This window comes from Ailuropoda melanoleuca, chromosome 2 (genome assembly GCF_002007445.2).
Source record: "Ailuropoda melanoleuca isolate Jingjing chromosome 2, ASM200744v2, whole genome shotgun sequence".
Taxonomy (NCBI): domain Eukaryota; kingdom Metazoa; phylum Chordata; class Mammalia; order Carnivora; family Ursidae; genus Ailuropoda; species Ailuropoda melanoleuca.
In genome coordinates, this window is record NC_048219.1 from 158,289,179 (window position 1) to 158,361,267 (window position 72,089).

Consider the following 72,089-nt stretch of genomic DNA (forward strand, 5'->3'; position numbering starts at 1 on the left):
GTATATCTTCTCTGAAAAAATGTCTGTTCATACCTCAAAAAAAAATCGAGTTCACATCTGGCCTACTTATAACAGCAACCTCCCAAGAATAACTAAAAAACTAAGGGCTATTATCACTCAACTAAGAGTGCACACTTGGAAATTCCATTAGTTTTATTTGTAACACGTATAGAATTTTCAGTACATCTAAAGTTGTTAATTAATCGAATATTGGGAGAAAAAGATAGGATATATTTGCTGGCTGGAAATAGCTACAGTTTAATATTTAAACCCATCATTAAAACATAATCTCAAAAAAGTGTCTGTTCATGTCTTCTGTCCAGTTTTAATTGCATTATTTGCTTTTTTTGTTGTTGTTGTTGAGTTGTTCAAGTTCTTTATATATTTTGGATATTAACCATTTATTGGATATACCATTTGCGAATATTTTCTCCCATTCAGTAGATTATCTTTTACTTTAATTGATTGTTTCTCTTGCTGTGCAGAAGCTTTTTATTTTGATGTAGTCCCAATAATTTATTTTTGTTTTTTTTCCCCTTGCCTTTGGAGACATCTAGAAAAATGTTGCAATGGCTGATATCAGAGAAATTATTGCCTATGCTCTCTTCTAGGATTTTTATGGTTTCATGTCTCACATTTAGGTCTTTAATCTATTTTGAATTCATTATTGCGTATGGTGTAAGAAAGTGATCCAGTGTCATTCTCTTGTATGTAGCTGTCCAGTTTTTCCAACACCATATGTTGAAGAGATATTTATCATAGCAATTTGAAAATTTAAGGTAGTTCTTAACTAAATAAGTTCTCAGAAGAAAATAATGACTTTGTTATCTAGTATTACTATTTTTTCAGGTGACTGAAAGCTGTAGTGAAATGCTAATAGCCAATAAATAGTCTAATCTGGGAAGCAAAACCTATAAAATAATAATTTCAAAAGCTATGCTTATACAATAAAAATACCACATTCATTAAAATCACAAAACTTATGTATATGATGCAAAATGAATACTGTGTCAGTATTATGACAGATGCTCAGTGTCAGTCCCCCAAAATATTAATGCCCTTGTACTTGAACTAGTTTAGATATATATAATTTTTAAAGTAATTAAGGTTTGGTCTGCCTGGATTATTCTCTCATTTTGACACTATCATTTCTCTACCAAAATATAATAGAATACACTTTCCATAATTTTGCTGAGATTAACCACCAAGAGCTCACAACATTGAATGGAATCTAATGTTAACAAGTGCCTTAAAGAGAACAAACAATGAATGATATTATTCTCCTTATAGTTGTCTGGCAATATCTAATCACTCTTGTTTTCTCCATCCCTGAACTACTAGCCCCAGGATTCTCTATGCCCCATCAAAGAACAGCCTTGCTTTCAACTGTGCTTTTCACTCTCTTCTCTCTTATTTTAGTCTAGGATGCTCTTGCTCCTCGCTGGCCCTTTCTGTGGCCACCATTGCAAATTTCCATTCTAAACTCACTCTTTGTGTTATATGAACTCACAATGAGTTAGAAAGAGAGAATGATTTCTTCACCTCCTCGTCTTGATTCCCAAACACCTTTCTAAAAGAAGTAATACATTTTTCCTTCAATCTCACATACTCCTAGATGATGCTTTGCCAGAATTGCCCTCCTCTTGGCTCTACTTTGCTACTATCTTTTCAGTTTCTCCTCTGTTGAAACTGTTAAATATAGTTGTGACATTCTGTTTCCATTTTGTTTACTATTAACCCATATTCACTGCTTACTTTAGCCCCTGCTTTCCACCTTCCATAAATTACTATGAATAGCATGTCCACTTTAACAGTCGTATCAAACATTTATTTAACCTTAAATTATTTAGCTAAAAGATCTTTCAACCTTCTCTATTCTAGAACAAGTGTAGAAAAACAACAGTCGATAGGCCAAATCTGGCCTCCTTCTTGCTTTTGTGAATAAAGTTTTAATGAAATGTAGTCATGCTCACTTGGCTGCTTATTGTTCTATGGCTTTCCCTGAGGGCAAAGTGAGAGGTTGCAACAGAGACCACAAAGTCAAACGTATTTACTCTCTGCCGTTTATAGAAGTTTGTATATCCTGTTCTAGAATTCTTCCAAATCCGATGCGCAAACTGGCTTTAGAGCCATCTTTCTGGATGAGACCTACTGATGGCCCTAATCTAGCAATATCTTATTTGGGCCATTTGAATAGCCTCCTGAGTGACATTCTTTAATCTCTCTTTAAAATCCATTTTTCTGGGGCGCCTGAGTGGCACAGCGGTTAAGCGTCTGCCTTCGGCTCAGGGCGTGGTCCCGGCATTATGGGATCGAGCCCCACATTAGGCTCTTCCTCTATGAGCCTGCTTCTTCCTCTCCCACTCCCCTGCTTGTGTTCCCTCTCTCACTGGCTGTCTCTATCTCTGTCGAATAAAGAAATTTAAAAAAAAAATCTTTAAAATCCATTTTTCTGTATTGTATCTGTGGGACCCTTATACACATTTTTTTTCAAAAGTCGGTTATGGTTATCTAATCTCCCCCTTTAAAAAGACTTGTATGTTTTTCCATTAAATATAGAATAAATTAAACTTTAACCGTGATGTTCAATTCATTTTCAACATATATCACACTATATTACCAGGTGCATATTCTGTATAGTTTTTCCTCTGTCAGTTGTCCGCAACACTCTGGCTTTCCTATTTACCATTCTCTCGTTAAGCCATGGAAACTCACACCTCTGTCCTTTGTTCATGTTACTCTGTCTAAAATATACTTCCTATGATATATCTACCTGTTCAATTCAAATGTGACTTTTATTCTTTTTCCAACTTTGTTGTCTTTGCTTTGGAATCTAGCTCTCCTAAAGTGATGCGAGGTTTCTGAGAGTAGTAACAAAAAATTATTTTTTAACTTCAAATCCCCAAGGCAGTGCCTAGAAGTTAATAATCCCTCAGTTAATATTTGCTGAAGTGAACATATTTGAAGTGCAAATTTTAATGCTGTTATATGCCCATTTATATAATTTGTATAAATTCATTGAAAATGAAAGTTTTGATTGCATTTTTTCCCTCAGTGGTTCTAGGACAGAGTAGTAGGGACTGTAATTTCTGAACTGTTTTTCTTTTATCAGCTGGCCATTTAAAAGACTGATTTTTTCTTGCTGTTTCCAAATCCATATCTTCAATTGAATTCCAAAAACAAAAGTCCCAGTTTTCATTCTGAGAATCTCAATTTCACTGTATCTAGTAAATGCTCCCATTGATCTTTGCCAGAAGGAGAATTTCACACATAGACAAAAAGGAGACAACTGTGAAACACTGGAGAGTAATAGCAGAAAGCAGATGTGACATTCTGGTTGTTTCATGGAAAGCTTTTAGAAAAATTTTATGACTAAGACATAATAATGCCCTTGGTAATATTGCCTTCAAACAGAGTTGTCATCAGATCAAAGTTAACAACAAATGTATTCAGGGAGCAAAGGGATTTAATTACATTCAAGAACGATATACTGTTAAGATTTGTAATTGTAAATATATTATACATCATGTACAGGCAAAAAGAAAAAAAAACACAGTAACTATAAATATTAATTTATTAACACAGACTTCTCTTATATTTCTCCTTTTCTATTTATCCTGTAATGTGGACAGAGCTCCATAAATCTATCCTTTCTTGTCTTTTCCCTGTAATTGTCAGTGACACATATGAGCCAATTGACTAGACTTAAAAAGGTGGTCTAAAGTTATGAAAAAGGGGAAAACTAATTGGTAACGGTAAGCCCTGAGAATTTAACTTATATATTGTTTGTATCATACCTTGAGTATTCATCACCTGTAGTAGATATTTTCCCATGTGATTCAGAACATTCCTAGGTGATAAGAATGTCTCTAAAACCTGGGGTGCCTGGGTAGCTCAGTCAGGAAGTGTCCTACTCTTGATTTCAGTTCAGGTCTCAATCTTAGGGCCGTGAGTTCAAGCCCCATGTTGGGCTCCACATTAGGTGTGGAGCCTACTTAAAAAAGAAAAAAAAGAAAGGAAGAAAGAAAGAATTTCTCTAAAATCTAAGCTAAAAGCACATAGCCATTTGATGTCAGAGTTAGAACTACTACTTTATTTTTATTTTCTTCTATCATTTTCTCCTAATCAATAGAATTGAATAAAAACAAAACCAATAATAAATATTGTAGCAAGTAAAATACCATAATATTTTGTTTGAAAAATTTTCAAGGATTTCTGTAACAATTAAGACAACATATGTAATGTAGCAAAAAACCAAAAATGTGTCAACAATGAGTTCAACTGATTATATTAATTACAAAATTTAGTTGCTTAGAAAAAAATCCAAATTATCCCATGGAAACATTTTTCTCAATTATCAGCAAATTATTGTTCTATTTTACATTTTTATTGTTTTATCTTATCACAATTGATTTCGTCAACCTGAATCTAAAATAAGGAAAGACAACTTTTGGTCTGTTTTGCAAATGCCAGTTGACAAACCACTAAGTATCAGTCTTCTAAATATGGTATTAAATGGATCACGATTACTGAAACTGAGTTTTGCTTGTTATGTCTAAATGTCAGGGAAAAAGATTTTTACCATCTCATTTATCCAATGTCCCTTGGCTGTGATTATTTAACCTCTGAATGCACTAGATTGTAATAGCAAGGAAAACTTAATAATACTTAGAATGAGAGATGTATTTGCTATTGTAAGCCCCCAAATTAAAAACCCAGTTGTAGATTAAATGTTCAGCTTTCGGCTGTAGATATCATGATTGAAAATGTGAATGCATTAATCTTTTAGAAACAATGTTATAAATAATTGTTCACTGAGCCTTCCAAAAATTCATATTTAATCCCTATGAAAAATGGGAAAATATGCTATAATACTTGTATGCATTTAAGACAAATTGAATTATGAATGTTAACTGGCTCTGATTCTCTGCCTGAGGGAAAGCAGTCTTCATGATAAGAGAATGGAGAGTTAGCTGGATACTTTCTAGAACTTGTGAATCTGAATGTTTTTAAGAGCTTGAGAGGTTTATGTCACCTGTTTTTAGTGTGTATAGTTTAAGTTCCAAACATGTTTTTTCTTCACCCTAAAGATATTTCCACTTTTTACTTGTAAAACAATTAGCCATGACTTGATAAAATGAAACAAGGAAAAGAAAATAAATCAAGGGAATATAGGGAAGATAGGATCAATTCAAGCAAGAGAGGGATAGAAAAAGGTATTACACAGGAGGAAGTGGTTAAATTTATTACAGTTAATGTACAAGAATTAGAAGAAAGGGAAAGGAGAAAGGCATTAACAGAGTATCTTCAGACACATTTGTAAAATTGCCATTGGTGACGTTAACCAAACCGGATGGGTGGAACTCTGAACTCTTTGGTGAAATGGTATTTTGTATCTTCCTTATGGATAATGTCTCTATGACTCAACACTGAGAAGTAGAAACAATGACTTAGTTATATTTGTGATCATTCCTAGTGCACTGTATAAAGGAGATACATAATACATGCTCCTGGTTATATAATAATAGTCAAAATGGTTCCTACTCTTTCTTTCAAAAAGGAAATAAATTAACTTTAATTTATTGCATTGTCCTCATTAAAAAAGATGCCTCCTATGTGCAGGGCATTAAACATGGTAATTGGATAAAGTAAAAAATATAAAAAATGTTTAGTGTCCTTAAGAATTCATAGTGATACTTTGATGAAATAGAAATATGATTCACTGCTCTTGCCAGATAGCAAAAATGCCACCCTATGTTAATCTACATTGCAATGTTATTTTGCAGCTCTTCCCCTCACGGGGTGGAGTCTATTTTCCCATCCTGGGCAATTTGGCTGCACTTCTGAAATGGCCTGTTGACCCTGCTCCATTGCCACGTAAACAAGCCCAGATGAGCTTGCTGTAGATTGAGAGACTGTGAGAACAGAATCAGCACATTTGTCTCAGCCAAGGCCGCAGAGATGTGAGAGAACCCAACCAAGATCAGCAAACCTTTTTCCTAATTCAAATGACAGCATATTCATGAACAAGTAAAATTGAGACCCGCTAGGCTTGTACTAGAAAAGAGCTGCCAGTTGACCAACTTGGTCTTTTAAGCCACTAAATGTTTGAAGTGATTTTTAATGCAGCATATGTTAATTAAAATGGTAGAGAGGGTGGCTAGGACTTACCATCTTCCTTTTTTCGGAAAAAGTTTTTTGCTTGACTGGCCATAAAATTAAACTAAGGCTTTTGCAGTCAGAAGTTAGGTCAGAAAGAGGGTTCTCTTTTCTCCACACCCTCACCAACACTTGGCATTTGTCTCTTGGTAATAGCCATTCTCACAGGTATGAGGTGATATCTCTGTGATTTTGATTTACATTTCCCAGATGATTAGTGCTGTTAAGCATCTCTTCATTGCAATCTGTATGTCTTCTTTGGAAAAATGTCTATTGAAATTCTCTGCCCATTTTTTAAATTGGATTGCCTGATGGGTTGCTATTAAGTAATATGAGTTCGCTATATATTTTGTCTATTAATCTCTTATCAGATATATGATTTACAATATTTTCCCCAATTCAGTAGGTTGCCTTTTCATTTTGTTGATGGTTTCCTTTGCTGTGCAGAAGCTTTCACTTAAGATTTCTGTTTTGGTGACATAATGCATTTGCCATCCTAAGAGTCTACTTTAGTATTGTTTTAATATGAGTGCAGTTGATTATATAACTAAACTAAGAACGTTATTGAATTAAATGTACATATTTGTTCTAGTTTTTCCCCTTAGTACAAATGGTACATTTCCACTCACAAGTGTGAAGTGGGTTAATAGGTGAGTCCGAGGAGAGTGACACTTTCAATTTACCAGAACTTTGAAAAATAAATCAATGGCTTCTGGGAGTGGAATTTTTCTGATGTAGTGGCTGCTGGGTATCAACTTCTTTTTTTTTTTTTAATTTTATTTTATTATATTATGTTAATCACCATACAGTACATCCCCAGATTCCGATGTAAAGTTTGATGCTTCATTAGTTGCGTATAACACCCAGTGCACCATGCAATACGTGCCCTCCTTACTACCCATCACCTTCTAATTCTATGTATCTGCTTCTTTCCCTGGAGCTTCTGGTCCACTCCCTTGTAATAAGGAGAATCATATCTATGAAAGACCAACCATGTATTTGTAATACTTATCCAGCAGCTTCAACTATATGATTACTCCATCTCAAATATGCAGTTCTGAATATCAAGTATTCAAACCAAGTATTTGTTTAGGACACCATCATAACAGATAATAATCATATACTTGAAAAGGGGCATCAAGTTTATATCAAAAATTATTGGACTAAGAGCTTGAATTTCTTATGTTCTGCAAATATGCCACATAACTTCTGCTCCCCCGCACTCCTTCTCATATTATTTCTTCTTTGTATAATACTTTTCATTGCATATTCTTTCATTGAAGGGTAGAAACCCTTGAAAATGCAGATAAATCCCTAACTCCAGGAACTTCTGCATTAAAATTAAAAGGGAAAGGACTTTGTGTGCCAAATCTTTTATTATTTCAAATTTTAAGAATTAAGGGGCGCCTGGGTGGAACAGCAGTTAAGCGTCTGCCTTCGGCTCAGGGCGTGATCCTGGCGTTGTGGGATTGAGCCCCACATCAGGCTACTCCTCTATGAGCCTGCTTCTTCCTCTCCCACTCCCCCTGCTTGTGTTCCCTCTCTCGCTGGCTGTCTCTATCTCTGTCGAATAAATAAATAAAATCTTTAAAAAATTTTTAAGAATTAAAACTTGAATTTTACTTCATTTAATAGTGATTAGTACATGTCTTAATCATCTTTATAAGCTTACAAAAAATATGTCTGAAAATCAATGATGAACTTCTTTAACGGAGAAGAAGCTGAGGGCCCCAGCTTCTATAGCCAATTAATGAAAGGCTCAGAAAATTTGTTTCTCCAAAGCCAAAATCTGGTAAGGTCAGAATAGAAAGTACTTTTCCTGACTTCTGATTCTGGACTCTTTCGCAAACTGTCTTACACAGTATTTTCCACATAATGAGTGTTCAGTAAATGACTGTTTAACTACTTTTAAATTTTTGAATAAGTCAAGACAATTCATAATTAGTCTTCATAAGATATTTTAGAATGCAGTTTGCCTTCTATTGACACGCCCATGTCCAGTGTTCACATTTATCTTAAAACCGTGTTCAGTTTGGAGCATGTTAGATTTGTTTATTAGTTTATTTATTCATTTTAATTTTTTACTCCTCTAACAACTGAAAGTGGATAACCCCAAAAGCCACAAATGTCTTGCATATCATTAAAACAAAGAAAAAGAGCAAGAATTAGTAATGAATCAGAAAACAGTCTAACTACTGGTCTGAATATAAATCAAAGCTTTGGGCCGCCTAGTAATTAATGCATATAAGGGAATATGATGTGCTATGTCACCTCATTATGAATTTATGGAAATGGATTAGGAAAATACAATGCAATGTTTTCTAATAAAAACTGCAAGTGGTTTTATTTGATGAATCTTTATATACGGGACATTAGAAAATTTATTGGAAAGTAACTTCAACAGAAATTTTAGAAAAGATAAGAACCATTTATATTATTATTTTGAAAGTATCCTTTTAATAAAAGGCAAAGGCATAACATTATATGTATTGTTTTGTGAAGATAGTTCTAAGTGTAATAAATAAAAAAACCCATGTAGCTTTCAGATTATTTTTTTCCAGCTTAAGAGGTTAAGTGTAGGTGTTGGAAAATATAGGGAGCTAACAATTAGCATGTTTTTATTCAATTGTCAATTGTATCATTATTTCCTTGGATAGACACTAGAAGATAAATAATTCCAAATGAAGCTATTATGGTTTGGTCTTGGAATACAAATAAAATTCTGTATTATTTATAGAAATATCTAAATATCAAGAATGTAGTTGGCAAGCTTGACACTTTGTTTTAGAATTCAAAGAATCTGGCATAAGATGTGGCCTGTGTACTTATCCACTGGAGTAAGCTGTAAGAATTTCTACATGCAGGACCAAGTTTTTCTCAAGTAACATCATTTAATCTGCTCAAACACTTACACAGGTACTTTGTCTAGATTCTTCACCATCAAGCTTGAAAGTTATAAGCTTGAGTTTTGGGCACTTTAAAAAATCAGAATTGTATCATTCTAGGTCTTAAGGGAAAAATTCAAGGTTCTCTAGACACCTGTTCACTTGATAACCTGTTTTGCTATTGTTCATCCAGGAGTGGGGGGAAGAAGAATGTAGGACTTGCCTCTACTATTCACTATAAATCCCTGTAGAGTTTCTGATTTTTCAGTTAAAAGAAACCAAAAATCTCTTATCCTATTTGAGAGCATATAAAGGTTTTCTCTGTTAAGGTTCTATCTGTAGCATCCAGCTTTATGTGATATTGTGGTAAGAATCTGGAGGTATCATCAGAAGCACTTTTCTACATGTAGTTTTTGCCCATTGACTCAAAGGCTAATGACATATCAAAAAATACTATGAAATGTTGTAAGTTGTTCCTAGATTCTCAATAAGTGGAAATACAATGTGGCAATTACTATTAGAAAGTAACATAAGGAGCCTACAACACTGCAAGGTTTTAGATAAGGGGGTCCATAATGGCAATTACAAAAAAGGAAAAATAATAAAAATAATGACAATAATATGGAGTTATGAGGAATTCTGTAAGAATAAAGCCCCAGGTCAAAGGAAAAGATTTAAATAATTGGGTTAAAATGTTCTTTATGGGGCACCTGGGTGGCTCAGTTGCTTAAGCAGCTGACTCTTGTTTTCAGCTCAGGTCATGATCTCAGGGCTCTGGGATGGAGCCCCCTATAGGGCTCCACACTCAGCCTCAGTGGGGAGACTGCCTGAGATTCTCTCCTTCTCTCTCTGTCTCTCCCCCCACTTGCACAACAGGAGTGCTCTCTCTCTCTCTCAAAAAAAAAAAAAATTAAAAAATTTTCTTTACACTAGTCTTCCAACACCTTGAGTCATGAGTTAAATGAGTTAAGCCAGTGGGATTGTAGCCTTCCAATGACAGATCTACTGGTCTATAAACCACAGGAGCAAAATTTGGGGTGAAATTGTTTAGCCAATCATTGGGAGAAAATTGCACCTCTGTAATTCTCCTTTTTAAATTTATGTCACAGACAGCTTTGTCTCCAAATATCATTCATTTCTCTAACAAATGACAAATTTAATCCCTCCTTTAAGACATTTTTGAAAATGATATGGTGCTTATAATTAACATATAATGCTTTTCAATAGCTTCTCAGCCGTTTAATTTTGTTTTCTTTTTTGTTTTTTGTTTTGCTCCCCACCCCCACCTCAAATACTCAGATAGCCATGAGTGATGTGATGAGAGATATCAATGAGAGAATTAGGAAATTTCAAGCTCTCTCATCTATGAGTGCACACTCCTTACTCACAGAGCTATTCTGCTATCATGGGCCCTCTAACCATAATTCAATTTCCGAGCTTCCCTGGCTGATGGCAAAACAAGAATAAAAATAAAAACAAACAGAAAGAAATGGGCTCCTCAAGGAAAATGTGAACTGCTATGACAGACAAAACTTGGAATGCATTCTGAACATTTTATAATGCATAACCGTCTTTTCCTGCAGAATTTCTAAACAACATCAGGCTCTAACACCCTGTAGCCAGCTAAAGGAGAGCAGTGTCTGAAATGATTTTAAGATATCCAGCATTGGTATATCCTATATAGTGCTGACTTATACCTTCACTCGGGTTCATTCCCTTGTTCCATCCATACGCATCTGAACACACACAACCTTGCAGCCATTGTGCTGGTAGATAATGTTAGAATAAACATGAATAAAACATATCCTGTTTGCAAGATCTTTCTATCCTCTGTTAGCAATAGCACAAACATTTAAAACTATTTGGTTAATTCCTGTTAAATACAGTACTTCAATCTCATTAGTTAGTGCCATTTAGGACCCACTATAAATGTCAATTTTATTTCCATTAAGACACATAATTGAGGTGTCATTATGACACATCTATAGGAGGATTCCGCAGTTCTGTCAGGATTCAAGAGCTATGGCAATGGCTCTGCAGAAAAGACTCTGCTTTGATGCAGCTTCAGTTTTAGCGAATACCATCTAACACATAGCCCTAACTTTGTGCAAATGTCTTCATTTGAATATTGACTTGGCATAGGGCAAACCTCTGAGTAATAACTCACAGTGGGAGTCCAACCAAACTTTGAATTTTATAGATTATAAAGAACATGGTACGCTTCTTTTGTAGGAAATTATATTTTGTTGTTTTTCCAATAGAATAAAGTTTTCTAGAATATTAATCCCAAGAAGCAAAAGGATAATGTCATCAACTTGTAATCAGTCCTCTCTTTTAGGCACAGTTTTTCCTGTTTCATGAAAACAGGAAATATTGCGTTGCCTATTAACATTTCCCAGGATTTGTGATTTCTTGTCTATTGTTGACTGTCTTCTAGGAAAAAAACAAACAAACAAACAAACTCGGAATCCTTTGTATATCAGCAGAAATTCACAAGATAAACATACAAAAAGATATGTAACATCTCAAAACTATTTTTTGCTCTCTTCTACACACACACACACACACACACACACACTAATTAACTAAGTTTACTTTGTAAACCCTAAAGGACTTAATGTTGCTACTTTAATTGAACCAGAACATCTTATAGCTAAAAGAGTTGGATAGCTTTCAAATAGTACGCTGTGCAAAATTTGTCAGAATAAATTCTTGGAACTCTCATAGTAAACAATATAATCATTCCCAGACCATTTTTCATGTGTAGATTAGAAGTCAAGACTGTTTGCCATAAGGTTTATTTTATATTGATACGGACAGTAAATTTTTACTAACATTTGAAAAGTTGGATAGTAAATGTAAAAGGATATTTTACATAAAAATCTAGATTTCAGAATTTGCTTGGTAAATCAGAAGATCTGACTGCAATGAGTACATATTTTTGTAGTATAACAACTGCCTCTGTTTAGTAGGGAGGTTATTTTTCCAGTTAGTTTCCACATTTCCCTGTGGTGTGGATTCTGATTCAATTATCACATACCATTTTGTATCTGGCTGGATTCATTCTTAATTCCTTTCTCTGATCTTTTAGGCATTTGCAGTATGGCCATCACCTAGGAGAGTCACAAGGTTTCATCAAGATTTTATTTTATTTTTATTTTTCAAGATCTTAGATAATAGGATGCTTTCATATCTGAATTTTCACATATTCCAGTGCTCTTTATGTTTTAGTCAAAATGTTAATCTCTAAATGTTCTGGTTTATTTACATTCTTTCGCATTAACTGGAACTACATTTTTATTATACAGACAAGATTCAAACAGAATTTTATGGAAGATTCTTCCCAGTGCCCTATGATTTCACATGCATCTTTTAAACAATACCAGAAACTTAATGTTACTAAGAATCTCTTATTACTGCCAAGAGTTCCATATTCCAAATATATTATTCTGATTTCACTATTATTTTCTTTACATATGATGAATAAAAACTTGTTTGTGAAGAATTGAGATTTAGTTACTGTTTTGCCAAAGGGTTTTGATGATGAAAAAGATTATTTAGGTTGCCTATTAATGTAAAAGTCAGTACAAGAATAAAATCTGCTACATAAAGGTTTCACTCTGTTTTGCCTTCAGGATTTTGTTGCACAGCATATAAATATGTTGATACGTTATCTGATAAAATCTCGCTGTTTGCAATCATATAAATTAATAGAATAGATTTATTATTTTTATCAAGTACCCTCCTGGGAAATAGGACTTATCTCTGAATTGAAGCAATTAAAATTATGCCACTGAACCACACAACCTCAGCCTTGTGAGGTTATTTAAAAATTGCTTCTGGTCATATGAAATACATTTTTAATGAGATGCATAGACAGATGGAAGTACTTAAGGGTATAAAGACTCAATGGTAAACATCATCTTGAATTCCTGTGAAAGTATACATCACATCAAAAGTAATCCTATTATTCACTTCTGATAGGAAAGTTATGCTTCCACTGCTGTCTAGGGCTTTCTAAAGTAGGAGTTTATGGCTTTTCAAGGAAGGAACTCACTGTGTTTCATGATTTATTCTTGATATGGATTTCCATTCTTTTATAATTACATATGAATGAACTTCAATTTATAAGTTATATGTGCAAGTTGTCTTTATACACTTAGAATTGTGTCTTTATACACTTTTAGGAGTGTGGCTATTGATTAAGGAAAAAAATTTACAACTTGCCCAACATCTAAGGATATTAGTGATATCCTAATTATCCTGTCAGTATTCTAGACTGTAAAAATATTTCAATTAAGAAATATATGTTTAAAACATTCTGAAAATGGGTATACTCGATTATATTTTTCATAAAGATGCCAGAATAATATATATAAAAGTGACACCTTTAAAGAATTTTACACACATTTTACATCCATGGTAATGTAAAATATTCTGTATCAAAGAGAAAATAAGGAAATATAATGCTACCTGTACCTTATATTGTATTGGTATAATATTACTTATTTTGAGGGCAAATATTGTATTGTACTACCTAATCTCAGAAAGAGTCTTCTGGGGGGCACCTGGGTAGTGCAGTCGTTAAGCATCTGCCTTCAGCTCAGGACGTGATCCCGGCGTTCTGGGATTGAGCCCCACATCAGGCTCCTCCGCTGGGAACCTGCTTCTTCCTCTCCCACTCCCCTGCTGTGTTCCCTCTCTCGCTGGCTGTCTCTCTCTGTCACATAAATAAAAATAAAATCTTTAAAAAAAAAAAAAGAAATAGTCTTCTGGACTCCTCGAACAACAGAGATGATCTGCAGGTGGCTAGATCTAAATTGAGTCTCTTGAGGAGAGTTAAGATGGTGGAGGAGTAGGGGACCCCTTTTTCAGCCGTCCCCTGAGTCGAGTTGGATAGTACCAGACCAGCCTGAACATCCACAGAATCAGCCTGAGAGGCAGGAAGATACATCTGGATCTCTACAAATGAACACCTCCAGCACTGAGTATTGAGGTACGAAGCGGGGAGCCATGAAACCGCGCACAGATATCAGAAGATAAACGGAAGGGGGAGGGAGCTGCCGCACTCGGGCACTGGAAAGCGGAAAGCGGTAGCCACCTGCACCAGGGAGGGGGCGGACTCACGGACTGGCACCTGCCAGAGAGCAGACTGAGACCGAGAGCCGGGGAACGCGTGCCACCAGACTGAAATGGAGCTCTGGTACGCTCACTGGAACCAGATTGAGACCGGGAGCTCCGGAAGCCCGCGCGGGGCAGCTGGCAGCTGGTGGCTGGCAGTGTTAGAAACACAAAGGACAGAGATGCGCAGCCCTGAAATTGAGGGCAGGGACGCCGGCTGTGGTGCGCACATCCCGGGACGCTGCAGGGTTGAGCAGCACCAACAGAAACAGAGTTAAAGTGGCCAGAACATCAGTGGAGAATGGTCCACGATCCCTCTGTTCTGAGACAGAGGCTGAGATTCGGCCGCTGCTGCTCTCTCAGAAGAGGCACAGCAAACCCCCAGGGAAAGCCGCCAGAGAACAAAAGCCTGGAAATACTGGCTCACAGCGTGCCCATCTCCACCTCCCCCTCGCAGGGGACACGGAGACTCTACCCAAACAGGATTGCCTGAGTATCCGTGCGGCAGGCCCCTCCCCCAGAAGGCAGACTGAAAAATCAAAAAGCCCACATCCCTAAGGGCCCTAAAAAACAAGGGTGCACTCCCTGGGTCCTGGTCAGTAATTTGGGCTCTGGACAACCCGGCAACCAGAATGACGAGAAGGAGGAATTCTGCCCCCCCCCCCAGCAAAGAAAAGATAATGAGTCTGTGGCCTCTGCCACAGAACTAATGGATATGGATATAACCAAATTATCAGAAATGGAGTTCAGAGTAACAATGGTCAAGATGATGTGTAGACTTGAAAAAAGTATTAACAAAAATGTTAATGAGAATATAGATTCTCTAAGGGTGGAAATGAGAGCGAATCTAGCAGAAATTAAAAATTCTATGAATCAAAAGCAGTCAAAACTAGATGCTCTGATGGCCAGGGTGAATGAGGCAGAAGAACAAATCGGCGAATTGGAGGATGGGTTAGTAGAAGAGAAAGCTAAAACAGAAACTTGGCTCAAAAAAATCCAATCTCAAGAATGTAGGTTACGGGAGATTACTGACTCAATGAAACGCTCCAATGTCAGAATCATTGGCATCCCCAAGGGGGTGGAGAAAAACAGAGGTCTAGAAGAGATATTTGAACAAATTGTAGCGGAAAACTTCCCTAATCTAGCAAAGAAAACAAGCATTTGTGTCCAAAAGGCAGAGAGGACCCCTCCCAAGCTCAATCATGACAAACCTAAGCCACGTCACGTCATAGTGCAATTCGCAAATATTAGATTCAAGGATACGGTATTGAAAGCGGCCAGGTCAAAGAAATTTCTCATGTACCAAGGTAAAGGTATCAGAATTACGTCAGACATATCTACACAGACCTGGAATGAGAGAAAGGGTTGGGGTGGCATTTTTAAAGCTTTTTCAGAGAAAAACATGCAGCCAAGGATCCTTTATCCAGTAAGGCTGTCATTCAGAATTGATGGAGAGATAAAGACTTTCCAGAATCACCAGTCATTGACCAATTTCATAACCATGAAACCAGCCCTACAGGAGCTATTAAGGGGGGTTCTATAAAAATAAAAAGGCCCCAAGAGTGATACAGAACAGAAAGTCACAATCTATAGAAACAAAGACTTTACAGGCAACATGGCATCATTAAAAAACATCTCTCAATATTCAGTCTCAATGTAAATGTCCTAAATGTTTCCATAAAATGCCACAGGGTTGCAGATTGGATAAAAAGACATGACCCATCCATTTGCTGTCTACAAGAGACTCATTTTGAACCCAAAGATGCATTCAGACTTAGAGTAAGGGGATGGAGTACCATCTTCCACGCAAATGGACCTCAAAAGAAAGCTGGAGTAGCAATTCTCATATCAGATAGACTGGATTTTAAACTAGAGGCCATAGAGAGAGATACAGAAGGGCACTATATTATTCTTAAAGGAAGTATTCAACAAGTGGATATGACAATNATCATCCTTGGGATGCAAGGGAGGTTCAACATTCACAAATCTATCAGTGTAATAGATTTTATCAACAAGGAAAAAGCCAAAAATCATATGATGCTCTCAATAGATGCAGAAAAAGCATTTGACAAAATACAGCATCCTTTCCTGATTAAAACCCTTCAGAGTGTAGGAATAGAGGGTACATTTCTCAATCTCATAAAAGCCATCTATGAAAAGCCTACTGCAAGCATTATTCTCAATGGGGAAAAGCTGGAAGCCTTTCCCTTAAGATCAGGAACACGACAAGGATGCCCACTCTCGCCACTATTATTCAACATAGTACTAGAAGTCCTTGCAACAGCAATCAGAAGACAAAAAGGGATCAAAGGTATCCAAATCGGCAAAGAAGAAGTCAAACTGTCTCTCTTTGCAGATGACATGATACTCTATATGGAAAACCCAAAGGAATCCACTCCCAAACTATTAGAACTTATAGAGCAATTTTGTAATGTGGCGGGATACAAAATCAATGCTCAGAAATCAGTTGCATTTCTATACATGAACAATGAGACTGAAGAAAGAGAAATTAGGGAATCCATCCCATTTACAATAGCACCAAAAACCATACGTTACCTTGGAATTAACTTAACCAGAGACGTAAAGGACCTATATCCTAGAAACTGCAAATCACTTTTGAAAGACTTTGAAGAAGACACAAAAAGATGGAAAAATATTCCATGCTCATGGATTGGAAGAATTAACATAGTTAAAATGTCCATACTACCCAGAGCAATCTACACTTTCAATGCTATCCCGATCAAAATACCGAGGACATTTTTCAAAGAACTGGAACAAATAGTCCTTAAATTTGTATGGAAACAGAAAAGGCCCAGAATCTCCGAGGAATTGTTGAAAAGGAAAAACAAAGCTGGAGGCATCACAATGCCAGATTTCAAGCTGTACTACAAAGCTGTGATCACAAAGACAGCATGGTACTGGCACAAAAACAGACACATCGACCAATGGAACAGAATAGAGAACCCAGAAATGGACCCTCGGCTCTTTGGGCAACTAATCTTTGATAAAGCAGGAAAGAGCATCCAGTGGAAAAAAGAGAGTCTCTGCAATAAATGGTGCTGGGAAAATTGGACAGCTACATGCAAAAGAATGAAACTTGACCACTCTCTCACACCATACACAAAGATAAACTCTAAATGGATGAAAGACCTTGATGTGAGGCAGGAATCCACCAAAATCCTAGAGGAGAACATAGGCAGCAACCTCTACGACATCGGCCAAAGCAACCTTTTTTATGACACAACTCCAAAGCCAAGAGAAACAAAAGAAAAAATGAACTTGTGGGACTTCATCAAGATAAAAACTTCTGCACAGCCAAGGAAACAGTGAAAAAACTAAGATTCAGCCCACGGAATGGGAGAAGATATTTGCAAATGACACTACAGATAAAAGAGTGGCACACAAGATCTACAAAGAACTTCTCATACTCAATACACGAGAAACAAATAAACAAATCATAAAATGGGCAGAAGATATGAACAGACACTTTTCCAATGAAGGCAATACAAATGGCTAACAGACACATGAAAAAATGTTCAAAATCATTAACCATCAGGGAAATTCAAATCAAAACCACATTGAGATACCACCTTATGTCAGTTAGAATGGCAAAGATAGACAAGGCAAGAAACAACAATTGTTGGAGAGGATGGGAGAAAGGGGATCCCTCCTACATTGTTGGTGGGAATGCAAGTTGGTACAGCCACTCTGGAAAAGAGTTTGGAGGTCCCTTAAAAGTTAAAAATTGAGCTACCTTATGATCCAGCAATTGCACTACTGGGTATCTACCCCAAAGATACAGACATAGTAAAGAGAAGGGCCATATGCACACCAATGTTCATAGCAACATTGTCCACAATAGCTAAATCGTGGAAGGAACCGAGATGCCCTTCAACAGATGACTTGATTAAGAAGATGTGGTCCATATATACAATGGAATATTACTCAGGTATGAAAAAGAATGATTTCTCAACATTTGCTGCAACACGGACAGCACTGGAGCAGATAATTCTAAGTGAAATAAGTCAAGCAGAGAAAGACAATTATCATATGGTTTCTCTCATCTATGGAACATAAGAACTAGGCTAGGAAGATCGGTAGGAAAGGGATAAAGAAAGGAGGGGTAATCAGAAGGGGGAATGAAGCATGAGAGAGTATGGACTGTGAGAAACAAACTGAGGGCTTCGGAGGGGTGGGGGGTGGGGGAATGGGATAGGCTGGTGATGGGTAGTAAGGAGGGCACGTAATGCATGGTGTTCTGGGTGTTATAAGCAACTAATGAATCATCAAACTTTACATCAAAAAAATTAAAATTAAAATTAGAAATTGAAAAAAAGTAATAGTCTTCTGAAGGTTAGATTGCACAGATCTGAAAAACATGGTAACAAATGAATAATCATACAGTACACCTATATCTTACTCCTTGGGTTCTTGCCAAGAGGTCTTTGGGAAAGTGAGTTGTGATGGTTAGTTTCATGTGTAAATTTTCTTGATATTTGGCTAACATTATTTCTGTCAGTGTATGTTTTGGTGTTTTCAGGTGAAATTAGACTCAACCGGTAGACTCAGTAAAGCAGTTTGCCCTCCCCGATGTGGGTGAGCATGATCTAATCTGTGGAAGGTCCAAATAGAACAAAGAGGCAGAGAAAGGAAGAATTGCCTGATTACCTGAGCTGGGCCATGGATTTTGGCCTGCCCTCCATGTTCCCATTCTCAGGACTTCAGACCTAGACTGAAATGTACACCATCATCTCTTCTGGTTCTCAGACCTTCAGATTTAATCGAAACTGTACAAATCAGCTTTCCTCAATTTACAGACGGCAGATTGTGGGACATCTCAGTTTCCATAATTGCATGAGCCAATTCTCTATAATAAATCTCTTCCTATGTGTAAATCCTATTGGCTCTATTTTTCTGGAGAACCTTGCCTAATACAGTAGATAAATACTGCCAGTGGGTAAACGTATTTTTTTCTGTTCCCTGAGCTGATAGTAAATGGTAAGAATTCACCTGGGGGTACTAAAAACATATGAAAAATATTTCAAATAATTAAGCCAATAGCTATAATTATTGTCTATGGTATATATTTTGTGTGTATGTACATATTTATATACTTTAAGGAAATCCTGCTGCATATTTATTATCACAAGTCAATGAGAAGATTTCCGCTAGCAAATGGAACTGTCATAGACTAGTCTAATAATTACTTCAATATTTAACTTTGGTTTTTTTTTTCTTATGCTTTTCCTTAAATAAATTTTTTAAAATCTGAGGAAGTCACCCCCGATGGTTATTTCTTTAAGAAGAATTACATATTCTTTTATTTAAAAGTCATATTGTTTCGTGGGGCCTCACTAATCTAGATATCTGGTTTTCTCCAGACTTCCTGCTTTTTGCTATATCCCTTACCCATTCCCTCACATGGCGTCAGTTTATACCTTAAATATTTGGCAGACCTTCCAGGACAGACAACCACTCTTTTTTTCTTCCCTTAGGATTTTGATATAATTGTGATCAGTTCCAACTAACTAGACATATAAGAATAGTACCATAACTGTGAAAGTCAGAGTTACATTTAAGTGATAAAGAACAACACTGCATTTTAGTCTTTTTTTGAATGGAAATAGAAAGCAGTGCTCTGAATTGGTAATCCTATTGGGATACCATGAATTAAAGATTTAAAACATTTTCAGGGCCACAATTTCAAATGATCTTCACGTGCAGAGCACTTTTGGTATAAGCAAAGAATTCCTTTATTGGTACGAACTGGAGTGTACCAATTAACGAATTCTCTTAGCTTCTTGTAAATTTGGAAAATGTTATATGTTCAAAAAGCAGTCTCAAAAAGAATTCCACTGAAACACTAATGAAGGGTATCTCTTAAACGGATAGGGATGAATGAAAGGAGGCAGAAAAGAGAATGCTAGGGGCAAAGAGAATTTAATAGATTATGGTTTCTTACAACTTAGCTCTTGGCAATGTGACTGTCATTCTTCTGCCAAGAAGTGGGGTCTAACTCTTCTCTAGAATCTGGGCTTGATCATATGATTGACTTTGGTTAATGAGGCATTTATGAATACGACACATGCAGAGACATGGGAAATGCTTGCTTATTGATACATGCCTTTTCTTGTTGCTTCTGGAACACAGCCATTGGTGCACACCCTTTTTGTTGCTTTTGGAACACAACTGTGATGTGAATAAATCTACAGTAGCTAGTTAGATGCTGGGTATATGTGACACAGTTGCCCCAAAGACTAAGTCAACTGCCAGCTTATCTACCACCAGACTGGAGCTACACGAGTGCACCAAGGCAAGAGCAGCAAACAAATGCGAAGCTGAGCCCAGATCAAATTTCCCACCCTCAGCACCATGATCTAATAAATGTTTATTGTTTTAAGCCAGCAGTTTGGGGGTTATTTGCTGTGCAGCAAACCTAAGTGATAGAGACGGAATTTTTTTTTTCTTCTCTTTCTTTTGTCTGTATTGAATTGAAGTTAGTAAGAATCAGAGGACCAGTGAAGTTATTGGAAAGTCATCCAGTATTTTTACTTTCCTTCAGGAATTCCTTCACTCATAACCATGCCTGAATAATTTAATCCTATTTCTCAGCAATATAACTGAAAGAATCCTAGGAAAAACCATAATATACTTGGAGGAAATATTTCCAATTGATAAAAAAAGTAGTATGTATCTGATTCTAAAAATTGCTTTCCACTTTAAGAGCAGAGAGACTAGGGAGAAAAATCAGAGCAAAAAGTCTATAATGGTACTAAACTAAAAAATAGGCAGAAAGCAATATAAAGTGCAGTTAACGTGATTAGACTTAGAGCAGAGATAAGATCATCATCTTGGAGACACAGATAGGTAGTAGATGGAAATACCTGGTAAGTAAAATACCAAAAGAGAGCTAAGCAAACACAGTAGACAGTACATTTAACTTTTAAAGGCAATGAAAAAGAAACAAAACCAAGCAATCCAACAAATGGAAAAAATGTCCTGGATTTCTTATATAAACAGTTTTTTCTACTTGATTTTGATGTAGATTTCAAATGCGTATTCAGGAACAGACAAAGTGGAGGAAGTCATGAAAAGATTTTCAAATACGACTGAGGAATTAAGGTACTAATTTATGAAGAAGGATTAAAAGATATAAATACAGTGATTGGCTAAAGGTAAGTGGATGGAAATAGAATGGCTGTCTCTAAACTCATGAAAGGCACAGGAATACTTTTTAAAAAAGGTTTTCCTATTTATTTCAGAACTCAGAACTCTTTGAAAACTTCAATCCATATTATATTACAAATTAAGCATTTTTCCTCCATTTATAGGAAAGTATATTACATAGGAAAGAAAATTTAATGAAATACATTTATTGTTCCTAAAAGATGAACAGAGAGATCATATATTTAAAATTCCAGACTTGGGGTAGGTGGTGATGATAGTAACAATTGCTTATTATTTTTGATCATAGCACAAAATAAGTTATATAAATGCTGCCATTTGATATATTTATCTCCACAGTTTGCTTCCCAGAATATTTGCAATTGCGTTCGAGAGCACACATATAAATTAAAACCAAATAAATTAGAAATACAATATCAAAACATGGTGCATTAAAATCTTAGTTAATATAATTGTTGTAATTATGCATTAAATCTACCTCTGAGCTTCCTGTGATCCAAAGCAACACTTCTGAAACGCCAGGTTATATGATGTAGTCGGATGAGGCAAGCCTATTCATCAGAAGAAACAAAATAATGATGAAGTCAGAAAATCCAGAAAGAAAGTTCTTCATGCCTCCTCTATATATCTGCTTCTGATTTTATTGGAGTTTTATTCTAACACCTAGGAAAACTACTTAACATTCTCAGCCTCATTTTCCTGGTCTGTGCAATGACAGTTATTGGAGTTATTTTATCTCAGGCAGATGTTTTTGGGTCGTTCTTTGATGCTGTAACTTGAACTCCAGTGAGAATAGTTCTATCCCAAGTTAATAAAATATCCTTATTTGCAATGTGACCTGCAACATTTTTTATTATTTATTTTCCACAATAACAGCAGAGGGAACTTTCAAGCTCAAATACCACTGTGATAAATATTAAACCATATCAGTCTACCAGGGAAAAGGCAAAAATAGCAAAGCTTAGTGGGGGGAAAACAGAAATTCTGCTATAATTTAAGGAAGAGATGATAAATTAGATTTCATCTGAAAAGTACAGGAACCACATTTAGGCAATTAGAATACTCTAAAAATGTGAATTGTGTACTTAGAGACCAAAACAGATCAATTTAGAAAAAATTTGGGAACAGTAAGAGCCTTATTCATATTTCTCTATTTGCCATCACTGCCCACTTGCTGTTATGATGATTTATGATTGGTTTATGTTCTGACTTGACATTGGGAAATGCCACTCACAGCAGTGTCAAGCACTTCCACAGGGTCTGTGTTGCCCAATCAAGGCTATGACATCATTCTTTTTTTTTTTTTTTAAAATTTTATTTATTTATTTGACAGAGATAGAGACAGCCAGCGAGAGAGGGAACACAAGCATGGGGAGTGAGAGAGGGAGAAGCAGGCTCATAGCGGAGGAGCCTGATGTGGGGATCGATCCCATAACACCAGGATCACGCCCTGAGCTGAAGGCAGACGCTTAACCGCTGTGCCACCCAGGTGCCCCTATGACATCATTCTTATACAATCACCTTGCTCATGGTTGCTTGCCAGTTTCCTTGCTGTCTTTTCATTGCCATGGTCACCATCATGAGTTATAAGCCTCTTACCAATAACTTGAATGACCTCAATTTCTCTCCACATTCTTCTTTAGTGCATGATATGTTCATTTTACTTTTTAACATCTTTCACATATTAGCAAAGTAGTCATTTAAAATGCATGCAGAGCTAGAAAGTAAATTACCAGGGTAAAGGGCATTTCAAGATGATTGAAAATATGCCTCGCGAGCTGTTGCCTTTTCTGTTTCACAGAGTTACTGAAAAGGTGTTGGAAATGTGATTTCAGGTAAATGTATATGTGCCAAATACATGTTTTTGATTTAATGTACCTTTCTTTAATGTTTTTACATCATTTTTTATTATAGTAAAGTCTGAAGATAATATTGCAGTCTATGACATAGCATTGCAAGATTTAATGCCTTGACAAATTTTAAATTCTTAAGCACTTAGTTGAAGTTTTATATGCAAGATTCCACTGAAAATTTGAGGCCTTTTTCATGGTTTGCTGATATTCTTTAATCTGTTGTTTACAGATGGTTTCTAATTTCACATGTATTTTTCCGTATGTTACCTGAACATATATATATCTTCCAGAGTTACTTGGAACAACTGGTACATTTGTTATAATAAAAAAAGGTAGGGATTTAGATTTTGGAAAGCAAAGTTTACCCAGTCATGGCCACAGTTACAATGGTATAAAATTTATTAATGACTATATATTTTTAAGACTTTTATATTAAGTTACTTCTCCTTTTCTTCTTTGAAAGCTTTGTTCTGCAAACTTAATTCAATATGTTAAATATGTTCCATTTTCTTGTGCTTTCTGTAAGTAGAGATTTTTCCAAAATATTATTTCCTGCTTATCTCAAACAATGCCGTTTCAAGTGTTGTCAATAGATAGACCAAAAAATAATTTGAATGTGAGAAAAATTTCTCCAAATTAATACATTTTATAAAGGTATTTTATGACCATTTTATCCATTAGTTACTTAGACACAACTCTGGAACAAGCCTTAGGAAAAGTAGGCCAAACAGTATGGTTTGGGACACTGACAAGGGCGCTTACAACAACACATCTCTGTACTGCGATTATTTCTTCCTGAAGCTTCATCCTTTTAGTCTTGGGCTTCTGTTCAAAAGCAAATAATCCTATATGAGTTCTAATTCAGGTATTTTATTAACTGACAGTTTCTTCCAACCAAAACCTAATTCTAGCTCTGGGTATATGGGAGTCGCTCTCTTATATTGTCTCACTTTATCTTCATAGTAACCAGGCATTATTATACTCTTTTTGCAACAGAGCAGACTGATTCTCAAAGAGTTCAAAGAGTTGATGTAACATTTCCATGTTTATCCGGGTAGAAATTGATGGCATTGGTGTCAGTGGGGCCCTTTAGTACTGCACAGAAAGGTAGTAGCAAGAGCAATGGAGAAGGCATGGGGTTGAGAAACACAGACAAGAGGTGCTGCGAGGGCTATGAGAGAGTAAGAGAGTTTCAAAGATAAACTTTTAGCTCTGCTCTAATGTGATATGTGTCACAGGTGCAATCTCTGTGAATTTGTCAGGTTCTATTTTTACCTCAGGGCATATAACAGAGAGTATACCGCTAGAATCCTGGGTTCAGAGGAGAAAATCAACAGTGGACATTAAACTGTCTGACTGGGCTGCATTAGGAATTATCATAACTGATTTTAAAACTACACTTCTTATCATGATACACTTAATAAAATTTCTGATGACTATAGTAGAGGAAGTAAATGTGTTACTCCCTATTAGCACATATTCTCAGATTGCCGCACTGTATTTTAAGGGAAGGAAAAAAGAGACATATGGTTCTCTGTAAAAACTTCTACAATTTCTGGGCAGCAGACCTTACACTAGCAATAGTGCTACTTTCGGAATGATATGCCAGATAGTTTTATGCAAGTGAATTAAGATAAAAAAGAAAGTATATATCAGTCTGAAAGTAATCTGTCCATTAAAAATCTGTCATATGGTGGTTTTGTCTAGACTCCAACTAAATTAAGGCAAATTATAGCAACTGTTAGCAACTGCAGTTTTATGATGAGTCTAAATATTTTCTCCGTCACAAAAGGTCTTAGAAGTTTGACATATTAACTGCTCTATTATCAACTGAAACATCACAAAGTGCAGATTACAATGAATTTAGCTTTATACAGTACCAACATTCTGTCTTCAAAGGGATGGGCTCATTCGTCTTCCCTGATGAAGGTACAAATACACCTATCTTCACCTCATTTCAATAGAACAACTATTTTTAACCTACAGTCCATGGATAAATTGTGAGTGCCCTGAAATTCTATGCAAAATTTTAGATGCATTAGCCCCTGTGAATTTTTCTGGGGAGAGAATCAAAAGTAACCCATGATTTTTAAAAGGATTGGAACTAGTCTTTATATAAACTGTGTGGAAATAAAAATATAATTTTATTTGGTTTCCTATTTATTTAATCAACACTTTTCCTTTCTGTTGGTACATATCAATTATTGTCATTTTATATAACAAAGAGTAGACAGGATCCTAGATTCTAAGAACTATTAACAAGCTTTTCTGAAAATACATTTAAAAAATCTGTATTTGTGATATCTCCTCTACAGATTAGATAAATGGATGGAATCAGGTTTTACTCATATGAGGTAGATTTATTTTCAACAATGAAATGCCATTTGCCAATCCACGATTCATTGCAGCTTCAGAAGATGGTTTTCAGTTTCTCAAATATGTCCTGAAATTCTTTGGAGTAGATTATACTTAAGTGCCAGGGTAAGAGAAATGGGAGAGTCCAGTGAAATTTCAACAGAGTAATCTTTGATTTTTTTTTTGCATTAATTGTCACTTTTTAAAAGCATTCTTGTATTAACTGCAAATACCACTCTAAACATTTTTATCTCTGATTTTAGTCCTGATTGGTGGCCATTGACCTCACATTTTAGAACAAATCTGAATTACAGCTAGGTACAGAATTAATCTTTCTGTTGAGAAGCGATGTTTTACTTAAACAATTACTTTGCAAGAGGTAATATGTAAAATGATTCTTCTAGGATTATTCATCCTAGTTGTCATTACCCCGAATTTAATTTCTTCATCTTTTTTCTGTTCCTAACTTAGTTGACACTCTTACAAGTAATTCCACTTCCCAAAGACTGACAAGTTGGGAATACGAAGAGCTGATTAGAATAAAAAGTATTTCCCTCCTTATATTTTAAGGAATTTTCTAGTCTAATAAATTATCAGTTGAGATAGTGAGGATTATAATTAGACTACACGATTTGCTACAACTTCCGATTTCCTAATTGACATTTCAAATAGCTAAGTGAACATCAGAATGTCATATTCTAAAAGTTACCACATGCAGAATACTTAAAATGTCAACAACAGAGTTAAGGAAAATTTTCCCTCGCTCTCATCCATTTCTTCTGTTTGGTAACCCAAGAAGTCTTGGAATATATTTTATTTTTTATTTTTTTCCTTAGGTTATTTATTTAGAAATAAAATCTTTAAACAATAGTACACAACTTCAGTTTTACTAGATATTGAAAAACTATATTCCAAAATGGTTGTGCCAGCTTAATTCTCAAGCCAGTATAAAGTTCCAGTTTCTCAGTATTCTTGCCAAATGAGATATTATTTTCAAACTTTGGGATTCTTGCTTAAACTGGTGGGTGTGAACTAATTCTCATTGTCTTCATTCCATTTCCCTGTTTACTACATGGTTGTGAATTTCCTTTTTATTTTTTTGAGTGTGAATTTATTTTTTTTAATGTTTTTTTATTATATCATGTTAGTCACCATACAGTACATCCCTGGTTTCTGATGTAAAGTTCTCTGATTCATTAGTTGCGTATAACACCCAGTGCACCATGCAATACATGCCCTCCTTACTACCCATCACCAGCCTATCCCATTCCCCACCCCCCTCCCCTCTGAAGCCCTCAGTTTGTTTCTCAGAGTCCATATATTTTAAAAGTTACGGTACCTGGACTTTGAAATAAGACAAACCATTTCATCAAATAGAAACACCAGCTATGTTTTATTCTAGCACAGAAAGTGGCTGAACAAACTGTCCATAGAATTGACAGTGTCATTCTTTCCCAAACCCAGAGTACAAACAAGATTTGACCAAATTATTTCTTTGACCTTTCAAGGGCCTGCTGTTAGAATCTTCTGTACTTTGCAAGGCAGAAATAACAGACTGTTATGCAACATTTTCAATATTCTTCTAAAAAGAAAAAAAGAAACAAGAGGATAAAGAGAAATACATTTCTATACATCTATAATAATGACCAATGAATTTAGTGTTTTTATTAATTTTCATTTTAAAGAAAGAAAATTGATGCCTATGGGCATCAGCTAGTAAACTCAGAAGGTGGGATTTGAATCCAGGAAATTTAGCTTTCGATACCAGATTCTTAAACATTAAGCTGTACCATCTCTCAATATGTAGTTGTTCAGATATGACAAATGAGTTGTGTAAGGTTTTAATTTAACATTATATTTACTAGAAGCATATTTATGAATTTATATTTACAAATTATTTAAATTATTGCTGACCAATTTTGTAGCCGTGCACACAAAAGAAAGCTTTTTAGCTGGGGCACCTGGGTGGCTCAGTGAGTTAAGCATCTGCCTTCAGCTCAGGTCATGATCCCAAGGCCCTGGAATGGAGCCCCAGGTCAGGCTCCCCGCTCAGTGGGGATCCTGCTTCTCTCTCCCTCTGCCCCCCTTCTCGTGCTCTCTTTCTCACTATCTAAAATAAATTTTAAAAAAAGAAATCTTTTTTAGCTATTATTACACTCATTACATGTAAAAATGAAATTATTTTTAGACATATTTGGTCAATGAAATACATTATTAAATTAAATTTCACCTATTTATTTTTACCTTTTTGAAAAAGATACTAAATTTTTAAATTATATTTTATTTGTATTAAATTTGTACAGAGGTGCTATTAAAGATAACTTTACATCACATAATTTCTTCAGCTCTCTTAAATATGTGATATTACTTTGAATCGTTTCTCAAAGAAGTAATGCAAATCTATGCCACAGCTATTCATTTTCAGTGCATGTCATTACCAGTAATTATGAAATATTAGACCTTAATGTGTTAATGAAAAGTAAGGGACCATTTGTTCTGTTATAAAAAGAAATAAAAATTCACAAATGTTTTAGCCAGATCTCTCTAAAGATAATCATTTATTAAAATTTTAAGAAAACTAATGGAGTAACAAAGAAAGAAAAGTCCTCTGTGTTAGGAAAAAAATAAATTTTAATTTTAAAAATTATAAATTCCCAAACTGTTGGTTACCAGAGCTGACATGGGCAGGGGGATGAGTTAAATAGGTGATGGGGATTAAGGAGGGCACTTGTGATGAGCACTGGGTATTGTATGGAAGTGTTTAATCACTATATTACACACCTGAAACTAATATAACATATGTTGACTAACTGTAATTTCAATAAAAATTGAAAAAGATGATAAATTCAATTTGAGAATGAGTGAGAGACAGGAAGAAAAAGAAAGAAAATGAAAAAAGAAAAAGGAGAAGAGAAAGGCAAAGAGGAAGGGGAAGCAGAAGGAGGTGTAAACTAGAGGAAAGATGGAGAGGAAGAGAAAAGAGGAAAAAGAGGAAGGAGAAGGAAGAGAAGGAATAGAAGACAATACAGCTAAAGAGAGAAGAGATAAGAAAAAAGAAAAGAAGGAAAAAAGAATAATATAATTAGGCTAGTTACAGTAGAAATAGGTCTGAGATTGTAATCTTGTATCTCTAAAACACTAATGTCATAATACTTAAGATGTAACTTACATATCTAGTTTTATTATTGAAAAAGAAAGGTAAAATTTATCATAAATCATCTGCATAGCACGAAATTATGAGGTTTGATGGAAAATTCTTTTTACATATAAATTTTTTGTGCCACATCATGTGATATATATATAGCTTAAAGACTTTAGCTGAAATGAGAAAGTATTTAAATATTAAAATTTAAATCACTTTAGAATCCCAAATGTGTAAATGCATTCTATGTACTTAGTATAGAGCTATACTCTATTATATTGCCCTTTTGTTAAGTTTTCAATGTATCAGTGCCCACAGTTTTGGGTCTTATTAAGAACACTCAGTAAATCTACACTACCCTATTCCATATTACAAATTAATCATGAAACTAGGTGAAAAAGCAATGATTTTAATGTTACATACTTTGAAACAATTGGAAATACATTTCAGAGTGTATTTTTTCATGTGAAAAAAATGAGGTAAATAGTATCTCAATTGTTAAAATATTTTACATCTTTGAAGCTAGTATCTATATATTTACTCCATTCACATGGCCATTTTCTGTTAAAAAAAAAAAGTTGACTCCGTGTTTTACTTTACCAATAATATTTGCTTGTTTCAATTCCTACCATTGCTCCACCTAGTCACCAAAGTTAGGCATCAATGTCTGATTTTCTTTATACGTGTATTAATCTAGTCATCTAGTTGCAAGCAACTGAAATCTGTCTTCAACTTGCTTAGGCCAGATTGGTATTTTAATACAATTGTGGCTACAAACAACTATGGGCTTATATTACTTTCCAACTTCCCTTGCCCCCAGTCTGGGTTACAATTTTGAAAAAAATCAGAGGAGATTGCTATTTGGCCTGGTGTGTCTTGTGTATGAACCTTCAAATATGATAGAGACAAGAAGGTTAGGAATTACAATTGGCAAATTGTGGATATTTTGTTTATACTTTGATCATTACTATAAAAGAATGTTGTTGACTGGAATTAAAATAAAAAAATTAAAAAAGTGAAAGAAAGAAAGAAAAAGAAAGAAAAGAAAGAAAAAAGAAAAGAGAAAAGAAAAGAAAAGAAAAAAGAAAAAAAGAAAAGAAAAGAAAAGAAAAGAAAAGAAAAGAAAAGAAAAGAAAAGAAAAAAGAATGTGGTTGAAGAAATGGATCTCTAATTAACTCACAAATTTGGCAAGGATGCTGACACCAGAAAAAGATGTAATTACAGAAGAAATAGATCTCCTAGTACAGTTACCTGTTGCTTAACAAAAATTCCTCCATTTCTTTCTAGCTGTAGCCAGGTGAAAGAATTATAATTTTATAACTTACTTAGCATATTTTCCTGTAAAAAAATAAACACTCCAAGTTCTGTGAAAGCAGAAAAAGTTGACTCTTTGAGTTCCTGGATCCAATTCCAACATGTGTATGTTGCGGGTGGCTTCCCATACAACACCAAGCAATTCCTGGAAACCAGCAGGGTGTAACTGAGAATGGAGTCAATTATGACCCTATCTTCCCAGAGATAGCATCCCACTCCACAGGTTGAGGGCTCAGTCCCACCAGACTACACTCCCCCACCACTTCAGACACCAGCTGCAAGTCCAGGTTGTTACCTGTACTTCTGACCAAGTAGCTGTAAATCAGAGATTCCCACAAACCCTCCTCTTCCGGGGAAGAAATTTGCTGGAGTGGTCTCAGAACTGAGAAACATTTCACCTACTAGCACACTGGTTTAGTTTAAAAGAATATAACTCAGGAACAGCTAGATGGAAGAAAAACAAGGAGAAAGATATGAGGAAAGAGCAGGGAGTTCCATGCCCCCTCCCAGAGTGCCACTCTCCCAGTACCTCCATTCATTCACGAGCCCAGAAGCTATACAGTCTTTTTTGCTTTTATGAAGGCTTCATTGCTAAGGCATGGTCAATTCAATCATTGGCCATTGTTGCTGACACTTAATTTCCAGTCCCTCTCCCCTCCCTGACACTCAGGGGGTGCTTAACTAGAAGTTCCAATTCTCTAAACACATGGGTAAGCTTGGCAACCAGCCAGATCCTTAGGTGTTTTCCAAAAGTCCCCTCATTAAGATAACAAATGACATCGTTAATGCTCTTATCACTTGGGAAATACCAAATGTTTTAGAAGCTTTGTGCCACCAAATATATATGTATTACAAATTACAGTAGCACATGGACCAAATATATAAAACATAGAAAACAGTGAAAAATGTTAAGCATAACACAACATATGGGGAAGAAACAGTGATAAACCAGTGTGACTCTCACATTAAAGGAAAATGCCCTCTTGTTTTGTCCACTGTGGGTGGTTTGTATCTTTCCCTCTAAATTTTTGGCTATCTTTAAATCAAGGCTCTACTTTCCATTGTTCATAGCATCTCCAGCTAGAAAATATAGTTTACTTGTATGATTTTACCTTTAAAAGCCCTGTTTTCTAGGAAGGAAAGAGATTTTGTTGATAAGAACATCTATCATAGTTTAAACAGAATTCCAGAAATGACAGGTACCTTATTTAGATAAGGTGACAATTTACGGCTTCCTTTCCCCCTCCTTTTCCTTATACAATGAGATCTATATGGAGACAAAATTACTTTATCAGACCAAGTAAGTATCAAAGTCAGGCCTCATCTTCTGAGTTTTACATTTCATATCCCCTTGAATTCATCTTCTAGCTATTTGAAGGACATTTGAAGTGGATTTCTGGTTTCTGTTGGTTACATTGAGTGATAATGCTGACTGAAATTATTTTTTGGTGAAAGGTTATTGGCAGAAATTGTAGTGCTTCTGAAATGCTGCTACAGGCTGTTAAGAATCTGGATTAAAAAAGAATGAAGTAGCTCAGAATGTCTATGTTCACTATTTAAATCACTATTTTAAATCTTTCTGAAGTTCTAATTTGCTATGAATTTTATATATGACATAGGGATATCCCATTCCTGGTGTTGTGTTCCCTGCACAGTGTTTTTATTTGCAGAAAAAAAAATCAACCCTCAGCGTTTAATCAGTTAATGGAATATGATATTAGAGAGTATTTTTCCTCTTACTCTGAATCCAGTTTTCCAATTTTCCAAGTTGTTGTGTTCATAAGAATTGAAAGTAGTTTAGTCAAATAAATATTTAAGCATTTTGTGGTATAAAATAGAAACAAAACTGATTCTTGGGAAAATTATAAAAGGTAGTAAACATCTAAATGCACATAATAGAAGGTTATTCTCCTTCGTATTAAACAATGGTGCTGCATAAAGCACATGAGAGAGAAAACTCATCTTATGTTTAGGTAGAGTAGTGACCTATGTAGTCCATGGTAAGGCTTTTGAAAAGATATGCCAGCTCCAAATGACAGCCTCACTGGACTACCTTATTGTCACTGAATAAAGTTACTTTCTAATTCCTCTTAAAACGTATGGATACTACATGGGACACTGACAATGGATTTTAATAAAATCACCTGAGATTTGCAAAGAACAGAGTTTTAAAAGAAGGGAGAATATACTACTATTTAATTTTTCTTTTACATTACATCATCATCATCATCATTATTATTCACATAGATACATAATTTCAGGAATAAAGGAAAATAATCATCTATCTCCACTAGATGGACTTAGCCATTATCAATTTTTTTTTTTACTATCTTTTGCCTTTAGTCTTTATTGTTTTTAAACAATCTCTCTTGGTTTTGTTCGTTTGTTTAGAGAGAGAGAGGGTGTGCCTGGGGGGAGGGGTAGAGGGCGCGAAGGAGACAGAGAATCTTAGGTGGGGTCCCTGTCCAGTGCAGAGCCTGATATGAGGCTCGATCTCACAAATCATGACCTGAGCTGAAATCAAGAGCTGGACACTTAACCAACTAAACCAAAAAGGAGCCCTCCCCCTTCCTTTTCTTAAAAATATACACTTAAATAATGAACTTTTCAAAAATGTTAGAAGAGTATATTTTTAAAAATAATACAAGGACTGCCTTTCACACACGAGCATAACTACTACTAGATAAGCACTTTTGCAGAAATCTTAATAGCAGGTGCATTCATTGTAGGATGTGCTGTAGGATGCGTAGAGAGAAAGAGGAAAATACAAAGAGAGAAAATAGAGATGCACTAAAATAGAGTAAATATTGTGAAGGAGAATTAAATATCTCTCTGCAATGAAATCTGAGGGCTTTTAAAGCCCTCTCTTTTTCTCCTATAATGTTATCCTCAACTCTTTGCTCGTTTGCTCCTTGGGTTATTATTTATATATTGTCTAAGTTTCTAATATTTGTATTTTGTCTTCTCTTATTCTTATAGATTTTTAATATCTATATTATATTTAAAATGAGTTAGTAGTCACCGTTGGCCAGTTACCTGCTTTTCCATTTCTCATTACTTTATTTTTCATCATCAGATAATACATAGATTTTAAAATGTGTATTTAAAAATATGCCATCAGGTCAGGGCTTTTATCATACTAGTTCTTTCATGTTTGGAAATGTCTGTCTGTTGCCTTCATATTTGCCAACAATCTTGGCTTGTTGTATTGGGTCAGGATTTTTCTATGAACTTTGAATATTGTTCTACTGTCTTCTAGCAATAATAACGCTTTCTTTCCTTTTGTTCAGATTTTATTTACTTATTTATTTATTTTGAGAGAGAAAGAGAGCACAAGCTACGGAAGGGGTGGGGGGAAGGGAGAGAATCTCAAGATCTGAACCACACGTTGAACCGAAACTAAGAGTCAGCCATGTAACTGAACCAGCTAGGCGCCCTGGCACTAATAATGCTTTTGATAATTTTGAAGTCATGTTTACTTTTTCCCTATTAAGTCATTGACTTTTTTTGTCATGATGATTGAAGAATTATGTCTTTAAAGTCCAAAAGATTAACAAAATTATATAATTCATTGGAGAATTTTCTAAATCAAAATTTTCCGAAATATCTATTTTTTTCCAGCTAGAAAGACTACTAGAATTAAATTTATATATTTCCAATTTTCTGGATTTCATTGCCTTTTTTTGTTCTCAAATTTAGAGACATCAAATTTTCATACACTACATGGCTTTCTATCTCACATTTTAAGTACCTTTATAATTGCTCTCACCTCTATCTTAAACCAGCCTCTTGATTATGATTATCTAAGCCATTTTTCTTTAAAAGTAACTTGCTTCTCGGTGGTGCTATTCTGTTCCTTCCCGGTTTCAATTAATTTATTAATGATATTTATTGGATTATTTAATTTGATCTTTAACTTCCCCCTTTCATTTTCTATACCCTTGTATATTCAATTTAATATTTATTAATTTATTCTACAAAAATTATGAAAAATTCTTATTATTTTATAAAATACATTATTATCTCTAAATTTTGAGCTTCACCTTTTTCACACTGATTGTGAATATGTGTTTAATCTAGCATCTGTTCATAGTTATATTACCTGTTCTTTTAATTTTATTCATGTTCCAATGGCTTTGTATTGACATTACATTCACTCTGATATGATATGGAGGATTTGATTTTGTCTTACTGAATATAAAGTTAGTTTTTCTTTTCCCTTCAGCCAAGAGATAACTGAAAAATACACATTCTTCCCATTGTTTTGAATAATCTGAGTTAATGGTAGATATGGAAGTGGAAAAAGAACTTGGGGAGGATAAGGGACAGAATTTAGTAATAAATGTACATAATCTTTGTTATAAAATTTGATTTGTATGTTCTTGTGAGATGTTACATATATCACACCTGTAGTTCACCTACAAACTACATTTTCTGTGTAAATATATACATAAATACTCTTCTCACAATGGGTTGCCCTTGGGTTTTCAAACATCTCTCAGTTTAATGTGCAGAAACAAAGCCTTCCTTTTTTTTCTCCCCCTACCAGGGTGAATCTATATTGTTGCCCATTTACTTCTTTTTTAGGTTTCTCTCCTATGGCAATTTTTACCACTACTAAATATGAAAAGGAAAATATAAGTAAATATAAAGATACCCCCATCACATTTGTAGGTGATGCCAAAATGTTCTCCAAAGAGATTATATAAATTTCCACCCCTACTAACAAAACTTGAGAATGTATTTACATTGTCCTGTATTCTAACAACACTTAACATTTTCAGAATATTTATTTTGCAAATCTAATGAATGTACAACGATACTGCATTGTGGTATTAATTTGTATCTTGCTGGTTAACTAATAAGTCCTAATCCCTGAAACCTGTTAATGTGACCTTATTTAGAAAAAAAAGGGTCTTTGCACATGGAATTAAGTTAAAGATCTTGAGATGAGAACATTCTGAATGAGTCTGATCATTAGATTTAACGACGTGTTATTTTAAGAGAAGAGAAAGGAGAACACAAACAAAGGGGAAGGTCATGCGAAGACAGACAGAGGCTGGGTTTGTGCTGCCATAGGCAAACACCTGGGGTCAACAGACGTTGGAAAAGAAAGGGAAGGACCGTCTTCTAAGCCTTCAGAGGTAGTGTGGCCCTACCAAGCCCTTCTGTCTTAAGCTGTAAGTTTGTAGTAATTCACTATGGCAGCTGTAGAAAACTCATAGATACCTGAAGCCCCATTATCGAAAAGTCCACCTTTTCCTTACATTTATCTTTATTTGTCAAATATCAAACATCCTTATATGCATGAATCTGTTCCTGCTCTGTCCAACACCTCTAGTCTTCCTGCATAACACGACGTGTGTGTACAAGATCACAAAGGATTGACAAAAAACCTCCTAGAACTAATAAGGCAATAGAGCAAAGTCAGAGGAAGCAAGATTTGATAGAATGATGGCTGCTTAGTGATGTCTATGTCCTAGTACCTGGTACCTATTATGTTACCTTAGAAAAAAAGACATTGAAGAGGTAATTAGATTAAGGATTTTAAGAAAATTATCCTGAATTACCTGGCTGGGCCCAGTATAATCACAAAGGACCGTATAAGAAAGAGGCAGGAGGGTCAGTCTGAGAAATGAGATTTGATGATGAAAGCAGGGGTTAGAGAGAGGGAGAGAAATTTGAAAATGTGACACTGCTGACTTTAAACACAGTGGAAAGGGCTCAGTCAGTTAAGCACCCAGCTCTTGGTTTCGGCTCAGGTCATGATCTCAGGGTTGTGGGATCAAGCCCCATATTTCTCTCTTTCTCTCTTTCTCAAGTAAATAAATGAAAAAAAAATTTAAAAAATACAGTGGAAGTGGCCCCAAATATCAAGGAACAACTTTGAAATGTATACATATATAGACCATGTATGACAGCACTCACACAAAAACTGAAATCTAAAAAATAATGTGTGTGTGTAGGAAAGTTAAAATTTTGATGGAAGAAACCAACAAACATTTGAATAAATGGAGAGATATTCCACAATCATGGAACAGAAGATTCAATTTTGTTAAGAGGTAAATTCTTTCAAACTTTATATATAGACATTACACAGTTCCAACGAAAATGCTAGCAATTGATTATGTAGATATCAACAAACTGTTTCTAAAGTTCATGGGAGGAAAAAGAGACCTAGAATAGCCAACTCTTAATTACTGAAGAAGGAGAATAAAAATGGAGGACTCCCTTATGCAATTGTAAGTCTTGCTATGCAGCTGCCTGGTCAAAAAGTATGATACTGGCAAAAATGCAGACACATAGATCAAAGGAATATAATAGAGAGCTCAGAAACAGACCAACACAAAGACAATTGACTGATTTTTGACAAAGGAGCAGATATAATGGTTAAAGGATGACGTTTTCAATAAATAGTGCTGAAACAATTAGATGTCCACGTGCAAAACAAAACAAAACCCTAGAAACAGATATTACATCTTTCAACAAATTAACTCAAAATGGATGACAGTAAAAGTAAAATGCAAAATTATAAAACTTCCAGAAGAAAACCTAGAAGAAGGTCCTATAATTTTTTAGGTACAGGGCTAAAAGCATGACTGATGAAATAGTTGATATGTTGGACTTTATTAGACTTAAATCTGTTCTTTGAAAGATTCTGATGAAAGAAGGAAGACAAGCCATGGACAGGTAGAAAATATTTCAAAACACATATTTGATAAAGGGCTGCTATACAAAATATAAAAAGAACCTTAAAACAAGAATAAGGACACTAACAGCTCATATTAAAAACTTGCATAAAAAACCAGAACAGACTCTTCAGCCAGGAAGATATATAAATGGCAAATAAGCATTTGAAAGGGTGCTAAATATCGTGCATCACTAGGAAATAGAAGTTAAAACAATGAGATACTACCACACACCTATTAGAATGCCTATAATCCCAAATGTGATATTTCAAAATGCTGGTAAGGATGTAGCACAATTGGAACCTTCATTCATTGCTGGTGGATTTGCAAAATTTTATAGTTCTTTTGGAAGGTACTTTGGCAGTTTTGTACAATGTTAAAGGTAATCTTACCATATAATCCAGCAATCCCACTTTTAGGTATTTACCCAATTGATTTGAAAACATGTCCATGCAAATATCTGCACAGAAATGTTTATGGCAGCTTTATTAATAATGACCAAAAACTGAAAGTAACTAAGATGTCTTTTTTTTAAAGATTTTACTTATTTATTTGAGAGGGGAGAGAGGCAGAGGGAGGAGAAGCAGACTCCGCCTTGAGCATGGTGCCAGACATGTGGGGCTTGATCCCAGAACCCTGAGATCATGACGTGAGCTGAAGGCAGACTCTTAATCGACTGAACCATCCAGGTGCCTCCAAAATGTCTGTCAATAAGCAAATGGATAAACACATTGTGATTCATCCACACAGTAGAATATTATTCAGTGATAAAAAGAAATGATCAAGCTACAGAAAGGGGTGGATGAGCCTAAATGCATAGTGCTGAGTGAAGTATCAGTGAAAACGATCAATGATTCCGAAGATATGACATTCTTGAAAAGGCAAAATTAATACAGACCATAAAAATATCAGTCATTGTCAGATGTTCAGTGGAATGGGAGGGACGGTTGACAGGTGAAACAGGAAATATGTAGGATGGCGAAACAATCCTCCAACGTATGTGACACATTTATCAGAAATCACTGAACTTCATAGAACAAAGAGCGAAGTCAGTGCAAGCACACATTGAAAACAACCATGGAGGGAGTTGGGGGAGTCCAAGAATGGAATGCAGGATATACCACAACGGTCTGACTATATCACAAATGTATGAAACAATCTCACTAAAGAAGATGAGGGGGGAAGTTGCTGATCAAAGTAACTTCAAAAATGAGTGGAGTTTGTAAGATGAAAGACCAAGGAAACTGTATCTAAGCATTATAATCTAATTGATAAAGTCTCATCTGACAAAAGTATGGGTTAAAAATTCTGATACTCTTATATACTGAAAATGAACAATTAAGTAAATGGATGGCAGACTGTGGAAATCAGGTTTCATTCTTTGAGTACGAGTTTATAGATAATTAAGTGGAGGAGGCTAGAATGATGCGTGTTTTATTTAAAAACAAAATGACGTTTTCTCTCTTATTTGTATACTAGTTACTATTGCAGAATAAGAATTACTTCTAAACTTAGTGGTTTAAAAAAATGATATCTATTATCCCACAGTTTTTGTAGGCCAGGAATCTGGGTGTGACACAGTTGAGGCTTAGAACTCAGCATCTCCCACAAGGCGTTAGCTGGGCTGAAATCATCTCAAGGCTCACTGGGGCAAAATCTACTTCCAAGCTCACTTGTGTGGCCATAGCAGGATTCACTTTCTTTAAGCCTTTGGACTAAGGTTTCGATTTCCTACTAGCTTTTGGCTGGAAGTTACCCTCAGTTCCTTGCCACACTGGTATCTCCATAGGGAAGCTCCCAACATGGCAGCTAGTATGTTAGATGTAACCTTGTGTTACTACATCTATATGTACGTGACTCGTAATTCACCTGTGTTAAAAAAAAATAAAGCAAGTTATTATATATGTAGTTTTTAAACATAGAAAAGCGAATCTTACACACTGCCTATATAAATTTGCATACTATTAAATGAGCCTATGAAAAATTGTTTAAAAGATACTCATCAAAGTGTAGCTACTGATTTTCAAAATTTTTCTTAATTGAATGATGGACATTGCATCTTAAAATTCTAGACATTCTTATAATGTTATTTTCTTCCGGAAGGATTTAATTTCCTTATTAATAGCTGTCAGATAATTCACTCATTCATAATCCTGATCTAGTAGAGGCTGGTCTACTTCTGATTTGCTCTTACTTCTAGGGGATAACTTTCTGGAGTTACCCTTAATTTGTTCCAAGGCTCACTCCATTCAAATCCATTTTTTTTTTTTTTACAACACGCTGAGAGTATTGCATTCTCTGTTTATGTTTTAATATTAGTTTTCTATTGTTGCATCAAAATTACCACTGATTCACAGCAATAATAATACACATTTATTTAACAGTAAGAAATCAAATTGCCCAACCAAATTATAGGCAAAAGATCTGAAGAGACACCACACCAAAAAAAATATACAGATGTCAAAGAAGGATAATGGCTCCCCAAAGATGGTCATTTCCTACTTTCTGAAATCTGTAAATATGTTTCCTTATTTGGCAAAAGAGACTTGCAAGTATGAATAAATTAAGGATCATGGGATGGGGAGATTATTTTAGACTATCTGGGATCAATGTAATCACCAGTGTTCTCAAACCAAGGAAGGCAGAAGTGTCAGAGTCAGAGAAGGGGATATGAAGAGTGAAGTGATTGCTGACAGAGATCACTACTGAAGGAATATGGGTGGATTCTAAAAGTTGGAAAATTCAGGGAAATGGATTTTCCCCTAGAGCTCCCAGAAGGAATGCAGCTTGGTCAACACCTTAATTTTAGCCACCTAAGGCCCATTGTAGGCTTATCTCCAGAACAGGAAGATAACAAATTTATGTTGTTTTAAGTGACTATATTTGTATGAATTTGTTACAACAGCAATAGCAAATGCATGCATACACTCTACAGGATCTTGGAGCCTCAAGCCCTGCTTTTCTTCATATCTCTCAATCTCAATCTCTCCCTCTCTCTCCTTCTCTCTGTACTTTACGCAATTTTTTTACATGTTCTCATCAGAAGGTTTGTCAAATACCACCTACTCCTTCATACTGGAAGAGGAAGTCTCAAACAGACTGAATATCCACAAATCATTCATCCCATAATCTTTGTTATATGAGTTTCCCCATTCAGCTACCAAATGAGGATCATAATAGACACTTTACTATGTGACACTGTGGATTATATGGGTTCATGCATTAAATTATAACAATCATCATCATTATAGATATAAATGTTGAGAGGTTAGTTTTGCATTTAGTCTCCCCAGTGAAGTAACACACCTATTTTAAAGCTTGGAAAGTTAAAACACATGCCTCTATAAGATTTAAAAAAAGGGAGAATGGGTCTTTTTCTATATCTAGAGCATATACTTTTTGCATTTGCAATTTTTGCTCTATTTTGAATTTTATATAAAATCAATGCACTTAGGCTTGCTGAAAAAAAGGACTAATTTTAAACATGCTAAATTATTGCATATATAATTGAAGTTTTTAATACATGATGATTAAATTAGGTAAAAACACAAAATCCTATATATGAAAGTAGTAATTTAACTTAGTGTCATTTTAATAGTAATTTTTATGTTCTGTACTTTGAAAATTAGTAGTCCGTGTATGATGTAGATTAGAACCAGAATATTTAAGCAATGTAAATATAACAGTACACTGCCAAGCTAGATAACAGAGAATTGATTATAATTGAGAGGAGTAAGTGTATAGGTGGACATGGGTTGGAGATAATCTACATTTGAAATTGTGTACATAGGAAAAGATGAAAGGCAAGATATGAACAAACTGGCATTTAAATAATAAAATATGTGTAAAATGTTTAAACATACAAAAAATTAAAAATATATATAAATACACAGTAGTTGTGATAAATGTTTTAAATTTTTGCTCTATACATAGAATACTATTCAACATCTTATATTTGTAGTTTCCTGACCCATGCTCAAGAACATGCCGATTTTCTCCTCTCGACTGACCTATGTCCTTCTGTGGTTCTTTATCCAACAAGGGCATGTAACATTTTCCTATAACTAGAAATACACAAAATAAACTATTCAAAGTTTCCCTATGAACAAATTTTCATGCAAAAAAAAATGCACATACACACACATAGGGAAAGAGAGAGAATAGGAAAAGTTTCTTGTTTTAATTATTGCTAGAGATCATTTAAAAATGATTATTTGATGATGTGGCATTTTGTAAAATATCCCCCATAACATATCACGTTATATATTCACGTCTTCCACTGCCTACCTATGAGGAAGTTATAGTTCGCTTTTTCTATATTTTACACTGTATTTCATTTATCTGCACTCCAGTATTCACATGACTGTACTCTGCCCAACTGCAAAATTCTGTCAGAACGTGCATCCTTTAGCATCGACTACTTTTAAATCGTGACTGTAAGTCTGATCATTCTTTGCTAGGGCCACTACATCAATTTGTCTCCTATTAATTTCCTATTCATATAATATATTTTTATATAATTTAAAAAATTCTTCCTGAAGTCTCCCATTTTGTCCCTTGATACAGACGCATGCATATGATTAATGTGATAACTATCATTTTGATTACAGATCTCTCTACCATGGTAGCTATCATTTCTAAAACATAAAAATCTATGCATTGATTCTTTCCTTTGAGATTATGACTAAAGTCATTTTACTTGTAATTCCACCTGTTAAAGTGGTAAAAATCCTGAGTCTCGTATTACGAACGAGGTTTAGTTTATGAACAAGAAATCTCTTTATATGAGCTGTTGTTGCCAGGCAACATCTGGAGAAAGCTATCTGTGGAGCTAGTAAAAACACCAAGTGCAGCATTGTCTGGGAAGGCCCATTATATCCTATATTTTCTGAATAAGTTTGCAATACAGATGGCTTTCATAGCATAATTTCAAAATCTGGGCAATAAGATTTTGATTATTAAATTGCAGTAGGGTTTACTTCTCCATGATAAGATACAGAGAGTAAATATATTTTTCAATTTTATTTAATTCCCTTAAATTCAGTAAAATAATGTGAACATTGGTTAAAAACATCTACTCTATGGAAATGCCATTTGCATTGACATTTGGAAAGCTTAAAAACCTGACACAAGTTGTGTACATTGTCGCAATAGAAAATAAAATGACACTTGGAAATACCTTTTCAAAAGCATTTAAATCATTAGAATTAGAAGGTCATAAGGGACCTTAAGAGATTGATTAACTCATCCTTTTGCCATCTGGTATGAATACAGATTCTGTTCTATACAGATGAATACAGATTCTGTTCTATAAAAAATCCATAAAGAGCATGCATGCTCTTGTTTTACGATCTCCTTTAACAACAAGTTTAGTACAAAATTTTCACCAGTAACATCCTGTAACAGCTAACTTCAAATTTAGAAATGTAAATTTATTGCTGTACTCCTACCTATGTATTGTGTATCATACATGACATCTGCTCGGGAGGTATAAGAAGAATTTCACACAAGAGAGAATATTTGAAATGTACCCAAATTTCAGTGTGGCAGGCAGTATTTACTAAGACTTGTTTCTTCATCTTCCTATGCACACAGCCAGGTTATACAGTCAGACTCCATGAAATCAATTGTAACCATATAACTGAGTTGTTGAGAATGTCATGAGAGGAAAAAAAATGATAATGTACAGCTCCAGGTCTGGCCCATAAAACCCTTCACATTCCTTTCTTCTCCACTGACTTGATGCAGGTGAGCATGGTAACCTTGGAAGTCATGAATTAAAAACGGCAGAACCATAGGACTGAAAGAGACTGGGTCTCTGAGTTACCTTGTATGGGAGAGTTACCTTCTAAGCTGGGGCACCTATTGGGAGGGTTACCATGAACAAGAATAAACAATTGTGTTAAACTACAGACATTTGGGGGGTTTTCTTGCACAGCAGTTGCCTTTATGTGGCCTTATTTAATATTTGTAGGAAGGATTTGGACAGAAGACGCCTAAGTGGGGAGAGGAGTCAAGACAAAAGATGGGCTCAGCACAGCATGACAATGGTGTAGAAGCAGGAGAATGCCAGACATGCATGTGGACTATCCAGTAGTCTGACTGTACTATTAGTTGTAGGGAATAATGGAAGATAACAACAAAATAAAGAATGTGTATTGGGGCTATATTTTGAAAGTCTTCAAGTGTCATACTGAAGCCCTTGACAAAATTTGGGAATTAATGGGGATCATAATAAAGGCTCATCAGCAAAGGAAGATGCACAATTTGAATTGCAGTATGTGCCTATTCATCTAGCAGCTATAAATAACATGGTTTTGAGGAAGGGAGTAATAAAAATTTTTGCAATAATAATCACAAAGTAAACCATGCAATGTGAATAGATGGAGCAAAGAAATATGCTGTTTTAGAGATAGGATTCCTCAGTGCAGCAATTATTTAGATGTGGAGGTACAAGGAGAAACAGCAATATTAGTAATTGTATAAGCTGATGCTTATGTTCTTACTACTGACCATTTTATATGGATTATCTCCCCTAATCATCACAATGACCCTAAAAAATAAATAAGTGCTCCCCCTGTCTTGTAGAAAGAATACAATTTAGAGAGGTTTAGCTCATAGGCAAAAGTCTTATTAGTTGTAAATGGAATAAGCAGAATTTGAAAGAATCTAATATTAGACCCTTGGCTCTTAACAAGTATAATCTCAAATCCAGATTATGAGAAGTATGGAAAGTCTTTACTGATATGTGAGAGGAAGTGGTGCACACTCAACTGATATCTGCTTGTTTTAGTAAATTTTTATATTGATATCATTTTGAATTCATAGGCAAATTGCAAGACTAGTACAAAGAACTTCAGTAGACCCATTATCCAAATTCACCAGCTACTCATACTACACACACAATATACGGGATGACTTTAGTCTTTTTTTTTCCCCATTTGTTAAGAGGGAAATGACTAGCATATTTACACATTGACACCAGAAGCCAGTTGGAATTTCAATTTGGGTTGACCTTTCAGAAAGGGTTCCAAAAGAGATAATGGTATGGAATAAATTAGTATAGACAGAGATTGGTAAAATTGGTAAAATCAATCAGATTCCTGAGTGAGAGGGTAGAGGGGGAGAAAAAGATAATTTACTAGAAATAGGATAACACTGTGTGACAAGCGTCCAGAAAGGAAAAAGTACAGAGGTACAGTTAAAAGGTTAAATTTAAGAAAGATCAAGAGATCTACGAAAGGTTAGATTTAATATTCAGAAGGTCTTCAGTGACCTTCAATACAACATTTTGGGTAGCATATTGATAAAGAAACTAAATTACTAAGGTTAAGGGGAATAACCAGTGAGGAACATGAAAATAAATCTAAGAAAAATGTTGCTCATGTGATAATAATTACAGCTTTTAATTTTCTCTTCTGTGATTTTGCTATTCATATTCTTTTCTTTCATCTAGTAGGGTTCTGGGTCAAAATTTTTCAAAAACACTTTGCAGTGGCCAGGCAGGGAGTTTGAGGTGGGGCTGTAAGTGGTAGTGACCTTCCCAGCGCTCATCTCCTCAATCTGTAAGGCGCCAGGCTGAGGCAAAGGGAGAAGTCATCTTTCTAGGAGCACACACAAGTCTCTGGATGGCCCATAATGCCTGGTGAGGCCGGTGCAGAAGCTAAAGTTGGGCAAATTTTGGGAGCAGATTCCCTCCTGTGTTATTGAGCAGGATGGGGTTTGGCTCACATATTTTACTACCTGGGTACTAAAATAAAGAGCGGAACTTTGAATGTGAAATACGTTGGTGATATTGGAACATAAATGTAAGTCTATGTATGGATATATTTTATGAATATATTTATGTATAAAGGGGTAGTTTGGTCTACTTTACCTTGCATCATGACTCCAGTTGAGAGAACACTTAATTTCTACATCCGAAGTCAGTGAATTCATTTATGACTTAGGTGAACAAATTGTGTTTCATTTAAGAAAAAATTTAAAATTTCAGTTAAATAAGTTCAATTTCCCTTGTAGGTTCATTTCGCCTGAATTGCATTATCTCCAGGATTATTTCTATGAGCTATAAAAGAAAAACTTTGCAGATAAAAGCGTAAAACCTTGGAGAGACTCTTGCTCCTTAGAAAAATATCACAGCAAGAAGCTGTGACTTATATTAATAACAATATCAATAATAAATATGGTGAAACTTGAGATATTTTCCTTCATTTGGTCATGTTTTTCAAAAGCATACTTATTGCTGCCGTAATTATTAGACTAACGATATTTTCTAAATTATTTTTTGCTTCAGTTTCCTTATGTTTAAGTGGAGACAATATTTGTAGTTAATTCCTAGGGTTATTGAAAGGTCAAACACCACATTTGGGAACGGTGTCTTCTGCCATCTCCAATTTATGATAATTTTCTTCCTGAGCAGTAACAAAAACTCAAGAATAGGTTATCTACTACCCATACTGGTAGCACAAGTAATGCCTGTCTTAAAATCACATCTCATGAAGGCTAATCCACTTTGCAAAAAGAAACCAGTGAGAATTTTACTTATATTTATTTATTTAAATTAACATATACATCTTTCCTTCCTTCAGTGTGTATATCTATTTCTCTCTCCCCACCATGAAATGGAAACCACACAAGCTATACAAATTATCTCTTACTGTTTTTTTATCATTTTGGACAGTTTCTAATAGTGATATTGAAGGATCTCATTTAAATTATCACCTCGTCTGGCCCAAAAAGCAATGGTATCTGACTCACACTCCTACGGACCCCAGAGAGGAAGGGAACTCGATGCACATGTTTAGTAACTGCCTCTCGCCCATGAACACTCAGTTTAAGTGCCCTCCTATTAGAATGAAAGAATGGTAGTAACACTAAACACAGTGTCTTGAGCCTCGCAGGTCATCTTTGGTTTTAAGAGATCAGTGTTTATGATTCTGTCTGTTTACTTACTTAAAACTGTGCTCAGGGAAAGGAAATGCACCCCAAACAGTCAACCGGGCTTTCTCTCAGATTTTGTCTTTCTTCTCTCCCTTTACTTTTCCTCTCACTTCCTTCCTCCCTTCCTCCTTATTTCTCCCTACTTTCTCCCCTGCCCCTTTTGTTTGAAGGCACAAACTCAGTCTGAGAGGAAAGCATTGAACCTAAGTCACCTCTGACCTATGCATTAGATCGGGACAGATTTCGAGTCTTTCTTGTTAATTCTGGTTCTGCACATTAAAGTACGGGTATGACTGCTAAATACTGAAGCCCTAAAAGATGAAATTTCATTGGAAAAAGTCTCCTCTCATTTTCTATATTTAAAATGTATTTAACAAATATGAAAACTAACTGCCAACACTTGATAAGGATACAGAAAACTTTACTGAGCATTAGTCGAAATTTGAATTTCAAATGCATTTTAAACTGCAATAATTCGCAAATAAATTTTATTATTTGACACAACTTGCAAATAAAAAGAGTACTAGTAAATTAAAATGTTCTAATAAAAATTTGTATTATACAATAGTAATATTATATTTAATATTATATCTGAATGTGAATTATAAAAATATGTTAGGTGTTATTGACCCCTTAAGGCATAATGGTTGCTCGCAGGTCCTCAAACTATAGTTTGTTGAATTCTTTCCTATAGGTTTAAACTCCCAAAGGTCAGAATATTTATAGCATATTTATTGCAAAGTGGCAAGTTACCTTGATAATACCATGTTGAAATTCTGCTAACATTCCTTTCATGCAGAGACTCTCATTGGGATTAACATATGTCACAATTCAAAAACCTAAACAGAATTCTATTTAAAACCTACTGGTTCTGAAGGAGAAAGTATTCAGGTGTTTATTTGTAGCACTTCTGGGAGAAATGCCAAACCCCTAGAACATTAGTATTCCTGCAACTTTACATTTTCTTTCTAGAAATTGTCCTTCTGGAAAATGTACAATAGTGTTAAAAAGTTAGGTAACTAGACCACATATGTGGTCATATGGGTGATGATCTACTGATAGATAAGAAAAAGTAGATGAACAGGTGAGCAGTAAATATTTAATATAAAAGGAAAATGTAAACTTACTGTATTTTTTAATTAATATATATAAATAAGTATATATGTGTGTATATATATATATATATATATTTCAGAATGATTTTATTGCCCTTATGACCGAAATACCTAGGTTAGCATTAACACTAACATTAATAATAAAAATACCAAATATGACTATATGCCAGGTATTTGACAGCCATTCCCTACTTTATGGCCATATCATGCCTAGGAAGTAAATTAAGTCCATCTACTCCATGGTATAAACTACCATCTTGAACAACAAGGCTCATCCAGAAAGATGACGGGAGTGAAGTTTCTCTTTTTTTTTTTTTTTTTAAGATTTTATTTATTTATTCTACAGAGACAGAGACAGCCAGTGAGAGAGGGAACACAAGCAGGGGGAGTGGGAGAGGAAGAAGCAGGCCTCATAGCGGAAGAGCCTGACGTGGGGCTCGATCCCATAACGCCGGGATCACGCCCTGAGCCGAAAGGCAGACGCTTAACGACTGTGCCACCCAGGCGCCCTGGGCGTGAAGTTTCTAATCAGACTGTTGTTAAAGTGAATGGATAGAAAGAATAAAATAATCTGGGGCAAATTACACGACTAGAAAGAGGTGAGGAAATGAGATGTTTCAGTGAGACTGAAGGCTGTTTTGGAAGGCAAGACATGAATAATTTGAGGTACTGGGAAATCAGTTGGCTTTGTGTGTATATTACCAGGTGCGTCTGTGAGTATAAAAGCAGGGAGATAAAAAATATAATTGAACACATTTTTATATTATAATCTCCTTATAAGTTATTAAACTTGCTTATGATTATTTATTTATTTGGGTATAGTTGACACACAATAATTTGCTTATGTTTAAATGAACTGTGAGCTCATCTAATTTAGGCACTGAGTTCTTTCAATTGTCTTTTATGTTCACCAGTGCCTGTCCAGTGCCCGATACTTACTAATTGATGTTTAACACTGTTCTGCAAAGTGAGATTGAACAAACCAAGAATCAAAGGAAAATTTCAGTGGTAATAAATGACACAGAGAGAAAAGACAGAATTTTGTGCCCAGGAAGAGAAATTACAGCCTTTAAGAATCATAGAGGTAGAAATATTTTGAGAATGGGATATGGCCATGCTGTTGAGGGATTGAAGTGAACAAAATCTTGTCATTAAATTTTTAAGTTCCCAAAGGAGTAAGAGGAGGAATGGTATTTTCTGAGTATCTCTTTTTATAGAGGTGTTGTCTCTGCCTGCACTTCATTTACTCATCACATCAACTAAACAAGCTAAGTATAAATAATTCTACTTAGATATATGCAGAAAAGGCTGATAGAATTAAACAAGTTTCTAAATACAATGTAGCTAGTTTTTGTTGAAAATAGTGAACTTGAAGAAGTTTACCTACCTACAGTGACATGTAAATATGTTCTGTTTTTCTCTCGATGATATGTCAGGTTTTGACTTTGAGCATGAACATCCTTAAGTTCCTCAATTCAAAATTAGGTCTTCAAATGTTGCATTCCTAAAAATGTATATATTTTTTATTTTAACATGTAACCACAGGTGTTCCAAGCCTAGTAATAGATTGAGCATTGGAAATTAGTCTCATAATTACTCAAGGTGGAAAAAAATCCTTTCAAACCTAGATTATATTGAAATTGACTTGTCCCTTCATCTTCTTTCCTTGCATTTGGGTAAAGCCCTAATGAATGTATTTTGGAAATAGATTTCCCACAAGAGCTATTCTCACTCATTTGTCACAGGAAAAAAAAAAGCCAGAAAATATCCAACTTAAACATCCACTTAAGATAAAATTCAGTCAAATAAATTTCGCTTATTTTTCTTTTTTGCACATTTGATCATATTTCTAAATGGAACCAGAGGAATTAAGTATACTTTCCAGCCAGATCTAACATTTTTAACATTTTTCTCTTTGTACTCTGAACTGGTTATAATTTCTAAACCATTTTGTATGTGTGTATGTACATAAATCTTTCACTAATTGGTTGTAGAAACTTTATATATATTGCTAGTGGATTGATTTGTTGATTGTTATGTTTTGATTCAGTTCTTAATCATTAAAGAGCCCTTAAACCATTGCAATCACAGAATAATTATTTCCTGACTTGCAATTATGCTTTTAATCCTTTTGGTCAATGGTGGCTCAAGTTTTGTTCTTATTATGCTCCTGTGCCCTCAAAGCAGGTGGATTCATTTTCATTTTTTGCTAGCTTATTTTCTTCATTCTTCAAATACAGTTTTAAAATGCAATCAAAGAATTTTTCAAGCATCTTATGAAAGCACTCTAGAGACAGTCAAGTTTACCAGGCTTAATAAACTTTATTCAGTGAAGTTTCTAGGGAAATAAATCTTTGGGGCTTCCAGACAGTTGATGAACCATTGTGAAAGCATTAGCACCTGTTTTCAACTGTATGTAAAATGTCCCTGCATTTGTGCTGTATTTGCTAAAGGCAAGAACATATATATATATATACCTATGTGTGCGTGTATATATATATATACATATACACATACATACAAGAAAAATATCCTTAGGACTATTATTAAAAGTGGTTTAGTGATCAGACATACTTTTGTCTTCCTTTCTATGAAGAAAACAACCCATGGTTATGGTATGTAGAATATCTTTTAAGCTGATTTTTAACATATAGAAAACTTAGTTTCCAACAGATAGCTTTATTCCCCGGGACCAAAATATTTTCTCAGGGCTTGTAAAGATAGTGCTGTAAGGAACTAGGGGGCCTCTCTAACAATCAGGGCTTCCAGTTTTCCTGTCTTCTGAGGGGCCTGCGGAGCGGGCTGCGGGTGGTAGGACTGCTGACATCTCCTGAGAGATGGGTTCATGAAAAGAGGCGTCTTTGTTTTGGAAGTGCAGAGGCACTGTGGCCCCCAGGATCCCTGCTAGTGATCTGATCTCTATTTAGACTGTCCAGACGCCAGGACCAGCTAAGGGCACTGATAGAACCCAGCTGATAGAATTGTGTGGCGCGTGCCTATACGGTTCACACCTGCCTCACAGTCCTGCGGGGCCCAGCTCGCTCCGCCCACCTGGCCTTCCTCCTGGGGCTTAATGGGACCCCGCCCTGTACTCCTGATGAGATATCTGGAAAAGTCGTAAAAGCCAGACCCCTTTTGGCCCTGCTGTCAGCTCTGGTACCGGACTCATCCATCCTCTCTGGAAAGCAGGGCTCCCAATTGCGGCTCTTCCGAGCAAGGTCCCCGCGCACCTGGTTCGTGATCCGGTAAGATGGGGCTTTGTTTTGAAAGTGTGGTGGGCTGAGACTCAAGCCCTTTATGCCTTTCTCTGCGGCCCCTCCCTACTTGCTGCCCCCGTAGCAGGTCCTCAGTTTACCCCCCACTACAACGTGAGGCAGCAGAGCGCACCTAAGGGCTTCAGTGGAGCCCTGTCTGCTTTCCTCGGCAAGTGCACAATCCGCCCACTCGGACCAGAACCCAGCCCACGGGCAACCTTCCCTGTGTTCAAAAGTGAAGAGGAAACGTGATTAATCTGAAAATAATAGCAACAACAAAACAGACAAAAACCCCCCAGACATATATATGTCATATTCAAACTGCAAAATCGAAAAAGAAATAGAGAAAATCTTGGAAAAAAAAAAAAAAACAGAAGGAAAAAAATAACGTATAAAGGAACAAGAATAAGAATCACAGTGATCTTATTATAAACGATCTAAGTTAAGACGTAACAGAGTGAAATATTTAAGTATTAAAAGAAACATCAATCTAGAATTCTTTATCCGGTGGAATTATACTTTGAAGAGGAAAAAGAATAGATACTGTCCCAGGCAAACAAAATCTAAGGGAGTTCATTGCCTGAAGACGTGTCCTGCAAGAAATTTCAAAGAAGTTTTCAGACAGAAGAAATATAGTAAGAAATTGGAATCTGTATAAAAAAGAAAGTGTGTTGGAGAAGAAATAAATGAAGGTAAGATACAATCTTTTATTTTTTAGTCTTAATTGGTCTAAAAGATAACTGTTTGGAGTAACAATAGCATCACTGTATTGAGTGATTTTAGCATATGCATAAGTTAAATGAAGAACCACCCAGTCGTAGGAAATGGGACTGGGATGGAGTAATTGAGAAAGATGTTTATGAGGTTCCTGTACTATAATAGAAGTGTTATAATGTTATTTGAAGGTGGATTTAGAATAGTTAAAAAATATACATTGTAATTTCAAGGAAACCACTATAGTCTTTTTTAAAGATGATTAATACAATAAGAAAGTATATAAAATGCAGCAATATAAAATGTTCAGTTAAAATCTGTGAAGGAAGGAAAAGAGAAAGTATAAGAAGCAAAGAACAAATGCAACAAAGTACTTGCAAACGTAGTTGATATTAACCTAATTATATCACTAATCATATTAAATTTGAAGTCCTAAATATACAAATGAGAAGACAAATATTTAGAGTCAATAAAAATGAGAATAAAAATTAACAAGACCCAACCTTATGTTTTCTATAAGATACACACTTGAAGCATAAAGACTTAAATGTGTTGAAAGTAAAGAGATGAGAAATACATGCTGTGTTACCCTAAATGCATGTTGCTAAATGAAAGAAGACACTGTGAAAGGGCTATGTACTATATAATTCCAATTATATTGCATTCTGGGAAAAGGGAAACCATAGAGTAAACAGAGCAGTGGTTGCCAAAGTTTCATGGTAAGGTAGAGGGTTGAATAGGTTGAGCATAGAAACTTCTTCAGGACAGTTAAAACACTGTATGATACTGTAATGGCAAATATTTGACACTATGTATTTACCCAAATCCATAGAAATTCATAATAAAAAAGTGATCCCTAATGTAAACAAATTTTAAAAATAATTTGGGAGTCCTGTTAACTACATTACAAATGTATGAAACAATTGCACTGACAGGGTGGGAGAAAAGTGTGGTCCTAGTAATTTTGGAATTGAGTGGAGTCTGTAAGACTAAAGGCATACGAGCTATGCTTAAGTTCTGTGTTTTAGTTGATGAAGTTTAATGAGTAGGTCCCATTTGATTGATATGAAGACAGAGCTATGCTTTAAAGGATATGTCTATAAATGTAGTTATATGCATGCATGTGTATATATGTATGTGTATATAGTTTACAGTAATATATATAGTATATAGTCGTGTGTGTGTGTATTCCCTTTCCATGAATTCTTAAGTGGTAGTTGTTCAGTTAAAAGAGAGATAGTCTCAAATCTATTCAAAATATTTCCACATTTACACCATTAGCTTTGTGGACATGGAACTGGAAAGGTCATTTTTGAGGAATCCGCTCTTGTTGTCTCAGTGAGTCTTTTGGTAAGACTTTGAGGGTTGATTCCGAATACTCCCAATTAGCCTAACGGGTTCCTTGTAGAAAGGAGTATCAAGTGGATCACTAGGAGCAAATAATAAACCAAAAGAATCGCACTGAGACTGAAATAGCCTTTTTTTTACAGCCTTCCCCAACTTGTCTTGAGTCTGGGTCCAATGACAGGTGGAAGGAATTCCAACATTATCCTCATGCCTTTGTCAAACTTCCTCTTGGCTATTTTTTCTTTCATGAAAGTATCTATATATCTGAAATGTTTCTTCTTCTGCGAGTTTGTGTCTGTGAATTTTTGAATCATTATTTGTGGTAATGTTTTTCCCCTGTCGAATCTCTTCTTCCTGGATTTAATCCATCAAAATACAAGCAGGGACATTCATAAATACTATGAAAGTCACTAAATTAATTTTCACAAATAAAATTCTCTGTTTCACCAAGCAACTCATTCTCCCCTGACATAAATTTCCATTGCTATAATCTCTTGGTTCCACCAAGTCAAAAAAATTGTTTTTCTGCTCAGATGTATTTCTCCCTTCTAATCTCTTATGTTCTTTCATTTTTAGCATGGCCAGAGGGAAGAAAATACTTTTTTTTATTCCAAAGAAATATTTCATCTTGTATTTGAAAATCTTTTATTGGGGAATGTGTTATATATATATTGGTGTGTACAATCTCTGAAACCACATGTGACTTCTAGATCAATAGTCTGAAAACTTTCCCTTGAAAGGTTAGATAGAAGGGGCACTCGACTCTTGGTTTTGGCTCAGGTCATGATCTCAGGGTCATGAGGTCAGCCCCACCTTGAGACCTGGTGGAGCAGCCTGGGCTTTGCATTCAGCAGGGAGTCTGCCTCTCTCCGTCTCCCTCTCCCTCTCCCTCTCCCTCTTCTCCCTCCTCCCCTCTCTCTCAAATAAATAAATCTTAAAAAAAAAAAAAAGAGAGAGAGAAAAAGGTTAGATAGTAAATATTTTATACTTGTGGGACATAACATCTCTCTTGCAACTACTCAATTTTGGCCTTCTAATGTGACAAAAACCACATACAGGACATAAACAAATGGACATGGCTATATTCCAGTAAGACTTTACTGCCAGTCTGTGGAGTGGAGTGTGTCAATACATGTTCTAGATTACTGAGAAAATTAATATTTTTAAAAATTTTTGCTTGATGGTTTCTAGCTTTTGATCACAAATATATTCATGTGGCATCCAGAAATCACACTTCAAAAATGTCTGAAGATCTATCCTAATATTTAGTAAAAAAAAACTATAAACATGTGCATATGTTTATCAGTTTTTGCTATATGCATACATCTCTCCTATGATTCTTAGTTTAAATTACATTGAAGTGTGTATACTATTATTTTGGTTTCCTACATAATACTTACATTTGGGGATTTAGAAACACTTTAAGGAAGCAAAGACTTGAAATGTTTCTTTTCTAAATAGTTGTATAGGGATCCACATTCGATTTCATGGAAATATTATCTTTATATCCCTTATAAGTTTATTGTCCTGAAGACCAATTTATTTGTGTTATGTGCTGTCTTAGTCTGTTCAGGCTGTTATAATGAAATATTACAGAATGAGTAGTTGCAAACAACAGGAATTTGTTTCTCCCAGTCTCCAGAGTGGAAAGTCCAACATCAGGCACCAGCATGGTCATGTTTTGGTGAAGACTCTTTTTGTGGCTTATAACTGATGACTTCTCTCTGTGTCCTCCCATGTCAGAAAAAGCTAGAATTCAATCCAGAGCTTCTTTTATAAGGCACCAGTTCCATTCATGAAAGATCCAACTTCATTATCTAAGCAACTCCAAATGGCTCCACCCATCACAACCACCACCTTGGGCATTAGTATTATAACATCTGAATTTGGGGGTGAAGGATGCAAACATTCAAACAATGACATGTACCTTCTTGAAATATGTAATATGATGAAACCATCAATCTCTATGCAATGCACTTTACCTAGTTTGATCACAGGCAGTTGGGGTAGGGGAAGAAATGAAGGAAGAAAGAAAAACAAACTATTATTATCGTGTAGCAGGGCAATGAGATCCTTGAGTAAAGTTTCCAAAGCAGCAACTTCTTAAGCAGATAAATGTCCTTGACAGAATATTAAAGACAGCTTGTTGGCAGAAATAAATAGGCAGAAAAAACTGCATAGCGTCTTCAGTAAATTAATACTATTGGTATGAAAGTAACTCAATATGTTGCTGGTCCTTATGTATGTTTATACATACTTCCGTATGTAATATTTGTTTCTGTGTATGGTTACATACTTATATATCCTGCAGTTAGATAAGGATACTTTCATACTGCAGAAACAGAATTGATGCATTTATGCACAGACCCATACATATCTAACTGTCCAATAAAAACTGATCGAATTCAGAAAAACATTTATAACAACGTTTATTTTTAATATATTTTAGTAAAAGAATGATTCCATCTAATTTGGTGTGACTCTCACAACCTTCTAACAGAGGTAGGTAAATACTTTCATCCCATCCTTACTAATGAGGATATTGAGACTATAGTGATTATTCATCTTGCCTGTGTTTATACAATACGTAACATGAATTGTTGGGTTTGGAGACCATGCATTATGATTTCTGGTCTACACTCCCTGGCTCTAGTAATCAGCTTTCTCTTATACAGTCATTTATAATCATCAAGTTTTGAGTCACACACCAGTATGTTAGATACTGCTCAAATTATTTTGCTTTGCCATGCCACAAATAAGATTTCTTTTGTTTTAAAATTACTTTTGATCTGTATTATATTCTCATGGAATAGTCAGGACAGGTCCTATTAGCCATTTTTTTTTCCCCTGATGAATTTGAAGGACCAAATAGGCAGGTGAATTTTTTAATGTTAGACCCTTGCTTTCAGTGTTGGAATGAGAGTTGGAGTTCTTTATTTATAGTCCATTAGTTATTCAACTGAATTATAGCTATTTGTTAATGCCAATATCAAAATTATAATAACTACCCAAATATTGTAAGTTCAGGTTGGTTTTCTGGGGTAGAAAAAGGAAGATTTAGTTATGTAATAAGAATTATAATAATAATAGTACAGCAATAATGATAACTAATGCTTATATAGCACTCAATATATGCCAGGCACTTTTTTAAGGGTTTTACCTTAACTAATTTTTTTTTAAAGATTTATTTATTTATTTATTAGACAGAGACAGCCAGAGACAGTATTTTATTTTTACTGTTTATATTTACATTTAAAATATATTCAATTCCTTATTCATCTGTTCAGACATTATCATTTCACCTATTATTTTCAGATATATATTAGTATACCCACATTCCCCTCCAAACCTCTTTCTATATCTGCAATTAGGTCTTCATGTTGTCCACTTGTTAATTTGAAATACTTGAAATATAATAAGTATAGTTCATAATTTTATCATTTTATAAATGCATTCACAAAAGAATCAAATATTATAACTGCATCTGTGAAGAAAAATCAATTGAAAGAAAATATTTCAAATATCCAGGTCAAATGGATTTTAATCTCTTAACATTCCATTAAGCTTATTCAAAATAATGCTACCAAAGACCATGTTTTTCTTAAGAAAACTATTTTCCCTACATTTTTAATAAACTGCATTTTTTTCTTGTGAAAGAGATGTCAAATGACTGACTTCTACTGCCTATGGCTTAATCACACAATTGTTAAGTATCCTAACTTGATTCAATTGTTTTCTAAGTATGTTTGTGCCTACCATGATAAAAACATCATTTTATTGTACATAGCTAGTTTCCATCTGAACTTTTGAAGATCCCTTAGCTTTCTTGCTTGTATATCTACATTCTTCATTATGCTAGATGGGAATCTCAAGTATTTTTATAAAAAATAATGAATTGAAAAAAATAAATTTTTTTGGGTCAGATTTATCTAAAAATGTTTTTTTTTTCCTTTCAACTAATAGTTTTGTTAATGGCAGACATTTTTTCAGTTGAAAACTGTTTTCCCCCAGATTTTTAAATGCATAATTCCATTTCTGTTTTTATTATTCAGGTTTGCTGATGATAAGACTAAAGATTTTGTATCATCTCATATTTTCTTCCTCTTCTGAAGTTTTATGAGTTAAATATGGTTATCATTATTTTGATACTAGTAGTCCATATTATTGCCTTCCAATCTGAAGACTTGTGTCTTTCTTCCAGTTTGATTTTTTTTCCTTTTTTCAATTTGTGTACCTACATTTTCTTTGTTCTATTTTTCTGGAACTCTTAAGAGATGGATATTAAATGTAAAAGCCTGGATAGATTCTTTTTTGTCTCTTTAGAGCTGAATGAAAGTTTTGACTATTTTGGTGTCTTGCATTGTTAACTTTAGAGTGCAGAAAAGAATAGGCAAATAGAATGGATCATTTAAAAAATTGCCAAGAGAAGTTGGTAGCTACTTAAGCACATGGTCCCACCTATAGTGTGTTAGTTTCATAGGGCTGCCATAACTAATTACTACAAACTTGATTGCTTAAAACAACAAACATTTATTCTCTTATAGTTCTAGGGCCAGAAATGTAAAATCAAGGTGTCAACAAGGCCATACTTCCTTCAAAGCTTCTAGAGATTAATTTTTCCTTGTCTTTCCCAGCTTCTGGTGGTTCCAGGGATTACTTGGTTTAAGGTAGCATAATTCTGATATTGGCCTCCATCTTTACTCACCTGTGACTATATTGCAAATCTCCTTTTTTTCTTGTGAGGATTCTAGTCATTGGATTTAGAGCCCAACTTAAATCCAAGATGATCTCCCCTTAAGATCCTTAACTTAATTACATCTGCAAAGATTCAATTTCCAAATAAAGTCATGTTCATAGGTACTGGGGGTTAGGACTTAAACATATCTTTTTGGAGGATAGAATTCAACTCACTGCACTTGGCATCCTGCATCCATGCAGGCAGGTCTCAAATTCCTCAGAATATTCCTCCAGTTTTAGTCTGAGTAAAAATAGTACTTTTTACTCCCTAACGTGCTGGCTCTAGACTGGAGCCCCTCAGAAATTCTGTTCTAAAGATATGTTCATGCTCAACTACAGTCTTATGTTATGTAAGACTTAGCTGTGGACATTTATACTGTACCTTCTTCATAAATATATTTGTACTGTTTTCTCTTTTCCTAGGATCCAATATCACATTTGGTCCAAGGGTTCTGCTTCTGACAATGACAATGGTAGAATTGCTTATTTCAAATTAACCATACTGCTAGAAAACAACTAGAAAAGTTATAGGAGAGAGAGAGAGGGAAAGAGAAAGAGAACAAAGAAATAGAGAATAAGGCAAATCCCATTATTTTTTTTCTATTTTTCAAAATTATTACCTGATGCCCAATTACTTAAAACCATTATTTCATATTTTTATCTGATTTTTGAGTTGTTTAAATAAGGAGGGTTAATATTGACTCTATTAATCTTTCTTAGCTAGAAGTAAATTTTATAGCTATAAATACATAAGATAAAAATGAGATTTAAAAATCACTTATATAAAAAGCAAATTCAAGAATGTAAGGAAACTGGAGCAAAATTAATATCAAAGGAGGAAGAAATAGTAAATGTATAAAAGAAGCTGATACGACATTAACAAGTACAATAATCCAAGACTGGGTAAACAGAAACAAAAGTTGGTTCTTTGAAATATATAATAGAATTTTTAATAAACTAGTAATTGCTAACTTTGGCAATGAAAATGAGACATCACTATAGACCCTAAATATTAGAAAAATAATAAAAATTAAAAAAATAAAAGAACATTATAAGTGACTTCGTTCCAAGAATAATGGAACATGTAGATAAATAGGATAAAGCTATAGAAAAAGAAACTAATCAAAGCAGACACAAGGATAAAAAGGATGTCTGAATTGCACTATATCTATTAGAGAAATTGAATCTGCAGTTAAAAGCCTTCCAAGCTTTTAGGCACAGATGCCTCATTTGTAAATTATTCCAAAAAAAACTAAGGAATAAATAACCACTTTCAGAAATTCTGTTGAGCTTAAAATGAAAGGAAATATTCCCTTAACTGTTTTATGATATGAGCATAACCTTAATATAAAAGCTTGAGAAGGAAACTCTCATCCAATAGCTGTGCATAGCCTAAAGAAATTAACATTTAAAAAAAAATTTCAAGGAAGATAAATAGCAAGAAAACCAAAACTACTAAATTTCTGGAAATCAGAGACAAAAAAAAATCTTAAAAACAACAAAAATAAAAAGTATATTACCTTTAAAGGAGCAAAATCAAACTTGGTAGATGATGTTACAAAGAAAGTATGGATTTGATGACAATGAAAAGATATATTTAAAGTGTTTAAGGCAAAACTGCCAACCTAGAATTCTATAACCAGTGAATATAGTCTTCAAAACAAAAACAAAACAAAGATATTTTCAGACAAAAGAAAAAGCCGGAAAATATATATTTCCAGCAGACATGCCCTACAAATAAAGGAAAGAAGTTTTTCGGACAGAAACAAATTATCCAGGAGAAAAAACATGAAAAATTATGGGAAGAAGTGAGGGATACCAGAAAGAGTAAAATGTTTTATGGATATAAATGAAGATTGATTATTTAAAAGAACAATAATAGGGGCACCTGGGTGGCTCAGTCAGTCAAGCTTCTGCCTTTGGCTCAGGTCATGATCCCAGGGTCCTGGGATGGGCCCTGCAAAGCATCATGCTCCCTGCTTAGCTGGGAGTCTTCTCCTTCTCCTTCCACCCCTTCCCCCCACTCCACCCCCCATTATGCTCTCTCTCTTTCAAATAAATAAATAAAATCTTTAAAAAAAAACAATAGTAGTAATGTTTTAAGGGATTTATAATTTTGGCAAATGTATATGATGATAGTGGCACAAAAGGTAGGACAGGTTCAATGGGATTAAACAGTTGTAAGATTTTTATGTTATTTTGGAAGTGGTAAAGCATTAAATGAAAGTGTTATTTAAATAAATCAAAGATGCAGTTATGATCTTAGGATAACCACTGAAATAATTATAACAGATGATATAAACAGCTGATACTTTAAAAACAAAAAGAAATCATTTAAAAATTTCATTTAATCCAGAAAAAGGAAAAAATAAAAATTATAGCAATGTTGCAGATATAAAACCAACTATATTCATGAATATCCAAAATGTAAATGTAATAAACACTTTATTTTAAAGATTATAAAACTGAATTTTAAAAACAAACTATATTTCTAGTTTCTTGAAAATTTGGATGTTAAAAAAAACACATAGTTCTAAATTACCTAGGATTTAATGGTGAAATCACAGTGGCAGTTAGAGTATGTATATAAAGCCTTACACAAATTAAAATGTATCTGTGTTTGGTCAGGCTGCTATCACAAAAATCCCATAAACTGCATGGCTTATAAATAACAGAAATTTATTTCTCACATTTCTGGAAACTGGGAAGTCCAAGATTATGGTACTGGCAGATTTGGTGTGTGGTGAGGATGCTTCCTGGTTTGTAGATAGCCATCTTCTCACTGCAACCTCATACGGCAGAAAGGGCAAGGGATCTCCCTGGATCCTCTTTTATAATGGCAGTCCATTCATAAGGGCTCTTATGCCCTAATCACCTCCCAAATGTAGCACCTTCGGGGTTAGGACTGCAACATATGAATTTAGGGAGGACACAAATATTCATATCATTGCAATATAAAATTTTGTAGAATATAGTTAATAGTCCTTGTAAGGAAATTTGGAGCTTTAAATAACTATCTCAAAAAATAAAGAAAAGCTGAAATTTAATTATTTAAGCTTTTAGTTCACAAAGCTGAAAAAGAAGAAAGTAAATCAAATATAGATAATATCCTTTTAGCTCCTCCAGTATTCATTGTAGGTGGTTTCCAAATTTCACAAAAATTGTCAAGATAAGCCTTATGTTATATTTAAAACTAACTTTTTGGTTATGATGTTAGATATGTGGTTATTGTTTAGCTCTAAATCTGTTATATTGAAAAATAAGTCTGAAAGATAATGTTTATAAATTGATGAATATAAAATAATACATTTATTAATAGATAAATAAATTGGAAGGCATATAATAACTGTAAGTAACATACTGTTCTAAAAGATAGTGAATATAATATAAATATTTGTTTATTTGGTCTACATTGCTATAGATATTTATATAAACCTGGATAGCTGGTAATAACTACTATATGAATGGATAATTGGTATACATTTACAAAAGCTTATTAATTTTATCTTTGGGGTATGTGATTACTAGTTTCCTTGGTTTTTCCCCATACGATTTTCAGTATTCTTACAATGACTGGTATTATTTAATAAGAATTTTAAAATAACAATATATAATATTTAGTAATCATTTTCATATATTTCCCTAATATTACAAAAACCATGAGCAGAGATATTGTTTATACCTCCTTTGACAGGTGAACAAACATTAGAATTTTCTGAAAATTATCATGAGAGCAGAAGCTATACCATAGGGAATGCAAGTTCATAACCAAGAAGTGAGGAGAAATGCCACTAAAACAGTGACATAGGAGGCTCCTGAATTTCCTTTCTCCCATGAATGCACCAAATATACAGCTGTATATGGAGAATTCCCCATGAGACAATTCAGAAACCCATTGAGTGATTCCAACACCTTGGGTAACTGGTAAAATATCCACATCGAAATGAGTAAGAAAGGCTGAGACATACTCTTGCCACAAACCTGCCATATCCCTGGCACAGTGCCTATACCAATTGGGAGGGAACCAACCCCCATCTTCTCCCTGAGGAGAGAGGGTTTGGACCATACATCTGCTAACCCAACTTTTAAGGCTACTAAGAACTAGCTCCCAAATCACAGCCTTAAGAGCTGAGAGGGCTTGGCATTTATGAGAATTCCCGGACCACACAAAACAAAGAGGCATTTCTATTTAGGCACATAAGCACTCCCATGACTATTCTCTCTGGCTCCACACAGAATGAAGGCAAAAACACCTAGCTCCTGGTTTCTCCTAGATAAGAGCTAGAATCCATACCTAATGTCCTAACCTTTCCAGCTGCTGCCTGAAAGATTCCACTTTACCTGAATTGGGAAGCTGAAGGGATAGGCAATTAGTAATCCTCTAGGAGCCTGAACAGGCATATGAGCATTTTCCATACATTTGGGGCATTGGCATATCTTGGCATAACAATTACTAGGAGCCACTAAGAACACAGACAATAACTTGAAAAATCACAACGATTTCAGGGCCAACCAGGAGGTTAGGCCATGCTGGTTGATAAGTTTCATCTCCCACATGAAACCAGTCTGTTAAGGCTGAGAGAGGTAGCTGTTTTGCCTAATGCACAGAAACACAGATAGTCAAAGAACAGGAAGAAACAGGGAAGTATGTTCTAAACAAAACAACAAGATAAATTTTCAGATATTTCCTTAATGAAATGGAGATAAATGATCTACCCAATAAAGAGTTCAAAATAATAGTCATAAAAATGCTCAATGAGGAACCTCCATACTGTTTTCACAGTGGCTGCACCAGCTTGCGTTCCCACTAACAGTTCACCAGGGTTCCTCTTTCTCTGCATCCTCTCCAACACTGGCTCTTTCTTGTGTTTTTGATTTTAGCCATTCTCACAGGTGTAAGATGATATCTCATTGTGGTTTTGATTTGTATTTCCCTGATGATGAGTGATGTTGAGCATCTTTTCATGTGTCTCTTAGCCATCTGTATGTCTTCCTTGCAAAAGATGTCTCTTCAGCCCATTTTTTAAATTGGATTATTTGTTTCTTTGGTGTCAAGTTGTATAAGTTCTTTATATATTTTGAATACTAACCCCTTATCAAATATATCATTTGAAAATATCTTCTACCATTCAGTAGGTTGCCTGTTTTGTTTTGTGGATGGTTTTCTTTGCTGTGCAAAACCTTTTTATTTCAGTGTAGTTCTAATAGCTTAGTTTTGTTTGTGTTTCCCTTGCCTAAGGAGACATATCTAGAAAAATATTTCTATGACTGATGTCAAAGAAATTACTGCCTATATTTTCTTCTGGGAGTTTCATGGTTTCAGGTCTCACATTTAGGTCTTTAATCCATTTTGAGTTTATTTTATGAAAGGTGAGGAAAGTAGTTCACTTTTATTATTTTGCATATAGCTGTCCAGTACAATTTGTTGAAGAGACTATCTTATCCCCATTGTATATTCTTGCCTTCTTTGTTGTTGATTAATTGAACTGATAGATGGATAAAGAAAATGTCACACACACACACACACACACACACACACACAGAGAGGAATATTTTACAGCCTTAAAAAAGAAATGAATCCTACCATTTATGACAACATAGGTGAAACTGGAGGGCATGATGTTGAGTGAAAGAAGGTAGAGAGAGAAAGACACGTATTGCATAGTATCACTCACATGTGGAATCTAAAATATCTTTTTTTTTTAAAGATTTTATTTATTCATTTGACAGAGATAGAGATAGCCAGTGAGAGAGGGAACACAAGCAGGGGGAGCAGGAGAGGAAGAAGCAGGCTTTCAGCGGAGGAGCCCAATGTGGGTCTCGAACACAGAATGCCGGGATCACGCCCTGAGCCTAAGGCAGAAGCTTAACGAGTGAGCCACCCACGCGCCCCAGAATCTAAAATATCTTTTTAAAAAAGTCATATTTATAGTATTAGAGAATAGACAATGGTTGCCAAGGGTCTGTAGAGTGGGGGAAATAGGAACAGATTGGTACAAAGGTGCAAACTTTTAGTTATAAGATGAATAAAATCTGAGTATCTGTTGCATAACATGGTGACTATAGTTGATAATCTATTATGTAATTGAAATTTGCCTAGAGAGTAGATCTTCAAGGGGTGCCATTAAAAAAAAAAAAGTATGTGAGGTGACTGATGTATTAATTAACTCAATAGAGGAAATCCTTCACAATGTGTACATATATCAAATTACCATAATGTACACTTCAAATATATTACAATTTTATTTGTCAGTTATACCTCAAAAAGCTGAAAAAAGTCAGAATTTTCTATTGAAATTTCAAGGAATGTTGATTTAATTATTTAATCAAATTAAACTAATCCTCCATCAGGTAGATTTTCTTTAATTTAGAGATGACAAGTTAAAAGATAGTAGATGCAATTCAGTTAAAATCTATGAAATCATTAAAACTTTTTTAACATGTTATAATTTCATTTTTGAGAAACATTTTTAAAAGTCTACTGAATAAGGTAGGCTCCATTCAAATTTCCCTAATGACCATTATCTAAATTTATTTTTAGTACAGTTGCTTTATTTTTTATTTTTTAATTTAAATTCAATTAACATATAATGTATTATTTTTTCAGAAGTACAGGTCTGTGATTCATCAATCTTATATGATACCCAGTGCTCATTACAACACATACCCTCCCCAAGATATTTTAAACAAATATGAAAACCAATGTTTATAGTCTGTGTGTGTATAGCATAACATATAGTATATATTTAATAGTATGCATGTGTGTATATGTGATATACATAAACTGCATAAATATATTTAAATACATTACATGTATATATACATTATTACATGATTATTTTATAAATTCAATAGGGAGATGGAATGCATCAGGAATAAAAAGTAGTATTTTTTCTCAAAATTTAGATACTAAACTCTAATAAGGCTTTGGAAATGCATGTGATTTTATATCAAAGAAAATATAAAAATATATAGAACATTTTATTCATCAGTTAATAGTGCACCTAAATTCAATGAACCAAATATATTTGTTTAGGAATCTGCTTTTTGGGTTATGTGTTATTTAAATACATTTTAAGTAATTTTAACTTTACCATCAATGATATAATAGATACTTGTAAAATATTTTTAAAAATATGTGCACACAATTTGAAAAGTAGAATTACCCCTTTGTATTGTCACATCCTACATTTGATAGAATTATGAATACTGTTACACACATTCTTTTTTATATGATAGTACTTCAAATCTGATTTTAGAAAACTAAGAAAAGATAATTTGACCAACATAACATTGAACATTATTATAATTTGGAATTACACAGTTTCATTTTTTTCAACCTCAAAATTGTGCTGCAAAAAATTGAACAATTTGAAAAGCCCTGAGATCATTATATCTTTTTTTTGTGTGTAATTCATGTTAAAAATACTTGTTAATGAATTCAGGACCAAGTGCATATAATCACAGAGCACAAATTAAGACTTCTGTTATCATTAATGGAAGTAAACACACAAATCAGGAGAAAATGGAACCTTATACTCTGAACTTTGAAGTTTATATGAGAAATAAATTAACCATAAAATTAGAATGCAGGCAGCTTCTAAAGAAACAGTCTTAAAGGTATTCTAAAGTACTTAAAAGGCAATATTTCCTTAGGAATTTAAGCAGAGACCCATAAATTGAACAAGAGAATTTGAAAAATTGGGCAAGATTTAGATTCCCATCAAAATTAACCTTTGCTTAAGTTTCTTAGAAAGTGAATTGGACTCACTGTAATTACTACTGTACTATAATTAAAAGAGTAGACAAATCCTCCATCTACCCCCTAGTCACCAAAAACCTAGATATACATTGGTACTCTTTCCAAAATGACTACTATCATGATTACTCTCCCAGAGAGGGAAAAAAGGAATTATTTCGAAGAACATGGGGAGTAATATAAAAGAAAGTAGATTAAAAATGCAGAAAAATGTGCATGTTTGAAATTTTTAAATTTTTAATCAGGAGGAAGTTTATTATTCAGTCTTTAAAATTTTAATGTAGAGATAAATGTATATAGGAATGTGTAAAATTCAGATATTGTGTTTCACAAAATATTTAGAAAAGAAGGATTATGTAGAAGGATAAGATCCAAAAAATATGTGAACATTAACCTCTTCTGGAGTGACAATGTGAAAACAGAAATCTTAACACGAGCCATGAACCATTGTCAAGATTTGATTGCAAAATGCAAGATCACGACCTAAAAGGCTGACTATAATAAGTATATAGATATATGTTGTAATTCATGGCTAACCTAGACTCTTATCTCTATTAAAAGTCAGAAATATTTTAAGACCTTTTTCTAATTTAAATTTCTTCCATACATCATTTTAATTTGACCTAGAAAACTAAGGTATACTTTAATTTCAAAACAGCTATGTTCAGGGTTTGCTAGATCAAATTTGAACCACTCAGTTCACCAATGTACCTAGGATAACCACTGAAATACTTATGACAGAAGATATAGTTAAATAGTTGATAGTGTAAAAACAGAAAGAAATCATTTAAAAATTTATTTAATCCAGAAAAAGGAAAGAAGGGAAGAATAAAAAAATAAATAAAAATGATAGCAATGTTGTAGATATAAAACCAAAAGTTTTACTTTATCATAGCAATTTTTAGAAACGACTTAATTTTTAAATTTAAAAATTGTTGAAGGTTTTATTTAATTGACACAGAGAGAGAAAGAGAGGGAGCACAAACAGGGGGAGCAGCAGGCAGAGGGACGGGGAGAAGCAGGGTCCCTGGTGAGCAGGGAGCCTGATGTGGGGCTTGATCCCAGGACTCTGGGATCATGACCTGAGCCGAAGGCAGACCCTTAACTGACTGAGCCTCCCAGGCGCCCCAAATTAAAATTTTTTAAAAACAGATTGAGGTTAATAGCAAAATTGAGAGGAAGATACAGAGATTTACCATATATCCCCTGCCTCCACACATGCATAATGAGTCTCATTATTAACAGCCCAAACAGAGCATTACATATATTACAATTGATAAACCTGCATTGACACCCAAGACCATATTATACATTATGGTTCTCCCTTGGTGCTGTCCATTCTGTGGGTTTAGACAAATATATAATGAAATGTATCCACCATTATAGTGCCATACAGAATATTTTCACTGCCTTTAAGATCCTCTGTGCTCCACCTATTCATCCCTCCCCAATCCCACAACTCCTTTTAACTAACTACTGACTTCATAGTTTTGCCTTTTCCAGAAGGTTGTATGGATGGAATCATATAATATGTAGCCTTCTCAGATTGGCTTCTTTCTTTTAATAATATGCACAATTGCTTCTTTCACTTAGTAATTTGAAATTAAGTTTTCTTTACGTCTTATCATGGCTTGATAGCTTTCTCTCTCTCTCTCTCTTAGTGCTGAATAACACCTCATTGTCTAGATATACTCATTCACCTATTGCAGGACATTTTTATTGTTTCCCAGTCTTAGCAAATGTAAATAAAGGTGTTATAAGCAAGTGTGTGCAGGTTTTAAGGTGGAATACCAAGGAGAACAATTGCTGGATCATATGATAAAAGTATGTTTAGTTTTATAAGAGATCACCAGATGGTCTTTCAAAATTGCTTTACCATGTTGTGTTTCCAGTAGCAATGAGTGAGCGTCCCTGTTGCTCCAACTTCTCATCAGCATTTGTTATTGCAAGTGTTCTGAATTTAGGCCATTTTATTTTATTTTATTTTTAAAGATTTTATTTATTTATTTGACAGAGACAGCCAGCAAGAGACGGAACGCAAGCAGGAGGAGTGGGAGAGGAAGAAGCAGGCTCATAGCAGAGGAGCCTGATGTGGGGCTCGATCCCACAATGCCGGGATCACGCCCTGAGCCGAAGGCAGACGCTTAACCACTGTGCCACCCAGGCACCCCTACACCATTTTAATAGATATGTAATGGAAACTCCTTTTTGTTCTAATTTGACATATCATGTGGGGCATCTTTTTGTATGTTTATTTGTCATCTTTGGTAAAGTGTTTGTTAAGGACTTTGACCCATTATTAACTGGGTTGTTTTCTTATTATTAAATTTTAAGAGATTTTGTATATTTTGGATAATGATCCTTTATCAATTGTGTCTTTGCAAATATTTTGTCCCACTCAGTTGTTTGTCTTCTCATTCTCTTGACATTGTCTTTTGCAGAGTAGATATTTTCAATATCACTAAAGTCCAGCTCATCATTCTTTCTTACATGGATTGCATTTTGGTGCTGTATTTGGAAAAGATTTTACAATACCCAAGACCATCTTGGTTTTCTCCTGTGTTATATTCCAGAAGTTGTATGGGTTTACATTTTACATTTAGGTCCATGATGCTTTTTGAGTTATTTTTTTGTGAAGTGTGTAAGGCCTGTGTCTAGATTTATTATTATTATTATTATTATTAGAAAGAGAGCATGCAAATGCACGAGTTTGGGAAGGGGCAGAGGGACAGAGAGAGAGAGAATCTCCAACAGACTCCCTGCTGAGCGCAAAGCCTGACTCAGGGCTCAATTCCATGACCCCAAGATCATGACCTAAGCTGAAATCAAGAATTGGATGCTTAACTGACTGAGCCACCCATGTGCCCCTCTTTCACTGTATATTTTTTATTAATTTTCTTAATGGTTGCCCTTGGTTTTCTTAACTTAAAAATTTTAGTTTTATATTAACACTTGTTTAATTTCAATAGTTTATAGAAACTTTTTACTGGTACACCTCTTTCTCTACCCTTTACACCTTTGTGTTATTATTTTAAAACACATTTTATCTTTATATATTATAAGCCCATCAATAGAGCTTTATAATTTTTGCTTATTAAAACTGTCTTTTAAGTCAAATAGGAGAACAAGAGTCACAAAAAATACATGAGTGCAGTCTTTTATACTCATCTATGTAGTTACCTTTACCGTTTTTTTAAATTTAAAATTTTTTATTTCTTCAAAAATATTGAGGTGCTATCTAGAGTCTTTTCATTTCATCTCAAAGGGCACCTTTTGTTTTGTTTTGTTTTTTTGTATGGTTACTCTGCTAGTGACAAAATAGCTCCATTTTTGTTTATTTGGGAATGTCTTAATTTTTCCTCATGTTTGAAGGATAGGTTTTCTAGATACAGAATTCTTTTTATTTATTTATTTTTTTAAGATTTTATTTAGTTGAGAGAAAAAGAGAGATAGAACAAGCAGGAGGAGCACAGGCTAAGGAAGAAGCAGACTCCCTGGTGAGTAGCTAGCCCAATGTGGGGCTTGATCCTAAGACCCTGGGATCATGACCTGAGCTGAAGGTAGACGCTTAACTGACTGAGCCACCCAGATGTCCCTTGGATATAGAATTCTTAATTGATAGTATTTTTCTTTCAGCACTTTGGATGTGTCACCACAAAGCTTTCTGGCCTCATGATTTCTGACAAGAAGTCAGCTGTAAATCTTATACAGGATCCTTCATACTACAATGATAGTTTTTCTGCTTTTGAAATTTTTTGTTTGTTTATATCTTTCAGGGGTTTGATTATGAAGTTTCTTGGGAGGCATCTCTGAATTTCTTCTATCTGGAGTTCATTAAACCTCTTAGACGTGTAGGTAAATTTTTTAAAATCAAATTTGGAATGGATGTAGACATAAGTTCTTAAAATATTTTTTCTGCTTTTTTTTTTCTCTTCTCTCCTCTGGACCTTCCATTATGCATCTATTGATAAGTTTGATGGTTTATCTCAGATCGCTAATAATCTATTTTTTTACCTATTTTTTTAAATTTCTTTTCCTCAGACTGAAAAAATATTGACCTATCTTTGTATTTACTAGTTCATCATTCTATCAAGTCTGTTGTCGAACCCCTCCAATGAATTTTTTTCAGTTATTTTTCTTATTGACTCCAGAATTCCTATTTGAGCAGTTTGTTAATTCATCTCTTTTTTTTTTTGCATTTTATATTTGATGAGATGTCATTTTCACACTTGCCATTAGCTTATTAGACGTAATTTCCTTTAGTTTGAATATATTTAAGCTACCTGATTTCAGAACTTTGTCTAATAAGCAACATTTTTACTTTGTCATGGAGAGTTTCTTTTGACTGCTTTATCATTTTTTTCTGTGCATGAGTCATTTATTACTGTTTCTTTTTGTGTCTTATAACTGTTTTCATTGGAATCTAGACATTTAAAATAACATAGCATGGGAACTATTAAAATCAGTCCATTCTTTGGTTTGTTGTTGCTGGTTATTGTTAGTATTGATGTTTGTTTATTTTGTGACTTTCCTGGACTACTTTTATAAAATCTGTATTTTTTATTATATGTGACCACTGAAGTTCCTCCTCAGGTTAATAGTCAGATTATGACTGTACAGAGATTTCCTCTTATACATTGTTCCATCCTCTGTTGAGGTGTTCTGTTTGTATGTGGGGGCACATCCTCACTGATCTTTATAGTTCTGTCTTAGCCTTTACTTCCTGCTTCCTGGGATCTCAAAGTAAGCCAGAGGTAAAAGATTAGACACTTCTCATGATTTTCCTGAGTATGCACATTTACCTGTACGTGAATGTAATGTTCTAGATCCCCAGACACATGTCAGAGGTTTCTAAAGTCCTACGTGGACATCTCACTTCCAATATTTTCTTCTTAAGATTTTTGGTGAGCCTCTTGTTTCCCCAACCTATATTGCAGCCTAGAATAGCTGCAATGTAAACAACTACTGCTTTTTTTTTTTTTTCCATAAATGTGCTGTGGGGAATGTTTTTTCTCACTAAGTGAACTCTGAGTTAGGTTAAGTAAAGAAAAACCTTGTGAATGAGGTTTTTCAGGAAGCTGCTAAACAGGTCAAATAGTGACAATTCTCTGAGCATAGGGCCTTAGGGGAGCTTCGAGCCAATTTTTTTTTTGCCCTCTAGTGGCCCTCAGGTTGCTGGTTTTCATACCTACCATGGTTGTGAGGTTGCTGGTTTCAAAGCTACCGGACAGCGAAGGAGAGGGAAATGGGAATAGAGTGAGCAAAATAACATCTCACTTTCTTTTAAAAACCAAAGTTCAGTCAATTTCTTAGATAAGCCCTCCTTGTATTGTTGTAAGCCTTTGGTTAAGACTCAGAGTTGCATAAAAAGTTGATTTTTAGAATATTTGCCACTGTTCTCAGTGCTTTTATGGATGAATAATTTATGGAAGTTCTTATTCTGCCAGTCTTACTAAGTGTTTCTTCTGTAAGAGATACTGGAAGAGCAAGGTTAATATCCTCTAAAATACGTGTTTGCATGTACTAAATCACCATTTTAAAGCTTTGTGAAAATAGCCTGGTTGATGGGATAATTGATAGCAACATAGCAAGAAAGGATTATAAATAGTATGTCTAGAATAAAGAAGAATAAAGGGCAACCACACCCTTGTTCTCTGAAATTATTAGATGGTGCTAAGTGATCATTGGCTCTTCTGGCTCTCACTGAAGAAGAATGAGATTAGAAAATGAGGTTAGGAGAGTAAGAGGGGACAGGAGCCATGAGAATGGCTATTTAACAAAAAAATACCCTACCTAGAATGGCAGAGTTGGCTCCTGCTGTGTAAGAAGGTCCTTGTAACAGACGGGTAGAGGGTGAAGCTGAATGCTACTTCAACAAACCTTTCAAAACATCTTGAAGAGACGTCAGCTTTCACAGCTAGCCCAACTGCCACCGTGGATCCTGACTCTAGACTGAGTCAGATTGAGGAAAAAGAAAATCCTTGTCCCTGTTTCCTCTTCATGTTTCTTCCCCCTAACACTGAAGGGCATAATGTAAGCCTTGAAAGTAGCAGAAGAGATATCCTATTGCTAGACATACCCTCTTTCTTGTTTATACTCCCCCTGTGCACCCCCAGCACCCCCAATAGGGCACTAAAACCTTCTTTGGAAGAGGGACTTTGAAACTCTTTCAGGAATATGAGAGCAGGAGTTTAAAATGAAGTGATTTCTGTTTTAATAACTAAACGTAACCACAGATTTAAGAAACTGCTCAGATAGTGCTTACAACAGAGAAGGGTGAAAGTAGTGATTAGAAGAAAAATAAAATCACTTCATGTATTTGTTCTACAAAACTAAGAACTTTTACATAACACAAATACAGCAATAAAGAAGAAAAACATTTTGAGTAACTTTTCTATCATTAATATTCTGTTTTCAATGATATTTTCCAATTTATGCAAGTGAAAATTATTTAAGGTCCATTCATATTGTGTGATATTTGTGAATTTAGACATATTGCAGGGAATTGTATGGGACTGTTTTTAACTTTAGAGAAAAATGTTTTAACTTTCATGTATAGTCCTTTTTTTAAACATTCTGGTAAGACTTTTTGATTAAAAAAAAATTGGTAGTACCTCCGAGGAGAGAATGCCACTTTAAGTTTTTTTTCTTTGAATTTTTAAATGGGCAATTTATCTCTTTGGAAATATCTGTATGGGTATTGGTCACAATTTTTGCAAAACCTGAACCACTGGATGTTGCACTTTTGAATTTCAGCTTTTACATGCATGGGAAACTTAACTGAGTTCGTACATAAATTATCAGGGATACATCATTAGGGATTAACTTAAAACCTAAACAAGTATTTTCATTATTTCATGATAATATGAATATGTATTATTGAAATTTCTATTTTATCATTTACAAGTAGCAAAAATATTGTTTAGGCTAAAACCTTTTTTTTTTCCAATACAGCATTATGATAAAAATCAATCCAAATTAGGCATTGAAATGTCACTTTTAGGGTAAATTTATTAGTCAAAAATAATTCTCTTATTTGACACAAATTATTTATTTGTAAGTGGGAATTTGAACCATCTCAAGCAGTATTTGAATTGTCAACATTAATTGTGATTAGCTATTGCTTTTGTTGCGAATGGGAAAGAAAGCTGGCTGTGTTTTGCTTTAATCTGACCTTCACATGAAGTATTAAAGGAAGTTTACCTTTTACTAATTTCAGGTGTTTCAAGCTGTGGTTAAGAACTGACCAGCAAAAGAAAATTGATTTTGGTGACATTTAATTTACCTAAATTCAATAGCGTTGTTTAAAAAAATAGAATATTTTGTTCTAAGAAATCTATTGAAAGTTATTAAATCTTAAAATAGTGTTTGCTTGTATACCGTTCATATGTGTGTGTGAGGGTTGTGAATAAGCTAAAGTAAAACAGAAAAATGAAAAAGGCAGATTCTCAGATATGCTTAATATTCACTTTTTGGAAGAGCATAGGGAGACTAATAGCTTCCCTAAATCTAATAGAAA